This window comes from Miniopterus natalensis, chromosome 5, assembly GCF_054644295.1.
Source record: "Miniopterus natalensis isolate mMinNat1 chromosome 5, mMinNat1.hap1, whole genome shotgun sequence".
In the NCBI taxonomy this organism is placed as follows: Eukaryota; Metazoa; Chordata; class Mammalia; order Chiroptera; family Miniopteridae; genus Miniopterus; species Miniopterus natalensis.
Window position 1 is genome coordinate 84,133,414 of NC_142085.1, and position 72,089 is coordinate 84,205,502.

Here is a 72,089-nt window from a genome sequence, read left to right on the forward strand (position 1 = left end):
ACGGTGCTAGGCGTGGGCAGTAGGTGGAGGGGACAGTACAGCGGGAGGGGGCCTCTCGTCTCGTGTGCTTCCACTCCCTTCTGTGGCACAACTGCACAAGTCTCTTGGACATTGACCGTTAATGGTTATTTTATGACAATTTGCCATAGAGTGCATAGATAGTATTACCCAGGGTGTTTCTAGATGAGATTAACACTTAAATCAGTGAACGCTGAGTAAAGCAGAGTGTCCTCCATAATGTTGGGCCTCATCCAGTCGGTGGAGCAAAAAGCCTGGCGTTCCCTGAGCAAGAGAGAATTTGCCAGCCAGCTGCCTTGGGGTAAGAACCACAGGGTCAGCTCTCCTGGCCCGTCAGCCTGCTGGCCCGAGCTGCAGATTGTGGACTTGCTAACCTCCATAATCATGTGACCCGGTTCCTCACAGTAAAATATATACACACATCCTACTGGTCCTGTTTGTCTGGAGGACCCTGATTAACGCAGACACCTACTGATGCTTACCAGCAAATTCTGCTGAAACGCTTGGCGGGAGGCTACCAGTCTCTGAGGGTTTGAGGGTTCTCTCCAAGGCCAGATCCGCTGCCTACAGACCAGCTCTGGCCCTGGGCAGTCCAGGGAACTTTTCAGTTATCAAGTGAGCTGCAGCCACACCCTCTCCAGTAGGCCTGACTCTCTACTTTGGGAGAAGGGAAGCCTCTATCAAGGCTGTTCTTTCCTTGGATACTCTCAGTCCTGGTGTATCAAGAGTTCTTCCCAATAGCTAATTCCATTACTAGTTAAAAAAACTCTATCAAAATTATCCCCATTAAAATTAATGGTATGGTTTCTGTCTCCTGACTAGACCTTAATACAGTATTTATTGTCACATTTCTACTATATTATGGTTTGAAGTGTTTCATAATAAACCAATTTTTGATCATTAAATATTTTACATAAAATGAAGTGCTTTCCTTTGTCTACTTCTTTTAAGGAGTCCAAAATATACAACCAGACCCATGATTATATTGTATGTATATTTTTTACTAATACATTGAAATTTACATAAACTGTCTTAAAAATATGCATATTGCTTCCAACCATATTAACTCATGTTTTTCAAGACAATACTGGTCATTATTTACACACAACATGATTTACTGTAGAAGTTTCAGAAGTTATTAAAAGCCTTTAATAACAAATCAATTTAAAGTTTTTTGGAAATAATTTCTACTAAAGATTCATAATCAGCATAGTCTTTCAATGAGTGAACAAGTTCATCCAGTAGATACTCTCCTTGCATGAAAGTTTCAAGATCATGAAGCGACCTGTTTATTCTGTGATCTGTGACACGGTTCTGTGGAAAATTATATGTTCTTATTTTCTCTGACCTTCCTTTACTTCCAATCTATATATATTAAAAAAAGATATGAGATACAGTTAGATTCAGGGCAACTAAATCTACAAATTTCATGTGACTGGAGATTAAGCTCTTGCTTTATAATTTGAAACAATGTAAGAACCAAGTTTTAACATGACTCCTCAAATAACATGAGAACATGATAGAGAAAAAAAGAACAGGGGCTTTAAAAGCAGATTAGTATCTGAATCCTCTGCCATTTCAATGCCCTGTGACTTCAGGCAGTTTATTTCAACTCTAATCATTAGTTTCTCCATCTGTAAAGTACAAAGAATACCTACTGCATGGTGCTGATGTACACACAGTGTGGCAGTGATATTCAATGGTAACTAATAATCTCTGAATTGAGTCATCTTCAGTGATGACAAAGTGATGAATTTCCCATTAATATAGTACTGCTAAAAGGTTTGTAGTTATAAAATTAACAGGAAGAAAGTTCAGTTTGCTTTCCATCCTTCCATAATTTTCAGAATGGAGACTCCATGTATGTTTTTAAATAACTGATTAAAAGTCTGAGAAAAACACCCTTGAATATAGAAAACAGAGCACAGGTTTAAGATTATTACAAAACAAGCATAGCCCTTGGTTGAGCTACTTAAATTATTTTTTCTTATTTTGACAAATACATTGGAACCAATTGTAACATACATAAAAACACTTATTTAAAAATGTCCTTTTGAAGTATTTTTTCATTTCAGTTTTACCTGAATCTTTCTAGCATTGTATCTTTTACTTGTTTCCTCTTCTAGATACATGCTGTATAGTTTTGCACGTAACTTCTTCATGGCAATCTCTTTATTTTTCAATTGAGATCTCTCTTGTTGGCATTCGGAAACAACACCTGAATAGTGTTATGAGAATTAAAGAGTTTTAATTTAAAAATCCTCATTTATTATCAAGGAATAATCCTTCTCTCCCTTCTCCTTTCTTTATGAGGACACACACAGGATTCTAATATGAAAGGAAGACTTAAATAATTTTTATAGGTATCAGCATGCTCAAAATTTAAGTTTGAACTACAGTGCAAAGTATTTCCATATTGAAGGCATACATACAAGACAATAAATAGTAATCATTTAATATGGATTGCTTTTCCATACCCTCAACCAGCCACCACAATTTTAAAAATAACTCATCATCATAGAAATGAAAATATAAAAATTAACCCTATTAATAGGGATCATCACTATTAATGTTTTTGAAGATTTCCATCATTTTCTATTCTAGTTTACATACTATGTATTACATAAGACATCATTTTAAAGTTTAACATGAGAATTTCTTCATATTTAAGAAAACAAAACCATCAATCCATTACTCCCATCAACCACTACAGGTAAATGGGAATTACGCCTGTTTAAGATAGGTCATTGTGAGAGTCCTGTATTCTCTTTCTAGATACCTCAGGTTTGCTATCCATCTGCTCTTTGTCACATGTGAATCACTGCAGTTCTACCTAACAGTATACTGAAGGTTCAGGAAATATTTCTACAACTCCATTGCCTACCTACCTACCTACAATCAGAACCTCTGGAGGTCTACGGATGGACTTAATGGAAAGAAGCCCCTGAAATTATATGTAAAACTTTGCGTATGAGCATGTTTTAGTTCCTCAAAAGAACCCATGTCCTTCTCCCTTCAAAAAAAGCTAAGAACTAGTGACTTAGAGCATTTTCTGAGAAAGAAGAGCCCATGACAATGAATTTACTGTGAGGATTTTTTTAAATAGTGATATGTACTAAGTATAAATCTGAGAAGCACTATCCACACCTCTTCAAAGTCACGAATATAGAAATTCCTGGGTTTAGATCCCTTCATCTTCCTGGCTTTGCAACTAACTACCCTGCAGAGTTTCAGCTAAGGAGTCTACATAAATCAAGCATTTAAAAAAATCCTTGGTATATATATTCCTCTGGTAATCGAGGATCTATTTCAGTGGAAAAGTAATCAAGTCATTCAGAATTTGATTTCTTTCTTCAATGTTTTGTGTTGAATAAGTCCATACCTGTTGGAAGATGAACTATCCGGACAGCACTGTCTGTGGTATTTACATGCTGCCCGCCAGCTCCACTGGCTCGCTTGGTATCAATTCTCAATTCTTTAGGATTAATCACTAGATTAATCTATACAGGAGAGGAAAAGTTGGGATTTAAAAATGTTACATGTATGAACTGTTCAAAGGCACAAACTATCCATTTATAAATATAAATACATGCTACGTATAAAATTTATGAGATTTATAGGTTTAATTTTAAGAATACAGAGTAGTTAGAAAGATACCATTATTTTAAACTTTTTTTCTTTTTTGGAAGAGTAGCAGATCAAAATATACTATAAAAACAAACCCTGCTAGGATCCCACAGAGAGGGGCCTGGGATGCCTTACCTCAGTAGGCTGTGGTAATATTGCTACAGTCATTGTGCTAGTATGGATGCGGCCTTGTTTCTCTGTCTTTGGCACCCTTTGTACTCTGTGCACACCTCCTTCAAATTTCATGTGCTTATAGGCTTCTGAACCCCCAATGCTGGCAGATGCATGTCTAAGCCCACCTTCAACATATTGGGGAAAAGAATTCTTTTTTTATTCTTACCATTTATAAACATTTGACCATCACTTCTACCATCTTGAGACTTATTTTTAAAAGCTACAAGACAATCTATAGATGGTAAAATATACTGAAAAACTTTAACAAATCTACAATATTCCATGTTTTAATACTTAATATATTCATTGCTTGTAATAATTAAACATAAAACATTTATGGTGTTAAATGACTCAATAACATGTCTAAAAGACCACTTTTAAAAGACAGTAGTGAGTACTGAATGCCTAACATTTTATAGGCCCTTTCAAAATTGATAATATTTAGTAAATGATGCACATGAAACTACTTAAGCATTCTTACAAATAAATTCCAAAGCCCAGTCTTTCCAGCCCTTTTCCTAGGACATATGTAGATAAATCTATACTTTTCCCAAAACAAATTAAATAGTTCACTGACCTATTTCACTTGGAAAATATTCCAGGGTTTCAAAATGCCATCTTTTAAAAGCAGCATATTGCTGATACATATCAAACATCTCTGAAGTAAACAACATTGCCTCCTGACCCCCAACTCCTGCAGTTACCTCCAGGATCAAATCATTTTCATCTGTTTCTTCTGAGGGAACCAAAAGTAAGAGAATCTGTAAATAAAAAATATCACCCCTTCTATAATTAAGAATTACTTAAAATTTTAAAAAAGAGGCAAATGATTAGATGCAGGATTTTAAATATTTAATTTACGTAAAGTTTCTCTAAGCAAATTTAATATTGCTGATTACTGCCCAACCATCTTGCCAATTAGAACCACATAAGCATAATTTCTAGAATATATTAATGTTACATTTAAGTTATGTTACAAGGTTCAGCTGAAAGAGGTTTTTTTTGGTATTCATGAATACTTTCCATCACTTCTCTACTCCATTAATTAAGAGCTTGCTGTGAGTAGGACACTACTGTGTATAGAATGAAAAAGATTCTAACTGTCCTTTTGTAATTTACAGCCTAGTATGGCAGAAAACAAAAATAAATTGCATTCATTTGGTTTTTTTAAGCTTCTTTAATGTGGAAAAGAAACTTGCAGTTTTGGAACTGAAAAAGCCCTTGGAGATGACCTGGTCCAATCCCCTCATTTTACATGGAAAATGAAGTTAACAGAGATTAAATGACTTGTTAAAGGGCAAAGTGTGACTGACAGACCAGGTAATAGAATGCAAATCCTGTGCCTACATCAATCTTCCTTCCATTATAATGTTTCACATTTCAGTATGTACTAATTAAGGGGATATAGAATAAAAGTCCTTAGATTAGGTGAGTTCAGTAAATAGAGCTACCCACACTTACTGGTTCTTTAATATACAACAGGCATTCTCCTAAGCACTTCACATACTTTTCTTTTTTTATTTTATTTTGAGAGTAAAGCTGGGGACAGTGAAACAAAGAGCTTAAGATAGAAGCAACAGGAAAGAACCTAGGCAGTGCTGCTCTGACCCTCTAGGAACAACGTTATAGGAAGAACCACGCGGGGCTGCATTGACTCACTGAGCAGCAAGTCACAGTAACAGAGTGGGCCAAGGTGGGGCTGCTTTTAGCTCACTAAAAAGTCAGAGGAAAGGGGGTGTGGGAGACAGGTTCAGGGGGGTTAGCCTGAGACAAGGTGCCACTGCCTGCTGTTCCCCTGGTTCCAAGTCTCGTGGGGACCCTTAGGGTTTAGGAGAGAGCAAAATACACAACCGAGAAAAGGAGGGGCTCAAGCATGCTCCAGGGAGTGCGCCCATACTTTGAATTCTTAAAACAATCTTGGGTCAGTATGATTAACAGCTCCACCTTAAGGTGTGAAAACTAAGTTTAACTAGGTTTAGCTTAGTTGAATAATGTCGTTGCCTAATATCACACAGCTATAACCTAGAAGAGCTAGGATCTGAACCTAAGTCTACCTGAATTCTGAAACATCACACCTGATGTTGGTTGGGAGCTATAGTTGTTACTACCTTCCCATCTCTCTAGCCTATGCCAATACAACAGGATCACTGGAATCTTGAACTAACAAATGATACAATTTACATGTTTGTTAATTACTAGCCAATGTGCAGAAACTTTTAATACACATGACCTATTTCATACACATAAAAAAAATAGAAAATGGGTAGAAGCCAAGTTATATGAGATTCTCACTGTATAGTGGAACTTTCCTTGCAGAGTAGGTAGTGAGTTCCACTTTTTTGATGAGTTCCACATTTGGCTAGAGAAGAGAACCTCTAAATTAAGCACCCACTTTCTGAGCTCCTTCCTCACCCTACCATGCTCTTTTACTTGTATCACCAGCGATAACTCTTGTAAACCTTTAAGTTCTGCCTTACAGAATTAAAAAAGGGTGGTTCTAATTTAATATGACTACTCTTCATTTAACTCCTATATGTTCTCCTGCAATTCAGTTCTAAAAATCCTGAGGGCCTACTCTAGGTCTGGCATTCTAAGAGCGCCAAAGACACAAAGATAAAGAAGCGTTCCTGTTCCCAAGGGGCTCACAATCTACCGTCACCACTTAACTTCTCCTACTTATTGTCTACCCCGCCTTCATCTCTCTTACAAAAACAAAAGAGGGGATACAGAATGCCAATATTTCATTGCCTTTCCAGCAAATCCTATTAATGTGACATTCATCCTGTGCCAGAGCTCTACAATCCTTTTAGTGATAAAAAAAGGACCACAGGGAATATGCTTTTTCCTGCTTTAAAAAACTGTTTATAATTCTAAGTACTAACAAGCTAATTAAGTCCTGAATTGTTTTTATTAACCTCTAATAAAATTCTTTAGAAATAATAGCAGTAATGCTTTCTTCTTTGTACAAATACTATACCTGATGCTTCAAATGAGCTATTTCTTTTTGACACGAAGTAATTTCATTCTCTGCAAGTTTCCTTAAGTCTTCATTTTCATCTAAGAGATAAAGGCAGTAGGTTAACTTTCCCTTAATTGGTATTAAATTGCCAACAGAATTCAAGGAAATAATTTTATTGTTATTGTAGCTGAAGGGAAAAATGTCTTTCTTGTCCTTTTAATAACTGCCATTCATTTTATTTATTTATTTAAAATATATCTTTATGGATTTCAGAGAGAGGAAAGGCGAGGGAGAGAGATAGATAGAAACATCAATGATGAGGGACTCATTGATCAAGCCCGCAACCCGGGCATGTGCCCTGACCAGGAATCGAACCCTGATCGCCTGGATCCTAGGTCGATGCCCAACCGCTGAGCCATGTCTGGCCAGGCAACTGCCATTAATTTAAAATAGCATTTTATGCATTAGTTTTCATAAGCATGTAGCATAAAAACTTTTTTCCCTGACAAAGAAAGCATAAATAAAATAAAAACGAAATCTCTACATAACAATATAAAGAAGCTGTTAAACTTTTCTATAATTCTACCGCCATCAGATATTAATGTTAACAAATATTCTTTTAGTTTTCCAACTTCTCAACTGTATAACAAATAAATGCAATGAGCTAGTCAGACCAGAAGAGTAGCAGAAGGTTCCATCGGTTAAACCAAAACTGACCTAAGAAGTAGAAAGTTACTTCCTATCTTATTAGTAAACGTCTCATTAATATAAAGTATCCACCCACATACTTAGACCCTACCCAATGTTTACAGGGTGTTTACATGAAGTACTCCTCTTTCTCTGGCTTTACTCTAATTCTGATTTCATTTTTACCTTTCAAAGTATATTTTCTTATTCCTCTACCTTATGGGCCACATGCAACCTATAGGAAGAAGGGGATATTTGATTTTTTAGCTATTATAAACTGCTCTCACTGTTGAGAGATCAAATTCTTACAAGTATCAGTTTGTATGTTTGGTCAATGGTTAAGAACCAGCTATGCTGGGAACTGGGGATGACACACACAAGGCAAGATTTGAGATAACTTTAATTTCTTTATACTTTTCTAGGGGAGAAAAAGTCACAAAGAATAACAGCCTAAAACACGACGTGATTAAATTTTAAAACAGTAGCACACTGAAGGACTTTTTTTTTTTAGTTTGTTTTTGGGATGGGCAGAAAAAAAAAGTGATTAATTCAAGGAGAGAGAATGACAACAGCAAAATTCAGATCAGCAAGTTCAGAAAGTTGTTGGTTGAAAGGCAGGAAATTATTTTGGCAAGAATTTGGTACAAAAGAAATCTGGGGAGATGGAAAATATGTTGACTCCGAAAAAGGAAAAATGAATTCTAGTCCTACTTCAACCGCTCGGTTCTCTTCGGGGAAAACACCCAACTTCGCTGAGTCCCAGAGTAAAATGAAAGACCTGAGCTGGACGATCTCAGGGTACCTTTCAGTTCTGAAAGGCGGTGTTCTGTAAGGCCAGAGATGGAACTCAAATCTAGAAGTAATTTAAATAAACATACAATTAAATATCAGCCACCAAAGTCTCTGAAGAATACTCCATTTCATCCTCAACACTGATGCCAGCATTACTCTTTCTTTTAAAAGGTGTCATATTTCTGCTTAAAAACATGCTAATTTCCCATGGTCTATACTACAAATTCAGGTGGTCATGCAAGGTTCTTAATTGTTGGGGTTTCAAGTTTTTATTACATTATTAACTGCCATATCTACTCTATGCTCCTGCCATGTTTTATCTCCCAATTTGGTCCTTTATCCTACTGGTCACCTGTGCCTTCAAATCTCTTCTCTTACACTAGCTGGCAACTTCCTTCCTACCCTTCAAGATCCTTTTAAATGCCAAGTCTTTACTTTTTTATAACACTCTGCTCGTTACTGCACAAATTAAAACAAAACAAATGCTCATTCACTTTTATTTTTATTTAACTCCTTAAACTTCTCTTTCTTCACTAGGCTGTAAGCACCTAAAAAGTAGTTTTCATAATTTTTTTGATAGTGGTATCTGACATGCAAAAAGAACTCAGGAGTTGCTGAGAGATATTTTCTGCTGTTTTTAAGCTGAGTAGCATTCTGCCAGCAACAATTTTCTAACATTCTGTCAAATTCTTTACAGTTTGATTTTTAAAATACTTAATCCTCCTTACATCTACTTGGATTTCAAGCCACTTGACTTTTAAGCTTGACTTAAGCTATAAAAACAATTTAATTTTTCTCCAAAAGACATTTTCCAAAATATCCTTAATTCTTTTCTTATACTCCAGGCATTTGCCTTTTCTCTTAAATCACTTAATTTGGACTCTGCTTAACTCTGACCTGACTGCTGCACTAGCCTTCTAAATGTTTTCCATGTCATCTTCATTCTCATTCCAGGCTGACTTCTAAACCACCACAAACCCAGCTTCCTAAGCAACAAAGCTATTTCGAACATTCACTCACCAGTCTAAATGCTTCTGCTGGCTCCCTTCTGCCAACAGGATAAAATCAACCTTTCTTTTTTTTAATGTCTTTATTGATTTAAGAGAGGAAGGAGGGGGGAGAAAAAAAGAGAGAGAGAGAGAGAAACATCACTGAGTCACTGATCTGCTGCCTCCTGCACAGCCCCTACTGGGGATCGATCCCACAACCCGGGAATATGCCCTCACCAGGAATTGAACCGTGACCTCCTGAATCATAGGTCAATGCACAACCTCTGAGACACGCAGGTCGGGCAAAATCAGCACCATCCACCCCTTAGAAAATGTTCCAATCTGCCACTTTTCATAATCTCACCTCTGCCTTGGTTAACAGAGAATACAGTGCTTAAAAACATGAGATCTGGAGTCACTCCAATCCAAACTCCATTCCTTAAAAGCTGTGTAACCTGAGCCTTTATTTTACCTCTATGCTTCAGGTTCCTCTTCTGTCACAGAAGGCTAATAGTACCTACTTAATAGTTTGTTATATGAAATGGATGAATTCATGCCTACAGAAAGGTAAGCAAAGCCTGGAGGATCAATAAAGGCTAAGCTATTATATGCTCTAAGGGTAGGCCTTTATTCTTGCAGGGGGCCTTCCCAACAAGTTCTTCTTGCTCTCCTGGGTCTATTCAAATACCTGTTCTCACTTTTTAGTTGTAGTATAATTAATTCTCTTTCCCCAAATAGACTGTGACCCCCCCCTAGAGTCTGCTACCCCAACGCATGGCCCATGGACCAGTAGCTCGGCGTCCCTGGGAGCTTACAGAAATGCAGAAGCGTGGGCCCCATCCAGACCTGAATGCACACAAATCACGCGGGAAACTGATAAAAACACACGTCTAGGTCTCAGATTCTGAGTCACGTGTCTGCTCGTAGCACGCGCCTCTCCTGACACCCCACCTGGAGAAACTGCGCTGGAGCCCCTGACGGGGACAGGGCCGGCGCACCCAACCAACAGGCGTCAGGTGAGTGCGTACCGGGCGGGGCACTGTGCCCGGGGACGACAAAGGAGGACACGGGGGGCGGGCTCGGTGCGCACCGATGAGCACGTGACCTCGGGCCAAACCAAGGCGGACCGCAGCTCGGGAACAGTGCGCACACCTCACCAGCAGCCCGGTGCGCAGGGTGAAGGAGGAGCCAGGAATATGCTCTGAATCCCGACTCCCTGGACCCCTTACCGCGCAGCAAGGGCTCGGTCTCCCGCAGCTCCTGCTCCTTGGCGCTCAGCAGCTTGGCTGCGGCCACCAGCTGAGGCCCCCCGCCCTGCAGCTGGCAGGCAGACCCCGCCTGGCGCTCCAGGAAGGTGCGCAAGGGCCCGCCGCGGGCGAACAGCTCCTCCAGCAGCGGGCTCCCGCCGCTCAGGTGCCGGCCGCCCGGGGCCGCCGCGGGGCGCGCCCAGAGACACCGAGCGACGTTCCACGCGAGACGGGACCGCATCGCGCCGCCGCCACTGCTCCGGCGGACCAACGCCGGAAGTTCCGTGCGGAGCGAGTCTCGCGACACCGCGCGGAGTTTGGCAAGAGGAGCGAGAGCTGACCGAGCCCCGCCCGGCACGCGCGCGGGATTTAAAGGGCCGCCCGGAAGCTTCTGCGGGAACTTCCGCCGAACATTTAAAGGCCGCAGACCTGGCAGAGGCCGGAAGTTGAGGGGGCAGAGCGGAAGTTGGTAGGGGCGGGGGCGGGAGGCCTTGGGCTCCTCCTCTACTGGCTGGGTCGTGGAGTCTCCTCCTGCGCGATAGGCTGGCGTCCGCGCAGAAAGGGAAAGCCGCCGGCGGCCGCGCCTTTCCCTGAGGGCCAGGGTTTTCCGGAGCGTCCCGCGAGGGTTTCCGGGAACCGCCGTCAGCGGTCGCCCCCGGCGGGGCCCCGCGGAGGAAGTGCCGGTGCCCGCCCGGCCTCTCGTTTCCTAGCGCGAAAGGTTTGGAAACAGGGCGGGCGCCGCGCTTTCCCGGCTCCGTCGGTGGCCGAGGCTCGCGCCGTCAGGGTGTGGCCCGAGTGCTGCAGGCAGCCGAGCAGCGGCCGCGCGACCCCGCTCCTGTCCCTTGGCCCCGTCCCTTGGCCCCGTCCCTGACTCGCTCGCCAGCGGCTTCCTCACCTCGCCCCCGCCGGGCCCGTCGCGCTCGCGGCTCCTCCCGGCTGCAGCCTCGGCCCCGCAGAGCCGCGGCCCCGGGAGCCCGGCCCCGCCCCGCCCCGCGGGACTCGCCGGCGGCGCTGGAGACCTCGCTTTCCACACCCAGAGGCCGGGTCCGAGGGGATGACCCCGGGAGCCCGGCCCCCCCCGCGGGTCTCGCCGGCGGTGCTGGAGACCTCGCTTTCCACACCCAGAGGCCGGGTCCGAGGGGATGACCCCGGGTGCCCGGCCCCCCCCGCGGGTCTCGCCGGCGGTGCTGGAGACCTCGCTTTCCACACCCAGAGGCCGGGTCCGAGGGGATGACCCGGGTGCCCGCGCTCCGAGTGCTTTCACTGCTCGGGGCGCTGAAACGCCGGGAAAGCTGGGAATTTATTCTTTAAAAAAAAAAAAAAGTAAAATATGCCCTTGACAAGGTCAAGTCATCCTTAAGCCCTCTAATCAAAACTGTTGAGGACAGTATAAAACCTTAGGAAATGGGCCGGCCTTCGCCTCGCGCCCCAGCTCCAGGGGCGAGCGCGGGGCGGGCGCGGCGGCGGCCGGGCCGCTTCACCACCTTGGTGCTTAGTCTCCGCCGGTGTGTTCAAGCCGCGCCGCTTTATAAGATTGTTTCCCGGTCAGGCGGCGGCTAAGACCCGTTTTAATTCTGATCTGATAACAGGCCGGTCAGGCTGTTTCTCGGAAACAGCTCTTTCCCCCGGCAACACGTGGAGGGTGTTTCTTAAGCCGTGGAAATGGCAGGAGTCATTTGAACTCAACAGGATAAACCTCCCAGCTAAATTCTCAAATCAAGTCCTTTCAGGAATTGACTTTTATTTATAAAAGGTGCGAACATGTAATAAACAATCACCTTATAGAATGTAAAGAATCTGGTCAGGAATTATTTTCCCTCAGATGCCCCAGCAACTTAAATAATACAAGTAAGTGTACCTTTGACTCCTATAATGTTACACCAATGAGAAAACAATAACTTAAGGATATACGGGTGGATTCTTTATTAATTCAAAACATTTTTAAAAAGTCAGTGTAATGCGTGTGCATTTTACAATAATATCCATAGGTTTACACAAGATAGTCAAATGAAAACAGCTGTAATTTGATTTACTTTGAAAACTCAAAGAAATATACATAGTTTGAGACTTCTAAGTTTTCTCACATTATTGTCATGCTCAAATTCTATTACATTTGAAAATTCTAGCATTTTCAGTTAGTCTATTGTACAGAGAGAAAACAGACTCCAGAAAGGGGGAACAAAAACCCAAAACAACTCAAACTGGAGGAAAAACAGTCTGGATTCAGTGTATAGGTGCCTAGTTACTCCGGCATTACAGAACCACCAAGCATGGCGCCTCTCAAGCTGTCTCCATGCGCCCACAGTTTCCTTAGGTCCACTGAGACTGGTGGAGTCCAAAATAGAGAGATGATTAAGTACAGTGACCATGGTAGGGAGAAAACGACACACACTCAACATGATAAACTTCACAGAACCAAACACACTGAAATTATTTTTCATATTTAGCAGACTTACTACAATCATATACAAGAAACGGTGTGTTTATGACACACAGGTTAAAGCAAGGGAAAAAAGTCAAGTCTTTTACATTATTTCGATATTCAGCGTTTATTGTTCATTGGAGGGCAGTATGGGAAAACTCAGCGAAATGATGATCAGTTTAAATTACCTGTTACGACAATTAGTAAGACTAAAGTCTTCACGACGAAAGAGGTGTAGAGGATTAAGGTAATTATACTAAAAGGAAAAACTCCACTTTCACCTCCATGAAATAAGTATTCGAGCTAACACTCTTCAGTTCATTGTATTTTCTCCAAAGGATTTGTTAGCGATGATTTCATGGAACCTCCCAGCAACGCTGAGGAATCATTCGCTCATAACTTTTCAGCTCAGCGTAAACGTCCAGTAAATTTACATGCAGTGTAACCTCTCAAAACTCTATTACTTTATGGTCGAGAAACCTAACGAACACGACCTCAGCCCTCTGATTAAAGCCAACATCACCAGAGACAAGTCCTGATGATGGTATGCGTCTCTGATATCATACGATATAGATGGCACTTGACTTCTGGGGTCTTCCTTCCAAAAACCAGGAACACCTGTCTAACCACGGGGACAACATCAGACAAATTCCAATGGAGGGACGTTTTGCAAAATACTAGACCAGTACTCCTCAAATCTGTCCAAGTCATAAAAAGCAAGAAAAGCTGGAGAAACTGTCACAGCTAAGAGAAGACTAAAGACAAACGACTAAATGTAATGTGGCTTCTTGAATGGGATGCTGGAACAGGGAAAGGTAGAAACTAAGGGATCCGAAGGACGTGTAGACTTAATGCACTATTGGTTCGCTATCTCATGGGTGTGCTGTACATGGAGACTCTGTACTACCTGCAATTTTCCTGCAAATCTGAAACGATTCAAAAACAAAAGGTTGATGAAAAATTTTACGAACATACAAATACCTTTTATTTTCATATTTTCATGGTAAAATTTTAAAAATCATACTATTTTAATATTAAAAAGTTCTTTCTAGTCCATGTCAATATCAGTGTTTTCTAATATCCAGTCTGGATAACTTAATTTTAATTCTAGTCCCCGCATATTTATTTGGCAAATTACTTGATATTTGTATTCTTCCTATGCTTGGGAATGTGGCTTTATTTCCAAAGGAAATAAAATTTTCAAGTGATTTCTCTTATTTAAATTTTGACTTAAACCTATAGTATACACACACACATACACACATCTAACTATATTTATATCTCCATGTGTATGTGTGTGATTTTTTTTTTACTTGATTGTAGATTCAGGGTGATGTTGATCAACTAAAAGCAGTGATTTTGAATCACATTATTGAACAAAGCAATAACATCTATTACTCCATCTGAAAATAAGCTTGGTAGTATCCTTTTGGATGAATAACTACATCATATTTTTAAAGTATGGTTTGAAAAAATGTGGGACGAGTGCATTAAAATGGCATTTAATACATTCTTGAAAATGGTCATCATTATTGAGTTGGAGAACTTTGTTAAAATAGTAATATGTGATATTTTATTCTTTCCATGTTTATTTCATTTCTTTCTTATGACTATCCTGTAAATTAAGTATATTCCTCATTTGAAGATGAGGAAACATGCCCAGGATAAATGATTTGCCCATAGTCACAGGAAAGAAATGTAGCTTGAAATCAAATTTATAATTAAAGCCTCATCTTTGGAACTAAAGCTTAACAATCTGTTGTGTGTTGCAAGGATACTATTAAGAGGGTTACAGGGAAGATTTGAAGCAAGTTTTGGTATCAGTTTTATTGATAAATACCCGCAGTTGTAGCAAGTGAGGAAGAGCTAAAATTTTTACAGATTTAATACTATTAGGAGAACTAACATGTTGGTCAGAAATTTATAAAGAACTGAAAAGAACACAAATGCAAGACTCTGTAAAAGTATACTTTGAAAATTAACTGTCACAACTGTCAATATAAATACAGATGCTAGAAATTTTTCTGGAAATATCTTTACCGCCTTTCACAATAATTTGCCAATGTGTGCAGTGCAAAGTTTTCAAAATTCATGTTTTATAGGGTTCTAGCTATAGGAGTTTTAGACCTAAGAAATTTAGGTGGCATTCAAAAGGTTATTTTCTGATTGTATACTTTTTCCTCTATGCATCTGATATATTGTATTTTTTGCAGATGTAATTTGTCACAATTACAGTGACTTATTTTTTCAATATAAGTTAAAGGTGTATAGGAAAAAAAGATAAATTAAAAATTAAGAATCAGGTAGTATTTTAAATCAGCATAATGTGGTGAAAATGTATTTTTGCCCCTAATAAATAAACATAATTTACCTATTTCTACAGTCCTTTTGCAAAACTGAATTATCAGGTAAAATACGATACACACTTCATTCTGTAAGTAAGAACCTAGGCAGCGTTAACGGATACTTACCATTAAACACCTCATGCACCAGGAACAAATATCAGAACTGGTCATCCTATGTACATATTTTAAGATTAAAAAAAAAAAAAAAGACCACATTATGGTCTTGATTTTTGCACTTAATAACATTGCCATCAAAATTGTGTTTTGCTATAGTTGTTCATGTGCCAGTGCATGTACTGTGCTTACAGCTGCCTTGTAACGCTGCTGGGTAAGTGCGTTGCCCTTGGCGGACACACTAACGATTACCCAGAGTGAGGAAGCGTCGTCCGTCCGCTATCAGTGTGATCTCCGTACCATCTCTGAAGAAGCCTGGCTCTCCAGTTTATCTGCACGTAGTTATATATAATCTATACTCTCTACTTCCTTTCCATTCTAGGCACTGGAGAAAAAGCATCAGCCTCTTTCTGTGCGCATTAGGTCCGAACAGTACAAAGCTCTCTTGGCAATCGACAACGCGCGGATGCCTTCTAAAGTGCTAATTCTTCCTCAGCGAGGAATTCACTCACGAGCAAAAACCTAATTCTACCAAACAAATATTGTGCTCTTGGAATGGTAGCATAGACACCATTTGAGGGCATTTTTGTTTGTTTATTATATAGCTCTGTAATGAAAACAGAAGGAATTAATACCATCCTTTAAAACTTTTTAGAGTTGCAAATATACAGACATACTCTTAGAAATGTTAAACGTTTTGAAATTAAATGAGGACCCCCCTCCCCCCCAAATAGGAATTTAGCGCAGAACTGCTGACATAGGATGGTTAGCGACGTCTGCTGGGTAAATCTACTCTAGAATCATTCTCAACACAACTTCCTAATCGGGTTTCAAAAGGATGTACTAACTTCGAAATCTGTGTTCTACAAATGCCCAGGTTAGAGATCGGGGCTCTTTAGAAGGGCCCTTATCTTTTACATTTGGTAAAATACGAAAAGCATTGTCAAACAGACAATTCGTCTAAGAGTCCAAAGTATCTTATAAAGATAATTTATGACTAGCAGGTCACCATCATATATAGTAACAACGAGAATATAAAGTCTACATTTTAAAAGACTGATGCATGCAGTATATCATAGTATGTTACATATTTTCTAGTCATGTGCACCAATTTATTGTGCTTCAAACACGGCAACAAGTATGATTATACAACATATATGTGTATACATCATAGTAGCATAATAAACTCAATCTAACAGAAAAATACTCCAGGAACAATAGAACTTCACAATAGAAGCGATGATTCTTTTAGGTTTTTCTTCACTCTTTAGGGAAAAAATATGACTTTTTGTAAACATCTTCATAGCTATCTTCATATTACTGAAAATTATTATTCAAATATTAAATATCTAATTGACATGGATAACGTATGTCTTAACACTAACACTTTCAGACAAAAACAGGCATTTATTAAAAGAAATTATTATAAATATTTTCTATTTGTATTTTAAGTACATTTTCATAAATAAGGTATTTAAAAGTGCTGAATATGGTAGGATAGTCAGCAACGCCAGTGTAAACAGAACTTTTTTGTTTTCTACTCTGCAAACTTTTTTTAAAATCCCATTCTGTCAAACACTGCAACAGTTAAAATATTTGCATAGGGAATAGATAATAGCCCTTTTAAACATATCTCCTGAATTCTATATAAATTAGAAAATCAAATTCACTTAAAAAAACAATTCTTAAAATGTTTTAAGTTTATGGAAAAAGAAACTTATGATGCCAACCTTTCAAGTAAAATAAAATTTAAGAAGAAAACCCAAACTTGTTTTTTTAAATGTTTAATAAATTAAAAAATGAGAGGTAGTTAAAAATGGCAAAGAAAACCTATAATTTTAATATCATCCTTAATATAAGGCCAGTATTTTCAGTGGATATAAATATTTTTAAAACTTTCATTTTAGGTTACTCAATATTATATTTAATAATTTTAAGATTAAAAAAATAGCTTCCAGGGGATATTAATATTCAAATGTAACGCCTTAATATAAATATGACAATGACTTTTTTGTGTCGGTGCACAATAGGATACTGTTTTCTTGAATCTCAAAAGTACATGCCAATGTCAAGCAGGTATTTTGTTTTAAAGATTTAGTGATACTTTAAAAAATAATATGGCAGCTAGGAGATTTGAGCACTGCACTGCCTTTGAATTATGGATGAGAATTGATAGTTTGGTTTCAACATTTTTAAAATAACTAATTCTTAAGATGCTATGTGAAAACAGTTAAGGTCTGAAATAGAGAATTATGTTCTTCATAACCCTTATAAAACTTTTATTGGTTAAAAACTTAGCTTTTCACTGGATTTTACTTTCAAGGAAAATATGCCACAGGGACAGCTGCTTTTCATCAACATTTTTTTATGATGCTACATGTAGGCGTTCCTTTATTAAATCCTTTCTTTATATTCCAAAACTAAGTTATCAAGCTCATTGGTTTTTTTTCTTGCTAAAGTACATACATTACACAACTGTTTTAGAACTGGAGAGCCAGTCTTTAATAAATTAATTACAGTATCGGACATGGGATATATACATAGACTCATTTTCTTCTGTTACAATTAAAAAGAATATCACTCTGATTTGTCATTGAGATAGAATATCTTCAAATTAGTTTGTGCTTTTTTTCTCTTTTCATCTTATTTTTTTACACAACAAACTCTTCTGCAATAAAAATGCCAGTTTTGGCAGTGGACAACCAGAGGAATCCCCCACTGGGATTTTCCACCAAACAGAGATAAATAGCTCTTTTTTCATGTACAGATATATTGGCTTAGAAATGAGTGTACTGAACACAGTATATAGTGTGTTGAATACAGTGTTACAATTTAAAAATTGGCTTTTTCTGTCTTAGGTTATATTTAAAAATGCAAACCACAGCCAACTTTTTGGCAATTATTTCTGTAAGACCATATTGCACGGAAGTCCTTAAATACAGATATAAGTTACGCCATTGGATTAAATATTACAACAACTACATGGCAAATGAAGCAGTTTTACTTTGCACATGCAGTCTCTGGAGATACACTAGGAGACTGTCCATAGGACTACAAGTACAGTTTGCTTGCAAGTAGAATGAGTGTTGACTAAAACAAACTTAATTTGGCAATTCACTGTTTTGTGTGGTATTTTCTCCAAAGTTAACCACGGCTAACCTCGATAAAAATGGAGACAAAGACCATATGGTTTTATTTTCACAGTAGCCTGAGGAATGCTAAACTGTAGTTGTCCAGGAACTCTGCTTCTGGTGTTACTTGACTACTTTTATCTCCCATCCCAGCCCTCCAAAAGGATTCTGTTTTTAAATGAAAATTAAGATTCAGAAGTAGAGCTGGCAGTACTTTCAACAAATGACTTATAAATTTGAGAGTTCAAAAACCTTGGAAAAGAATCTCTGTGCATTAAGGTGTATATCTGAAGTTGGGCATCTTCATACATGTGAGGGTTGGGATCCAACAGATTTCTGTTGATCACCTCTCTAACTCGAGAATCGAGACTGACCTAAAAAGAAATAAGAGCAACACATTAAATACTATTTTTTCAAAAGGTCTCACTTAAAGAACGATAGGTTCATTACATTTCAGAGAAATTCCAAAGAGTACGTCCAACTACCTAAATCTCGACGGTATCTGTCTAAAAGATACCCTCCTTCAAAAGTTGAATTAAACAAACAAAAAACTGTTTTTGACAATTTCTACCTATTGCTGACGTAGCAGAGAATCCCCTCCTATTATGTAACAGCCAGGGTGACCCTCTTTACGGGGCAAGTAAAAATCTTGCAGAGTAGTTCTCTGGAAAAAAATTAACATGTGTCTCAAATGCTGATAGTTTCATATCCCACCAAGTCCTACTTTGTCAGAAGGAGGAAACCGGGGCTGTGGAAGTTCCTCCTAGAGCAGGACCCAGCACACTCTTTGTCTTGGGTCTACCTGGCAAGACACAGGAAGCTGCGTAGTCCTCACATCTGAACACATCCGAAGATCTTGATACTCAAGATTAAGTAGAGGCAGCCTCTGATTTCACAGCCACGTGCAGTCTCCTTGACAAATGGGAGACTGAAGTAACCTCAGGGGTTTTAGAAGTTCAACCATAAAAATGGGCAGAGTTTTTCTTGATGATATCGGTAGTGCAATCTGCCTTCTTGCGCAAACTGTGGTACGATTCCGACCAACCGCTCAGAGCCCATCTCCACTCAATTCGCGGGCCCTGCACACAGAGCATTTCTTTTCAACAAGTTTCTCAGGTAGCTCCCCTGCAGCACGGTCAAGGTCACGCTCACCGGCGGCTGCATGGTTCGAGGTGTGAGCTGTAAACACCGCAACAGCGGCAAACTGGGATGGATCTAGGCGCTTGCCCTGGAGACAGCCAGCGTTACAAGGCAGGCCGTGCGATCCGCAACGTGCTCTGGTTTGAGAGGGCGAGGGCTCTGAGGGGCACGCACCATCTGATCACCCTTGAAGGAAGGGCGAGAACTTCCTCTTGCCCAGGTCTCCTTCACTGAAAACAAAAGTCTACTTACATACACTGTCACCCGAGCAGCAGCGTCGGGTTCGTGAACTGCGGAACAAGAGGCTATGAGAATCTAAGACGGAACCTTTCTTCCTTTTTAAAATTTCCTATTTTCCATCCAACGACAGTGTGTAGAGAGACTATTGTGCAGCTGCTGTTACCCCCCCCCCTTCTTTTACATCTCAAGGCAGAACAGTCCATCTGCAGCTACACGGTGGGTTATCTGAGGGAAAAAAATCTGCACTGTTAGAGTGGAAAGGTATGTTTTATGTAAATTTTGAAAGGTCAATGTGTCAAGAGGATGGTTTTTAATTATTTGGGGTTCACTTTAAAGCTTTTTTTTAACCCACTTATTTCACCTGATTTGCTAGCTTCAGGGAAGAGATCCGGATTTGTGAGCAGCACTGGAGGTTCAGTGTTTGTATGGCTGGTGCTGGCCACTGTGTCATATTCTTGCTGGAGGCGAACCCAGCACCAGAGCCCCTTCTTTCTCGCCAGTCTTTACCCACAGATGTCACCATCCCTGGTTATTTGTCACCACGTAATTGGGGCTGCCTGGAAAACTTTTCCTGAAATGGGGCAGAGCTGCTTGGTTGTCTTTTCCATGTAACTTAAGCATAATACTATAAAGTAATAGTTGAATGTTTAAAAAAAGATTCAGCAGAATAATGGCTTGAAGTAGAATCTCTGAGAGGAGAAATGCAAGTGGGAATTCAGAACACTCATTAATCAATATAATGTTACTTGAAAAGTATGCAGAAATTCTGCGAAGAGATTCAGTTCTCTTTTTTCCTCACTAAATGCTGATCCTGTTGGGACTGGTAGGGCATGCTGTTAAGGGAAGTGAAAAAAATAAATGGCAGTTAGGACACGTTTGGGGAACGGAACTAAGCTCTGCCCTGAAATGGCATGTTAGCAAAACCCTGCAAGAGGCGAACCATCACCGAGTCCCGACTGGCGGCCTCAGTCCTCACTGTTGTACGAGTCTAGGGCACCCTGATCCATACTTACGTCTCACGCTGTACTCAAGCCTGTGCAAACCTCTCGTATTTATACCTACATATTTCATCATAATTATTCGGCAGAAGCTTTTTTGGCTCTGGCTTCTTGTCCCACCCATTGTTTCAATTAAGTCCTGGGTCTGAAACAGTCCCAACGATGGACCACTCATCTTCCATCTGTGGTCCCCAGATTCCTAAGCTCTGTGGTCCATGTGGAACTGGGTCGATTGATACACCCTGGCGATGGCTGCTGTGGGAGGATTTGTTAGGAAACGGTGATGCAGACCAAATTTCTGTGGTCTAGCTAGACCAACTTACATACAGAAAAAAATTAAACATCTCTTGGCTGAACTATATAGTCTTTGTCATCTAATTGTAATTAGATTACTTAGGTTTTATTCTCTGTGCTAGTGTCATGGGGTCATCAAGTACAAAGTAATACAAAGTACAGAATTTTATCTCAGCTTTTACTTAAAAATATCATTTGTGCTTCTATTCAGCAGGTAAATGTTGACATGGGAGTTCTGACTAGTTGATCTTACTCTGTAATGTGGTGTTATAATAAGGTGAAGTCTCACCAAATGCACTCCACTATTTTTATAAATGGTACTTTTACTTTCAAACTTGAGAACTTTTTGTTTCAATGGAGAAAGAAATGTTGGGTTAGTGATAAAGAAAGAAGGTAATTTATTTCTGAAATAATAACACAGTTGAATATGACATAATCGTTTTTCAGTCGCTGGAATCATATTAGTTATCTTAAGATAGAGAAACAAAATAACTTGATTTGCTAAGTATCTTGAGTCCTCATTGTAAAATTGTTTCATTTGTTTTTTCAAATTAAAAACAGTAGTGAAATATCATAAAGCAGTACCATTCAATGTTTAGTTAACACATTTGCTATTTCCATTTAAAAAAATAAAATACTTAGGAAGATTCAAGATATTGGCAGAGTAGGGGAAGCTACACTCACCTCCTCCCAGCCAAACTAGAATTGGGGCTAAAATGTAGCGTAATCAACCTAAATAACCAACTGAAGACTAGCTGAAGAGACATCTTATAAACAAGGTTTACAGAGCAGAAATAAAGAAAATAGTCTAAAAAAAATACAAAAGATCAATGAAATGAAGAGCCAGTTCTTTGAAAAGATAAACAAGATGGACAAACCTTTAACCACACTCATCAAGAAAAAAGAAAGGATCCAAATAAATAAAATTGGGAAGGAAAGAGGAAAAGTAACAACTGACACCAAAGAAATACAAAGAAAATATTATGAACAGCTATATGCCAACAAATTGGACAATTTGGAAGAAATGGATACATTCCTAAAAACATGCAATCTTCCAAAACTGGATCAGGAAGAATCAGAAAATCTGAGACCACAGATTACAACTGGTGAAATTGAAGCAGTAATAAAATAAAAAAATACTCTGAATAAACAAGGTCCTGGAGCAGATGGCTTCACAGGCAAATTTTACCAAACATTCAACGAAGAACTAACACTTATCCTTCTCAAACTATTCCACAGAATTCAAGAGAAAGGAAGACTCCCAAGCTCATTTTATGAGGGCAGCATTATCCTAATTCCAAAACCAGATAAAGACACTACATATAAAGAAAATTATAGGTCAATATCCCTGATGAACATTGATGCAAAAATCCTCAACAAAATACTAGCAAACCGGATCCAGCAACACATTAAAAAGGTCAGGCACCATCACCAAATGGGATTTATTCTGGGGATGTAAGGCGGCTGCGATATTCGCAGATGAATAAACGTGATACATCACATAAACAAAATCAAGGATAAAAATTACTTGATCATATCAGTAGATGTAGAGAAAGCACTTGACAAGATCCAGCACCAATTTATGATAAAAACTCTCAACAAAGTGGCAACAGAGGGAATATACCTCAACATAATAAAGGCCATATACGACAAACCTAAAGTCAGCATCATACTCCATGGGCAAAAACTAAAAGGGTTTTCCTTAAGACTGGGAGGGAGCAAGACAGGGATGTCTGCTTTCCACGCTTTTATTCAACATAGTCCTGGAAGTCCTAGCCACAGAAATCAGAGACAAGAAGAAGAACTAAAAGGCATCCAACCTGGAAAGGAGGAAGTAAAACTGTCATCACTTGCAGATGACATGAGACTGTATATAGAAAACCCTAAAGACTCGACCCATAAACTACTAGAACTTATGAATTCAGTAAAGTAGGATACAAACCATCCAGAAATCAGCTGCACTTTTATACATCAATAATGAACTATCAGAAAGGGAAACTAAAAAACCAATCCTATTTACAGTTGCTTCAAAAAGAACGAAATACCTAGAAATAAATTTAGCACAAGGATGTAAAAGAACCGTGCTCAGAAAATTACAAGACACTGGAGAAAGAAACGGAAGAAAACACAGAAAAGTGGCAGCACATACCATGTTCACAAATAGGAATAATTAATATAATTAAAATGTCCATTCTACCCAATGCAGTCTACAGATTCAATACAATTCCTATCAAGAACCAATGGAGTATTTCACAGACCTAGAGCAAATGTTTCAAAAATTTGTATAGAACCACGAAAGAGCCCAAATAGCCACAGCCATCTTAAGGAAGAAGAACGAGGCTGGAGGAATCACACTACCTGATCCAGCCTATATTACAAGGCCACGGTCATCAAAACAGCATGATATTGGCAAAAAGAGACATATAATATAGATCAATGGAACAGAATAGAGAGCTTAGAAATAAACCCATGCCTTTATGGTCAATTAATATTTGACAAAGGAGGCAAGAACATACTATGAGGTAAAGATGGTTTAGTCAATAAGTAGTGTTGGGAAAATTGGAGAGATGCATGCAAAAAAAAAAAAAAAAGAGGAAACTAGACCAACCTCTTACACCACACACAAACTAAATTAAGACTCAATAACAATCCTAGAAGAAAACATAGGTAGTAAACTCTCAGACATTTCTCATAGTAATATTTTTTCTGATATATGTCCTTGGGCAAGGGAAACAAAAGAAACATAAACAAATGGGTCTACATCAAACTAAAGTGTTTTTGCAAAGCAAAGGAAACCATCAACAAAATGAAAAGACAACCTACTAATTGGGAGAACACAGTCTCCAATTATACACCTGATAAAGGGTTTATATCCAAAATTTATAAGAACTTGTACAGCTCAACACCAAAAAAAAACCCCACCAAACAACCCAATTAAAAAGTGGGCAAAGGACCTGAACAGAACTTCTCTAAAGTGGACTTACAGGTGGCCAATAGACATGTGAAAACATGCTCTATGTCATTTATCATCAGATCAATGCAAATGAAAACCTCAGAGTGTTATCACCTCACAGCTGTCAGATCGGATATCATCGGTACATCAACCAACGACACATGCTGGCGAGGGTGTGGAGAAGGGGGACCCTGGTGCCCTGCTGGTGGGAATGCAGACTGGGGCAGCCACTAGGGAAAACAGTATGGGGGTTCCTCAAAAAATTAACAATGGGGCTGCCTTATGACCCAGCAATTCCAATTCTGGGAAGTTCTCCAAAGAAACCTGACACACTAATTTGGAAGAGTATATGCTCCCCTGTGTTCACCGCAGCATTATTCCAACAGCCAAGATTCGGAAGCAGCCCAAGTGCCATCCATCGGTAAGTGGGTGGAAAAGCTGTGGAGCACTTACACACGGAATATTACTCGGCCATAAAAAGGAGACCTTACCTCTTATGACAGCATCTATGAAGCTGGACAGCATAATACTAAGTGAAGTCAGTCAGTCAGAGAGACGAGCACCATGTGATTTCACTTACATGTGGAATCTGACGTACGAAATGGACTAACAAACAAAATAGTCACAGATAGAGAAGACTGACAGGTGTCAGAGGGGGGGAGGATTGTGAGTTAGGTGAAAAAAAAAGTGAGGGATTTAGCAAAACCCCCCCAAAACCCCTCATTTACCCTCACTGACACAGACAACAGGATGGTGATTACCGGGGGGAAAGGGGGTGGGGGACGTAGAAGAGGGCACGGGGGATAAGTGGCGATGGAAGGAGACCTGACTTGGGGTGGTGAGCACACAAGGCAATATACAGATGATGTGTTGTGGAATTGCACACCTGAAACCTATATGATATTATTAACCAACGTCACCCCAATACATTCAATTTTTAAAGAGCTAAGAGTACAAACTCGCCGAGATTGGCACGAAGTCTTACACTAAATCTGCGTGCCCCCTTGCCCCCAACCGAAGTATGTGTAAAAGGTGTTCAATAAATACATACAGGATGGTGAATAAAAGAAAATAAAACCAATATTTACCTTAAAATCTGGTTGTTTGTTTGAAAAGGTTGTCGGTCAGTCAAAAGAAGTGCAGAGAGGTCAAATAACAAGGATAAACCCCATGGGTCTAACAATCTATAGTTTCACCTGTGGCATCTCTGTGCTTCTATAACACAGGTTAGTGGGGGTGCTCCCACGGTCGCCCTGGGGGTCAGGCGCGCCTGGATGGCTTCGGAGGCCACCCTGTGTGGGGTCCAGTGCAGGGGGGACTGGGGGGGTCCTGTAAAGAACTCGCCCCAAGGCAACAGAAAGTTGAGCAGCACCGACAAGAGCTGTCCTGGGGCAATGGGAAGTCTTTTCTCAGTTTCACATCCAAGCGGCAGGAAGGAGGGGGACAGTGCAGCAGTAACAGGGTTTAAAGGCAAGGCCGTGGGACGGCCCGAGGGAGCCCCGGCAGGTCTGGCAGCGTTTAACCCGCAGGTTTATCGGCGGTGCCGGGGCGGCCCGCGGGGTTTTGAAAAGGCCGGGGTCGGGGTGACTCGGTGACAGGCCTCGGCGACCTTGGAAGCTTCCACCCCCACCGGGAGTAGGAGAGAGGCAGGGAGAAGAGCAAGCGGCTTGCACACGTGCAGACATCCACGGGCAGCTCTACAAACCAGTTGGAAGGACAATGTAATGAGCGCCGCAGGCGGGGAGACGGGGCAACCCTGGGCAGCGGGCGGGAGGGCCGGGCGAGCTGAGGACGAGGGACACAGGGACACGCCTGCTCTCGGTCCCAGGCTCCCCCCCCCCGAGGGGCACGCCACGACGATGACTGCTGCACACCAAGTTTCGGGGCTGCCTTTCTGTTCCATCAGGAAGCAATGGCAATTTCGACAGATTCTGTCGCAGAATTATACTAAAATGATGAATTTTCACTGAAAGACTTTTATCCTCAGAGAAACCCTCCTTTAAGTAAATTAGGTTAATTCCTTGGATAATTTTTTGCATAAGGTGATTAAGATTCCCCTCCCCCTCAATGTTTTGGCATTTCATTTTGAATTGTACTGAAGTTGTTTTATTTAGAATTGTTTTATAAGTAAAATAATGATAGATTTTTTTTCTTTTTTTCTTTGTAAGTCTATATGAAATTTTACCGATTATAGCTTCTGTCCCTGGAGGTGTTCTTTCTAATTTTAACTAAATTTGGTTCACTCATGTTTAATTTTATAGATCTAAAAATAAAGAATATCTGGTATTCCCATCAGTTTTAAGAAATCTTCATCATGTGCACTTTTAGTCGTATTTTGTGTTGACTATTTCTACTGAAAACAATAATAAATTGCAAACAATTTGCTGGGCTTTAGTTCTTGGAGCACAGATCATTGGTAGGATACAAGCACAGTAACCGTATTCTTGGGGGTCTCAATGATGGGGCCGTTTATCTTGCTTGTTGTCCCAGTTCAGGGATGCAGCTAAGGTCGCTGTTTCTCCTTTTGCCTCGAGTTCTGAGGTGGGTTCACAGAAATACACAGTAGTGTCATGAAGAAAGCACTAGGCAGTGGAATAACCGATCAGCAGGTTGGAGACTGAAGAGCACACGTTTGGAATCAGGAGACCTTGGGCTATGTTCTCTCTCTACAAGAATATAATTCTAATGTCCTTGGACAGCCCATTTAACTTTCTTGGGAATAAGTTTCCTTTGCTGTCAAATGGTGCCATCTGTCCTAGTGGCTAAAGGATTATTTTGAGACTCATATCGTCATAATACAGTAAGACCACTTCACCTACAAAGTTTAAGCCCAGTGTAAGGTAATAGTGACTGATCATAAGTATGATGACACCTTTTTGATCAAACCCAAGTCTTTAGATTTTGTTATCAACTTGAATTTCATCTAATCAGATGGACCTTACCTGACTACCCCTTTCCAAACTACACCCCTTCACCTTTACCTCCATCATAATGTTTATTACAATTTTTAGCACTTATTTTGGGCATCATTTGTCTGTCTTCCCAAAATGTAAGCTCCGTAAGGGAGAGACCAATGATTTTTTCCACCATCCTATTCCAAACATCCGGCCTACCACCTGGCTCATAGGAAATACTCAGTAAGTATGTTTTGAATAATACACATGCACAAAGAAATGAATCTAAGAAAATACAGTCAAATGAATCCTGTTTATAAAAACTGACTTAAATGATTGAAAGTGCTGAATTCACATAGTTGTTCTTGAAAAGAATATATATGTACACACAGAATCCACACACCTATCAGATAGGCATTCTTTTTAGATAATTCTGGCGTTTCAATAGGTTTATTGCTCCTCCCTCTCCCAGAGAGCAACTGGAAATTTAGGGTGAACTCAAAGTAAGCAAATAATTCCTATTCCTATGAAAATCACCACGAGGCAGAGCCTGAAAGTCATAGATTTAGTGGGTTTTAGAACTTTTTCCATACCATCACTCCATGAAACACGGAAGCTGAGGCCCCAGGGCACTGAAGTGAGTTGCTTAGTGTCATTGGGTGGTAAGTGGCGGGGCCAGGTGACAGCCCTGGTTAAAGACAACGCCATCACTAAGGGAATTTGTAAACAGCTGCACACACACACAGTGTCTATCAATTCAGATAAAAAGTCTTACATTTGTTGCAGGATTTATAATTGTTCCCCTGTTCAATAACTCAGTGCTGTTTATGGTTGGTAATACCTTTCAAATAGACTTTTAATTAAAATTCTGTATTTTGTTGGTTTTGTCTTTTCAATACTTAACAAGTATAAACTGCCAAAGCATCTGCTTTGTGCAGATGTCTTAAATTCCTCTCTATTACCTCCATTTGTTTTTACTTTGAGGGCACTGCATGAAAAAGAAAATTTATTTTAGAAAGACAAGACGTGTTATTTTTTGGTTTTAGATTTTTTTTTAAATTTAAAATTTGGCCCTTTCCCTCTTTAAATGTATGCTATTCCAAGACATGGAAGTTATATGGCACCCTGATTGCAAACATCTATTTTATAACATGATGCTCCCATTATTAAAAATACATAAAACGTGCTATTAAAACAAATAATGAAATGCAATTTTCAGGATACTGGCTTCATGTAGAGTAAATAAATTATATACATATAAATAATTTAAGAATGTAGACTTTCTCTACATTTAACAAAGAGAAACATGATAACTCAACCCAATTAAGATAAAATGAAAATCTAGTGATAAGTTAATAACACAAGAATAAATTATGTTTCCTATACTCACAATTGTAAACCCACTCTTGACCACTCTGTGTAATTGCTGTGTTAGGAAAGCAATCAGCTGGCTGAACAAAGGCAATTCATCAAGCACTCCAAAACTTAGATTTTTATGTCATGTTATTGACAAGTCAGTATATTTACAAATACAACAATAAAAATGTGAATTTCACTTCTCTCTGTCTCTGTCTCTGTCTCTCTCTTTGCAGTATTCAGGGTATTAGAGTGCGTAATGGCCTAATTGTAGATGTTTAAAAAAATAAAGAAGATAAATATGGCTATTACATTAAATATTCATCTATTTGATTTAGCAAAGATTGTGTTCATGTTCAAAGTCAAGAAATTAGGCTAAAACAAAGCTCCATTACTTTTGCAAAGAGAACAAAAGTCCCATAGTTAATCTTTCAGTAATTAATAACTATGATAGCTCTAAACTATGGCTCAAAGAAGTAGTTTTGTGAAAATTAAGTGCTTTGCAAAGCTCCATCAATCTGTGACATATGGAAACCAGAAGCTGTGAGGACAATGGGAAAGGGTTTCCCATAAAAAGCTACAAATCAGAAAATGTTGACTAAACTAAAGGAACTATATGTACGTACTATGGAAAATACTTTTTTTTTCTAACATTATTTTAAAATGTAATAGTCATTATTTTAAGATGATACCTAGATAGTACAAAGGAATGAACTAGATAAGCTTCCTAAAGACTCTGTAATTATGTGAAAATATGGCAAGAGCAGCATGCCTTTGGGCACCTTTGAATTATTTGATAGATTTGCCATATAACACAATATTAAAATAAAAATGAGAAACAAATGTGCTAATAAAATAGTATTGGTTAAATGCTAAGGTTCTAGGTAGACCAGAAGCCTGAAGAATGTATTTTTAGGATGCATAATTATGACGTTAGAAACACAAAGGCATGAGTAATAAATGCACCGAGGCTACAGAAAAATTCTCCCCACCGTGTTGCTATGAATACCTTTCTAATGTCAATACAGGAAATGAAAATAAAATGATCTTTTTGTACCCAATTCAAGGTTTCTCACTGTTGAGAGACAACAGGATTGGAGTACTCTGGAATACCAAGGGCACTTTTAATCTAATAAAAAATTTAATTACTTAGGTCTACCTCATTGAGGTGAAATGGTTTATATAGACTTTCAAACACAGAGATGGCTAAAGTGGACACTAACCCATGTTCTAGATTTCAAGGCGAGAGTGTAAGGCAGCTGGGGCCCCATCAAGTGTTGGAAGAGGCACTGAGGACCACAGCCTGTTTCTAGGGGACCTTATAAAGGTCTGTGCCTGCCAGGGGTGTGGAGGGTAACCTCTGCGAGCAGAAGAGTACCAGGTCAGGATATTCAAATGCACAGGTAAAAATCACAGTGCTTAGGAGAGACAGAAAAGACAAAAGAGGGTGGTGTGGAGAAGGCAAGGATTCGAGGAGCCTCTGAGTTCAAACGCCTGAAGCACCTCTGGAACTCAGCCCTCCAGAGGCGTGCGCAGACCATTACCTCCTCCCTTGCCAACAACTTTTAAGTCTAACAGCAGGAACATTTCTCAGGCGCAAATTAATTTTTTAAAGGTTAATGGAAAAGTGTTAATTTGGTTGCGTGAAATGTTCCTCATTTATTAGGTACGTTCTGGCAATGGAAGAAGCAGCTTGCACTTTCAGTAACAGCAAAGCTAGAATAAGTGTAATCACCACCGTACCCATCCCTCCTCAAGAATATTAACGGATCATAAAGGCTCATCCTTCACTTCTGCAAAGATCGTATCATAAACATCAACAAAAATGGTGCGTGTGTTTTTGTTTTTGTTGAGCCCCTGTATCAGAGGTTTCCAAACTCGTATGGATGTGGAAAGCTTGTTAAAAGTGCAGATTCCTGGGCTCTATTTCAAAAACCATCAGATTCAGAAGTCCCGGGTAGACCTCGAGAATTTGCTTTTCAGACAAACGCTCCTGGTGAGTGTCGTACAGGTGACCCGGGGGTCACACGTGGAGAAACCCCGCCCCACAGTAAGCTCTTTTCCACTCTGGTTCAAGTCAGAGGGAACTGTATTTTTAACAGGCTTCCTCGTGTTAGTTCGGAGAAGCAAGGAGACTGTCACAGAGTCAGCCAGGGACAAACGCTCAAAGCAGGTGGAGAACCCTGGCCTCCGGGCGCAGCCGGCTGGGTCCTGGCGAGGGGCCCTCAGGTCGCCGAGACCCTCCCAGGCTGCGCCACCCCATGCACCACCCAGCCCGGCCGGGCCGCGGGCTCCTCGGGGCCCGGGAAGCCCACGCCAACGCTTCCCGGGCTTTACCTCTTTGGGCGACAGTATGGAGATGTAGTCGTCGTATATCATCCTGGCCTTCTCTTCAATGACCCTCTTGTTCTGCTCCTTCTTGAGGTCCTCGCAGGCCAGCCAGAAGAGCAGGTTCTCCTCGCTGTACTCCGTGCGCAGGAACTCTCGGAACAGGTTTCGGCCCGCCGGGGCCCTCATCATCTTGTCAAAGTTCTGAGACCAGGACAGGACCTCGTCCGCCGTGGGGTTTTGGCTGCAGAGAAAGGAATGGGCCGTCACCCAGGCGCCCTGACCCGCGCGGGAGCCCAGGCCGGGCGCAGGGGTGCAGGCGCTGTCCCTTGCTGCCATCTAGTGGTCCTGGCCGCGAGCCCCGCCGGTCCGGGAACAATCGCCCGGACTGGGGCAGTCATTTCTGGGTCTTGCCAAAAACGAGCCTTAGGCACACGCTGCGGGTGAGGGAGCCTGGTGTTCAAACGGCAAGGGGTTATATGCGCTATGCATGTGGTCGTCATAAATTCCTAATGAAGATGGAGATGCGCAAACCTTAACACACTGTTCGAAGGGCAAGCTGAATTTGTTTGCATCTGATGTAGATTTTCATTTTCAAGCCGTAAGCTACAGTTTCTCTTTTCATCTCTGGTAGCTAATTTTTTCATTTATCACCGGATCTAAAATACGGGAAGGCGGGGGTGGGTGGGGAGAGAGTAACCTAAGAACTTATGTGCATTTATGCATAACCCAGGGACACAGGAAACAGTGTGGTGAAGGCCTGGGGGTGGGGGTGGGGGTGCAGGGTGGAGGCTATAAATGGAAGGAGGGAAGGGACATCTGTAATACTTTCAACAATAAATTAAAACATAAAAGTATACATTGTGTGCACTTGTCACAAAACTTCCTAAACTTTTATTATAAATGAATCGTTACCCATGAATGGAGTTCTCACAGTTACAAAGCACAGGGCCCTTACAATACGAGGACTTTTTAGTATCTATATTCAGGTCTTCAGTGACTGCTTTCCTGCAGAAACCACCTGTTATTACTCCCTTTGCTTATACATCAAAGAAATGGAAAAAATACATTGGAGATTCTTATGGTTAAATTGATCTTGTTTTCCCATTCATCAGTCTATTAAATAAATTTCCAACCTAACATACACTTGGTCAAAGAAGACATCTATCTATCTATCTATCTATCTATCTATCTATCTATCTATCTATCTATCTATCTATCATCTATCTATCTATCAATCATCTATCTATCATCTACATCTATATCTATAGATAGGTAGATATAAAGATATATATAGATAAACATATATATCTATATATACACCTTTTGAGCAAGAATTTTAAACAGATGTTTACTATTCAAAAATATCAGAACTTTCACATTCATTTAAAAAATTTCAAAATAAAAAGTGACTATGAAGCATCAACATTAAAACCTTCTCATAAGTTGGAAAAGTACCTGTAATTACACAAATAATCTACTTTTATTTTGATTTTATTTATAGATCCAGTTCTGCATTTCAACTTCTCGTTTTTGGAGAAAATACTCCAAATGGGGCCAGACACCAGCTGGCTGAAGGTCATCCCACATCTTTTTCGTGTGTGTTTTAGATTCTTCCCACCTAAAGAGAACAACTTAAAGAAATATTCTCAGGAAAGGGAAGGAAAGAGTTAGGGCGAACTGGGGCATTAAATCATGCAACAATCACGATTTTTGAAAGATAAAAATAAAGCCAGGCGACACTGTAGCTGGTAGCTCGACACAGCTAATAGAAGGACTGATGAAAGCCCCGGCGATCACAGAGTAAGATCCTGCAGCTTGTGCATTCATTTCACAAAACCATTTGGAGGAGCAACGGCCGCAGGAGCTGACACGAAGCCCCGAGGGGACGCGAACGGCACATGGGGACAGGACGCGGTTACCACGCGAATCACTCACCCCTCCTCTAGGACCTGGATGCTCTCCATTTTCGTGGTGTGTGGGGGTCTTTCTGCAGTTTCCGCTCTTTCTTCGTTCCTAACAGTGAGGCTGCAATGTAGCATAACACTTTATTTCGTCTAGGGAAAACCAATGATCGAAAAGAAAAAAAAATGCAGGAAAATATTTCACAGGATAATTTTATTTTCAACTATGTGAGAACATTTCGTGTGCAAAAAGGGCAATGCCATTTTTAAAAGACAGGTAAGCCCGCGTCAACTGAAGGAAAGAGAATCATTACTTAATGCAATTATAAAGTAAATCAGAACTCAATGGATCTGTTACACATCCTCACATAATTTAAACTACTTAGAATCCCTGAGCTACCTAGATGATGCTATGCTTTAATAGTATTTGCTATACATTATGATGCTACTCTTTGGAACAACTCCATTCTGACTCTTTCCATTTACTTTCCCCCACTGGGAGCTAAAAAGGTACCATGTGTCAGAACCTAAATCAGCATTTGCAAAATTCACACCCCCTTTCTCTGCAGACCGGGTTTTCGGTCACCAACACCATCATCCCTCCATCTACCAAGTCTGTACCCCTGGACTTATATTTGCTGTCCCTGCCCTTTCCTCCCATTTGGTCGACCTCCAAGGTCCCGAGACGCTCTGGATGGGAGAGCACCGGGCGGCGAGAGGAGCCTCCGTGTCTCTGGGACATAAATTCGGGAATTCTACAGGAATCCATGGGCTCCCTAACACTGAACGAGAACCGTCCAACCCGGCACCTGCAGCTGAGCGGCGCCCCGGGGTGGGCCCCCAGGTCCTAGGCTTAGGCCGGGCCTCAGGAGGAGGTTAGGGCAGGGACTAGGCACACGGGGAGGGTGGCCTGGAACAGCCAAGCTAGGGAATCAGCAAACCCAGGCCTCTGGGTGGAAGCTGAGGGGCGAGGGAGCCTGTCAGGGCGCAGAGGAAGTTCACGCACAGTTTTCACTTGAGCATTCGCTTTCTCCACGGGGAAAGCGGGTGCTATTATTTCCTAGGGTCTATTATGAGCCAGGCTGTCTTTTTAGCTTTAAATTTATTACCCCATTTTATAGACGAGCCGTGAATCAAGAGCTGTGTGTTATGTCGGCCCAAAGCCGGACACTAAACACGCGGTCGTATGCTTGGAATCGGGACCCAGTTCTGGCAAATGACCCCGTTGTTTTTACTGAGCAACTATTAGGAGCCATGCGCCCCGACGGGCACCCACGCACTACACTGCTCCCCACGGGCTAAGGGGCGGCCCAGGAATCAGGGTGGCCACAGAAGGGGACACTTCAGCCCGAGAAAGCTTCCAACAAGCGGTTAACCTGGGAAGTCTGGCGAGGGAGGCGGGAAGGCTCCTTAACTCATTCTCAGGCCGAGGGTGGGGGTGACAGGATGGAGCAAAGGGGGGAGTCTCGGGGGGGGGGGAGGCCAATCGACCCCCGGAAGGGAGACGAGCCAGGGGCAGTGAGTGAGGAAGTGTGACCGCCTGGAGGAGAGGGGCCGGGGGGACTGGAGAGGACCTTTCGTCAGAAAAAGGCACTTCAATGAAAGAAAATTGACGGTGAAGTGAACCAAGTTGTCCTCTAACGGTTTCTAGGGAGAGTGGCGGAGTTAGTGGCGCAGAACCGTGGAGGGAAAGAGGAAACCGGCACCAAAGTGGCGTGGCCCGCAGGCTTCGGGGAGGCGGGACCCTGGCTCGCTGCTGGTGCTCTGCAGGGAGGCCTTCCAGGGCCTTCGGGCAGGGCAGCCACGGCCGCAGCCAGCGGGTTCAGCCACAGCAGCGCAGTGTCTACGTCCCGCGTGTGGGGACTGTGAACGTGTCTGCAGATTAAGGTCGCCTAGGAAACCTCAGGCCTCCGTGCTGTTACACACTTAGGTCGGGGACGTGCTCAGAAGAGTCACCAACTTCTCAGTGTCTTTGACCAGAGTGCTTCTCTGGCACGTGATGGATTTCCAAAAACTATGAAAAAGTGGGTGGGAGGAGGCTGACATCATTCTCTGAAATTTCCTGGGAGAAATCAAGGATGCCAAACGTATAAAATACGCCAATTTTTTATAAATTCTAGAAAGATCATATTTAAATAGCAGATGAATACTCCTTCTGCCAAGGTTTACGGAGCTTATATCTGTGTGTACACACATAGTAAGGTACTAGAAAAAGACTAGAAAAAGAGCTTGCCTTTGCTGATGAAGTAATAAATTTGAAAATTTGTTTCTGTTACGCTTCCACACAAATGCGGTGTGACACACAGATGCAAGAGTTCTCCATTTTAGGCAACGTCTTTGAAAAAAATTTTTCTCCATTGTGACTTTGCTGTGGAGCAACAAATCTGGAGCCCGCACGCATGACTGACAAGTTTCTGAACATGAATTCTGGCTCTTCTATCTGCGTCTGTGATATTTACAAACATCCCAAATGCCACCATATTAGAGTGATCATCATGAAATATTGGGTTGTGTTTATATATTTCATTTCTACAGATGGTAAAATATGGACACACATATGTACTAAAATGACTTAAAATAGATGTTTAATAAGTGCTTAACTGTTCACTGTTTGCTCCATTTCGTGATTGAATATCGCGCACAAAATTGTCCTGTAGAAAGAAACTACAAGTGTCCTGTTAATCAACTGTCCTTTAGTATCATCCTTAAAAAATTGGCTTCAAAGTTTTAATGATCAAGAACCACTGCTAATGCCATTTTAAGATGAAAAAAAAATGGAGAAAATAATAGTGGAGGTGGTAATAGACTGTCATTTATGTCTTAGGAATGACAGATGTCTGTCCCCAATTTCACTGGGTCCTTCCCTAAGTAATACACTGGGTTTTGTTAAGGTAAGAAATTGCAGGAAACGTTTGCTTTAGATTAACATATGTGTACTGCCCGTGATTTTTCTGGGAAAAGCTTGGAAAGGAAAACATCATGTTTAACAACAGTGAGGGGTCATGTGGTGGAGGCATCATCTATTTTTTACTTTCACAGTGTTTCTGCTTTTTAAACAACTAAAACCATAAATAGAACCGAATGCATATACAATACTCACTGGGGGAGTCTTGATCAAAGCTTAAATATTTATGGAAGAAAATGCCAATAACTGAGGCTAAAGATGTGAAAATAAGCATTTAAACTCCCATTAGACATTTTTGAGGATGGTGACTTTGAGAAGGGAGAAATACATTTGGCATATTTCAGAAAATAAGGCCTTCTTTCTGTGCAGATTTGCACACATTTGGGCAGTGGGGTGAGAGAAACACCACTGGCTGCCCATTATAGCGTTTACCTACTGATTTTTCATCATGGATGTGTGCGGGGCCTATTTTGGAAGACGGTCCACTTTTGTAAGAAAAGCGATTGGTTCCTAGGGAGAACCCTTGAAATGGTTGCATTTAGGATGAAAACTCTGCAGTAGCCACAGTAACACTGGGGTAGGGGCTGAGCACAAAACTACGTATTTATACAAAAACTCAACTGAGGAATCAATGAGATGCTTAAATGTATTCCAGGAAGGCCTCAAGGTTCAGGAAAGAACCTCTGTCACTGGAAAGGCGGCCACCACTCAATATTTCAGTATGCTCACACTGTGGTCTCAGTTCTTCCTTGCTGTGGAACAGCTTCTACCTTAAATTTCCCAGAGCAAAAATGGAATCAACATCCTTCAGGTTCTGAAAAAGAACTGGGAGGTTATTCTTTAAGTGTTGCATTTACCTCAGTCAAAATATCACGGTAAAATAATACAGCAGCTTCATTTAGTAGTCAGCAACAACCTATAAGTATGTCCCAGACCCCTGGCTTATGCAACAGCGCCTGGGTTGGAAATCCAGGATCCACAAAGCCCTGGCTGGGTAGCTCAGTTGGTTAGACCATCGTCTCCATAGGCCAGGGTTGCGGGCTCGATCTCCACTCAGGGCACATACAAGGAGCAGCCAATGATGCAGAAATAAGTGGAACAACGTCTCCCCCCCACCTTTTCTCTCTCTCTCAAATCAGCGTTAAAGAGATCAGCAGGACAGAGGCTCTGAGGCCGAGGAGCCCGGCGGGTGAGCGGCAGCGCAGGGCACTGCAGGGAGAGCCCAGATCGGGCGTGGCGCGGTGCCTGTGGGCGCGGCCGGCACCACAGCTCCGCCTGAGGCCGCTGAGAAAGGCTCACGGGGGGCAAGGGCTGAACTGGACCGAACCGCGCGCGGGGCGCAGGCGGAGGCCGGCAAAGGGAGCTGCCAGCGGGGGCCGGGCGCGGAGGCCGGGAGCGGACAAGGGCGCGAGGTCAGCACAGGGCGAGAGCTCGGCGCCTCGGGCGGGAGTGTGGTCCCGGTGGGCCAGGGGCACACGGAGGGGGCGCCAGGTCCAGGCAGGCCCCTCAAGATGAGGTGCCCTCCCGGGCTGTGCTGTCCTCACCGGCAACGGGGTGACCTCCTACCCGGGCGATACAGCAGAGACAAGGCTGGCACCCGAAGGCAGATTATTACTCACGCTTAGCTCAGCGGGAAGGCCGATGGGTTGTACGTTAGAATGACAACCCCGGCCGGGCCGGCGGGGCCCAGCGGCTGAGCTCGACCTGGGATCCAGGCGATCGGGGCTCGAGTCCCGGCCGGCGCACAGGCCCGGGGTGTGCGCTGGATCCCCAGTCGGGGGCGGTGACTCTCTCCTCACTGATGTTTCTCTCTCTCCCTCTCCCTTCCTCTCTCTGAAATCAATAGATATATTTTTTTAAAAAAAAGACAATTCCACTGTTACCGAAGCGCTTCCTACGTCCACCTGAGGAAATAAAGGCGTCCTCCTCGCCACTGTTATAAAACACGTCCTCACACGTCACCCTACTGCTCCTCTCTCCCAGCGTCCAGCTGCCCGGGGCTGAAGACGCAGCAGGTGCGGGAGGGGAGCCGCGTCTCCTTCCCCGAGCTGAGGAGAGGACGGGGGCCACTCACTCAGGAACACAGGACGGGTGTCACTCACTCAGGAACACAGGACGGGGGCCACTCAGAAAGACAGGATGAGTGCCACTCACTCAGGAACACAGGAAGAGTGTCTCTCACTCAGGAACACAGGACAGGTGTCATTCACTCAGGAACACAGGACGAGTGCCACTCAGAAAGACAGGATGAGTGCCACTCACTCAGGAACACAGGACGGGTGTCACTCACTCAGGAAGACAGGACGAGTGCCACTCACTCAGGAACACAGGACGGGTGTCACTCACTCAGGAACACAGGACGAGTGCCACTCACTCAGGAACACAGGACGGGTGTCACTCACTCAGGAACACAGGACGAGTGTCACTCACTCAGGAAGACAGGACGGGTGTCACTCACTCAGGAACACAGGACGGGTGTCACTCACTCAGGAACACAGGACGGGTGTCACTCACTCAGGAACACAGGACGGGTGCCACTCACTCAGGAACACAGGACGGGTGTCACTCACTCAGGAAGACAGGACGAGTGCCACTCACTCAGGAAGACAGGACGAGTGTCACTCACTCAGGAAGACAAGACGAGTGTCACTCAGGAACACAGGACGAGTGCCACTCACTCAGGAACACAGGACGAGTGTCACTCACTCAGGAACACAGGACGAGTGTCACTCACTCAGGAAGACAGGACGGGTGCCACTCACTCAGGAAGACAGGACGAGTGTCACTCACTCAGGAAGACAGGACGAGTGTCACTCACTCAGGAACACAGGACGGGTGTCACTCACTCAGGAACACAGGACGGGTGCCACTCACTCAGGAAGACAGGACAAGTGTCATTCAGGAAGACAGGACGAGTGTCACTCACTCAGGAACACAGGACGAGTGTCATTCAGGAAGACAGGACGAGTGTCACTCACTCAGGAACACAGGACGAGTGTCACTCACTCAGGAACACAGGACGAGTGTCACTCACTCAGGAACACAGGACGGGTGCCACTCACTCAGGAACACAGGACGAGTGTCACTCACTCAGGAACACAGGACGAGTGTCACTCACTCAGGAAGACAGGACGAGTGTCACTCACTCAGGAACACAGGAAGAGTGTCTCTCACTCAGGAACACAGGACAGGTGTCATTCACTCAGGAACACAGGACGAGTGCCACTCAGAAAGACAGGATGAGTGCCACTCACTCAGGAACACAGGACGGGTGTCACTCACTCAGGAAGACAGGACGAGTGCCACTCACTCAGGAACACAGGACGGGTGTCACTCACTCAGGAACACAGGACGAGTGCCACTCACTCAGGAACACAGGACGGGTGTCACTCACTCAGGAACACAGGACGAGTGTCACTCACTCAGGAAGACAGGACGGGTGTCACTCACTCAGGAACACAGGACGGGTGTCACTCACTCAGGAACACAGGACGGGTGTCACTCACTCAGGAACACAGGACGGGTGTCACTCACTCAGGAACACAGGACGGGTGCCACTCACTCAGGAACACAGGACGGGTGTCACTCACTCAGGAAGACAGGACGAGTGCCACTCACTCAGGAAGACAGGACGAGTGTCACTCACTCAGGAAGACAAGACGAGTGTCACTCAGGAACACAGGACGAGTGCCACTCACTCAGGAACACAGGACGAGTGTCACTCACTCAGGAACACAGGACGAGTGTCACTCACTCAGGAAGACAGGACGGGTGCCACTCACTCAGGAAGACAGGACGAGTGTCACTCACTCAGGAAGACAGGACGAGTGTCACTCACTCAGGAACACAGGACGGGTGTCACTCACTCAGGAACACAGGACGGGTGCCACTCACTCAGGAAGACAGGACGAGTGTCATTCAGGAAGACAGGACGAGTGTCACTCACTCAGGAACACAGGACGAGTGTCATTCAGGAAGACAGGACGAGTGTCACTCACTCAGGAACACAGGACGAGTGTCACTCACTCAGGAACACAGGACGAGTGTCACTCACTCAGGAACACAGGACGGGTGCCACTCACTCAGGAACACAGGACGAGTGTCACTCACTCAGGAACACAGGACGGGTGCCACTCACTCAGGAAGACAGGACGAGTGTCACTCAGGAAGACAGGACGAGTGTCACTCACTCAGGAACACAGGATGAGTGTCATTCAGGAACACAGGGCGGGTGTCACTCACTCAGGAAGACAGGACGAGTGCCACTCACTCAGGAACACAGGACGGGTGTCACTCACTCAGGAAGACAGGACGAGTGCCACTCACTCAGGAACACAGGACGAGTGTCACTCACTCAGGAACACAGGACGGGTGCCACTCACTCAGGAACACAGGACGAGTGTCACTCACTCAGGAACACAGGGCGGGTGTCACTCACTCAGGAACACAGGACGAGTGTCTCTCACTCAGGAACACAGGACGGGTGTCACTCAGGAAGACAGGACGAGTGTCACTCAAGAAGACAGGCCTGGCCGTATAAATACTCCACCTACTTTCCAGAATATGTATCATATGTCATAAAATGAGTAATTCATTTGGTTTAAGCTTTTATCTCATAAGCTTGAACTACCCTCAAAATTAAATAACCCACTATTAAAAAATCTGTCCACTAGATGGCTGTGTTGTCTTTATAAATATGATGTTTTACCTAAATCGGAGTAAAACTGAAAAAAAAACTCTGGAAGTAATTACTCTTATTTGGAAAAAGAAAATCTATTCTTATGAGCGCAGAGTTTTGATAATTATATGTTTTTAAGATATTTGAAAAAAGTCAATTATTCTGAGCGTGAAATAATCAAACTCGGAGATAAATTTAATCTTGACAGGTGTGCATAATTGCACCCATTTCCCCTTTTGGTATTTTAGGAAGTGTTCTGGATACTCCCCAGCCCAAATCATTTGATTTAGAAATAATGCTTCAGGTTTTAAAAAGGCAGCATAATCCTGTTAACACTGTGGCTATTCTTTCCCATAATAACTGGTTTTGAATTCTAATGTCACTCGCTGGGTAATATGGAACTTAGGCCATACATTCTTAGAGCAAATTAATTTGAAAACTTTTTAACTCCAACAAGCAGAAAATATTTGCTGTTTTTAAAAAGCCATTTCAATTCCATTTGGGTTGTATATATAAATGTTTTGGGGTTTTTTTGGTTTTACTTTTTATTGAATGTATTAGGGTGACATTGGTAGATAAAATTATATAGGTTTTAGGTGTACAATTCTATAACACATCACCTGTATATTGCATTGCGTGTTCACAAGTCAAGTCTCCTCCCTCCACCCTCCTCTACCTCCCACACCCCCATTCCCTCTGGTAGCCACCAGACTGTGGGCTGTGTTTTTGTTTTTTCCCCTTAATCCCTTCGTCTTTCTCACCCCGCTCCCTCCTCCCTCCCCTCTGACAGCTGTCAGTCTGTTCCCTGTATCTATGAGTCTATTTCTGTTTTGTTTGTTAGTTTATTTTGTTCATTAGATTCCACATATGAGTGAAATTATATGGTACTTGTCCTTTCTGACCGGCTTATTTCACTTAGCATAATGCTGTCCGGGTTGTATGTAAATGTTAATTTCTTTTTTGATCATAGAAACTGAAATCACTTCATGCTCTCATACTCTCTCTTTGTTACCAATCTCCTTTTACACATGCTTCTGTTTGAGAAGATGGGTTTCAAAAATTCCCACTTTCTATTGATATTAAATTTTTACTTTAAACTGCAAGCCGTGTAGTTTAGGTTCATCAACACCTTAATTTGATTTAGAATGCCAACTGCATTTAAGTTATCACATGATTAAAATCTGGATCCACCACGTCTAGTTAAATAACCAAAGCTTCTTAAAATAAACAGGGCTTGTTTCCTCTCCCCTTAAAATTAAGAGAATTACAGGACTGAATATTTAGATGCACTTACATATAACACACACCAATCATTAGAATCTTCTACTTCAGTTCCCAGGTTGATTGAGATCCTATTTTAAGCTCTTCCTTCCACCCACTGTAATTTTCCCTGTAAGTCATAATTAAGTTAGAGGATGCTTTTGTGGGAAAGCAAATATCGTGGATATGAAAAGGCCAAATGGACTTCTATGTAGTTAGTAGACACTGTTATTAAAATGGCACATGATCACCCAAGTCTTTAAATGCATCAGTGAAGTTGGAGCTCAGGCTCCTGGTTTTTAGTGAACGTGTGTCCCTATCATAAGAACCAGAATGAAACAGTTAGAACTGTAGCAGTCGATACTCAGAGACTCATCTGGCAGAAGCTAGGGTCCCTCATCCACCCAGAAATTCACTCCTCCCCTGGTGTTTTCCAGTTACTGTGCGTGTGTCATTACACGTGGTCTTGACCCTGGGAAACGACCCCAGTAGCTAATGAACTGATGACACTCTGGGGGTGCTGGGGCCCTGTGGTGCCGGCTCTGGGAAGGCTGGGTGATCCCTGTGTTCGTTAATGGGAGCGCTGGGGACAAAGGGCCGGGGTAGTGAATGCAGAAACAGGTTCTTCTACCTTCACTGGCAACATGTCAGTGGGACATGCTAAGCATACAGTGGTCAAATCCAAGAAGCATGGTCACTTCCTTTCAGCCCGAGACTTCTGAGGGGGTCAGAAATAATACCTATCAACTGCTATTTCCTGAGGTGTCACTCTAGCTCCCCACTCCACACCGTCACTCTCATCTCCTATATACTGCATACCAATGGCTCCCAGATTGTTGCGTTGAATCTAAATTCAATCAAAATTTCCCCCGTGAGCTTCAAATTCATTTCCACAGCTAACTCTTGGGTATCTCCAACAGAGCAAGCCCAGGGCAGCACCTTACGCTAAACCGCCTCCTGTTCCAGGGTTCTCCCATCTGATGGAATCGCCGTCCACCTGGCCACTCGAGCAAGCGATGCGCAGCAACCCTTCCCTCCTCCTCCTCGTTTATTGCAAATTCTCGACAGTACACCCTAGGTTTTTCCTGAATCATAATCTCTCCACTCCTTTTACTGCCATATAAACATAAATATATATACATGATATTTTCATCTGTTTCGTTTTCTTCACATATATCTCTCTATTGATGATCTAAACACTGCAATGTGACACTCAGAAAAATATGCATTTACAGTAAACACAGTCCAGGGTCCCCGTGGTATGCCTTCAGTGGAAACTGGTCAAGGTGCTCTAATTCTAGCAGTTTTCCAATAGCTAGCATTCTGCGCATATGTCACACAGACTTAGCAGAGGCAGCTTGAATTCTACGATTTTCTAGAGGATGACCTGGGGGATAATACCCAATATTCACATCAACATTCCGTTGCTTATTGAGAATGTTCCCTTTATATTTAGAGGCAGGGAGAATTTGGTGAGAGCTAATGAAATACAACAGAACCAGGCAATAATAAATTGTAATGAGTAAATTAACCAATGCATGGCATACAGAAGGTCCACAGTCCTAATATCCACCTTTTGGTTTTGTGTATATGGCCTGGGAAACCTGGTTCATTTCAGTAGATGTCTTTGATTGTGTGAGTTATAGAAACTATTAAGGAAATGTATCTATGCAAGCGTGACATGGAGTTTCAAAATAACTTTGATTGTGTAAGTTATAGAAGCTATTGAGGGGCCCTGCCTGGGTAGCTAATTGGTTAGAGTGTTGTCCCCACAAGCCAGGGTTACAGATTCGATCCCTGTCAGGGCACATACAAGAATCAACCAATGATATATCAATAAGTGGAACAGCAAATCGATGTCTCTCTCTAAAAATCAATACACAAAAATTTAATAAAGAAGTTATTGCCCAGTCAGTGGGTGAGCGTTGATCTATGAACCAGGAGGACCCGGTTCAATTCCCGGTCAGGGCACAGGTCCGGGTTGGGGCTCGATCCCCATTAGAGGGCGCGCAGGAGGCAGCCGATCAATGACTCTCTCATCATTGATGTTCCTCTCTCTCTCCCCCTCTTTTCCTCTCTCTGAAATCAATAAAAACATTAAAAAAAAATTATTGAGAAAATTTATCTATGCCATGCAAGACAGAATTTCAAAACTGTAGAATTCTCTGTAAACGGTATTTATGACGATCTGCTCGCAACTACTTTGGAAGTCCTGTGGGCTCACTCACGTTCCCACGTGCGACGGACCGGGTCTCTGAGGGCCACAGGTACCGGAGGAGCCTCTTTAGTCACTGGTGCCCCCGATGGAATGACTCATTTGCCTCTGCAAACAGATTTCTTTCCAGAGGGTGGTTTCTTTACCACCGAGCAGACGCAGATTTGTTTTTCCTTTCAAAAAATATCCTTTGGCTTTTAAAGCATGCATCTGCGTGTTTCCATTGGCACAGAGCGGAAATGTGACAGCGTCAGAGGACAAAAAAGGACATTATTTTTGCAGTTTTGAGTTATAGAGGCTGCGGTGATTGTTAAAAATGGAGAGGGGGGCAACCAGAAGCATGTTTATGAAGTATTTAACATGGACTGAGTCAGGTCTACCCACGGTCTGGGAAGTCTGGGAACCAGTGTGTTCCAAAGGGGGACGATTTTAGCTTTCACGGGGATAATTTACTAAATTCAGTCCCTGGCCATTTCCTCTGAGAAGAATGGAGGAGATCTGATTTGGGCCGAATATTGCAGGCAAGAGGCACTAGTGCGTGAGATTGTGATTCGATTTGCAAAGTTGTATTTGATGTAATTCTTGAAGAGTCTGCAAGGTAAGAGGCTCTGGGAATGGCCCATATCGAATCTGGAGATGAAAAGCTTGGGAGTGTCATCTGACAGCGGACAAAACAGAGGACTGGATGTTAAGGGAGCTGCAGTGTAGTCCCACTTCTGTCACCACGGCCGTGGGGACAGGAGGCAGCCCTTCCGTTTCCTCTGTGAAATCATTTCCCAAGTCATTTTTCAGTGAGGGGATTTTTTTCCTCCCAAACAAAAGCTTCAAGCTGTCTAATGTGTAAAATAGCTACAGACAGAACAATTCCCTTGGAAACTGCAAAGAGGAAGACTGGGGCCGTGGTCAGCAAAACTTGGGGGCCCCGCTCCCCCAGAACCTTCCCTCCCCACCAGGAAGCAGTGCGAGGCCGGCGGGAAGGCTGTGGGGAGTTGACAGCTGAAGTCTCAGGTCTAATTTTTTATGACTAAACACAGAAACCTGTCTTGCTTGAGAGGACATCACCAAGAGGAATGAGGAATTAAAACAGGGATGGAATAGCACCTAAAGGCTTTATAGAAAGAAAAAAAATAGTCTGGGTTATTTTAATATAACCTCTGATGATCAGAGAGGGTCCGGGGGCAATCTGGAAGTTAGCTTTAAGCTCAAAATGAATTTTGAAAGCTCTACCTTTCATCTCTTTTCTGAGGCATCTTTTTTTTTTTTTTTTTTGGATTTTTTTTCATTGATTTTTAGAGAGAGTGGAAGGGAGAAGGGGGTGGGAGGAGAAAGAGAGAGAGAAACGTTTGCAAATGCTGAGTCTTCATTTTAGGGCCAACACTCAGGCTCCCATGACTCGGGTACGTAACAGGTGAAACAGTCTCAACCTCACTCCCTTGTCTCCTCCTGAAACGGGGGTTGTGAGAAGAAAAGGGAGCTAATGGTCCCTTGACAGGGGCAGAGAGCAGATCAGCTGAATTAGTCATTGTGAAAAAAATCCAAACTTTTACAAAGGCGGGGCTAAATTTAAAAATAGGAGAGGACTTGACAATGAAATATGAATGAGAAATGCAAATTTGAGGGAAACGCTGTCTTGTTTAAAGAACCCATAACATGTGAGGCCAGGTTGAGGTATTTATATTTATTACTAGATATAGAAATTTATTTTCCTAGCTCTCTGTTTCCTTAAAAGGAGGTAAAATCAGCTACATGACAACTGCTTCTATTTACAAATGACAGTTACTCACATTTTGATTTCTAACTTTTTCTTGGTTCCTAAATTACATTTTTTTAGTGTTTCTTTTTGTTCTGCTCCTTTGACCTAGCCTGGAAAATCTGAAGAGCATTTCTTTCTCTCTTTCTTTTTCCCCAACTCTAACAGGCCTTTACAAGTTTTTCCCCTAAACTCAAAGTATAAAAATAATGGGATTTGTAAAATGCATGCGTAACGGACATTTTCCTTTGCAATGAGATAGCATCTATAGCTTAAGACAGTTTAACTTCCCTTCTCTTCATCAAGCTGTTTATAGTAGAAATGACCCGTTTATCACATACAGAAGACTTGTGAGTGTATAGATTGTGCATCTGAGAGCCCAGGCTCAGGCATCCACGGCTCATCGCTGACAAGCCCAGTTCTCAACAACGATGCTCTAGAACTGACAGGACTCATCCAACGCACCACGTGTCTGGGGGCCAGACACGCGTCACCCGAGAGATATGCAGAGTCAATGCAGGTTCCCAAAGCTGTTCTAGATTCACAGTCTGTGTCTGTGGCAATCTGGTGCTTACAAGCTCATGCTGAGTATTTTAATGTGCATGTTATGAATTAATAAAAGCCAGTCTTGCTAAATACCTGCTTGACAGCAAACGAATCTTTAGGACTCCATGTCTGTTTTGGTGATTTAATCCTGAAGCAATTCAGAGTTAAACTGGGCAGGTGAGTAAGATCATATACTGATTACCGGAACATGGCACAGTGCAAATGAGAAACAGGAGCAGTATAATTCTCAGCCCCGTGCAGCAATGTATTTGAGCTGTTTTATATAGAACTTAAATAGAACAGCTTTCCTTTCCAATACAATTTTTGTGTTATAACCATAAGCTGATTTTTTTAACATACATTTCAAACCAGCTCCACTTTAAAGAGATTTTATTTTTCCAATACAGAGTGTTCAATAGCCCAATGAGCTCTTACTAAATGCATGCTTGTATGTGTTTTATTTCATTTAACATTTACAGAAACCTTATGAGACTGGGATTCTTTTAACTGTCATTGATAGATGAGGAATCTGAAGACATTAAGTATCTTGCTGAAGGTCAAGCAGATAGTGATTAATAAGGATGAGTTCTGAACCCAGGCAGTTCAGCTTCAGAGCCACCATATAATGTCTCATTTGCACCATGCAACATCCACTGTGTCTCAGGGGTTAAGACCAGCGCTTAATGGTCTCTCCAGGAGTGATACAGAAAAAAAATTACATGATTTTATTGAAATATTTTCCTCTTCTAGAACTCTATTTCCTCTATCTGAAATAGTTAAGGCTTAAGAAGGCAAAAAAACCAGACAATAGTGTGAGGAAAGCCTAGGGGTGGGGCGGGTAGGGTTGGAGGGGATCAATGGCGGGGGGGGGGGCACATCTGTAATACTTTCAACAATAAAGATACATTTTTTAAAAAGGGGAGGAAATGGGAAATATCTGTAATAATGTCAACAATAAAATTAAATTTAAAAAAAGCAAAACAAGAAAAGAAAAAGAATCATAAAGGACTCTCCCTAACGAAGCACCGTCATCTGGAAAGCAATTGTGATATTTATAAAAACTACTTAAACCTTCCAAGTTGCTACACTATCTGATGGTTTTCTGGACGTGAAGTTCTCTAGAGGGTCGGAGCCTGTTCAACACCCAGTTTACTGCTGCACAGGGACACGTCTCATCTTCTGTTTTGGCCACAATGACAGAACATTATGCCACCATATGGTAACAACCACCTTAACGGATGCTGGGAAACAGTGGAGATCATACAAGCGTTGGGGCCTTTCTCTAGGGTTTTGAAACAGGCCGGGGAGATCCAGGAAACCACTGCTAACCTAGGAGGCCCACTGGCGAGTTGGATCTTAGAGGAGCCCAAAATGCACGGTCCTACAGAAAGTTCCGTCAGCATAACATCCCCCTGAGAAATCACAACTGCTATACCTTGGGACTCTGGGTCTTACTGCTTTTCCCATCTGAAGGCACTTTGGGAATGTGGAACTGGAGCAGGTTTTCTGAGGGCCTGAATCATGGGCACTTAGCGCTAGACGGGACCCTGGGAATCAGCTTGTACAACTCTTCATCACTGTGCCAACGAGGCGGCCAAGAAACAGAGATTACAACTTGAAGGTCACGGAGCCAGTCAGTGATAAAAACCGCAAAGGAAAGCAGATTCCCTGGCTCTGAGTTCACAGTTTTTCATTAAGGGACTTGGCCTTCATTCCCATCACGGCCTCTGGCCCTCAGATCTGTCAGCGTGAGTCTGTGGCACTTCTTTTCTCTGCCTTTGCCAGGACTCCAAGGCTGAGGCTGCCACCCTGACTCACAGTTTTCTGACTCTGCGACTCTATGAAATAGTGTGTAGCTAAAACACAATGCTGACTACTACACACAGTACTACTAGATATTACCTTCATGTTCCTGCACCTTCTGTCACATTGGAGAATATTGTTCGTTGTTAAATAAACATATAACCATACCCCTATTTTTACCCATATCTTTAGGAAGCATGGATGAAGCAAAGCATGATATAAAATAATTTTTCATTGTTTACTATCAATTTAAATATACATTCTGAGGAAGTATATTTATGTCTGGATATGTTTGCACTAAGTCAATGATGTTCTCCAATAATTCCTACTTTTAAAGGAAGAAACAGACAGGCTGAGAAGTTTGCATGACCCTACAGATTGAGAACTTTGCATGACCCTACAGATTGAGAAGTTCTCATGGCCTATAGGCTGAGAAGTTCCCATGACCCTACAGACTGAGAAGTTCTCATGGCCCTATAGACTGAGAAGTTCGCATGGCCCTATAGACTGAGAAGTTCTCATGGCCCTATAGACTGAGACGTTCTCATGGCCCTATAGACTGAGACGTTCTCATGGCCCTATAGACTGAGAAGTTCTCATGGCCTATAGACTGAGAAGTTCGCATGGCCCTATAGACTGAGAAGTTCGCATGACCCTACAGATTGAGAAGTTCCCATGACCCTACAGATTGAGAAGTTCTCATGGCCCTATAGACTGAGAAGTTCGCATGGCCCTATAGACTGAGAAGTTCTCACGGCCTATAGACTGAGAAGTTCGCATGGCCCTATAGACTGAGAAGTTCGCATGACCCTACAGATTGAGAAGTTCCCATGACCCTACAGATTGAGAAGTTCTCATGGCCCTATAGACTGAGAAGTTCGCATGGCCCTATAGACTGAGAAGTTCTCACGGCCTATAGACTGAGAAGTTCGCATGGCCCTATAGACTGAGAAGTTCGCATGGCCCTATAGACTGAGAAGTTCGCATGGCCCTACAGACTGAGAAGTTCACATGGCCCTACAGACTGAGAAGTTCGCATGGCCCTACAGACTGAGAAGTTCGCATGGCCCTACAGACTGAGAAGTTCTCATGGCCCTACAGATTGAGAAGTTCTCATGGCCCTATAGACTGAGAAGTTCTCATGGCCCTATAGACTGAGAAGTTCTCACAGCCTATAGACTGAGAAGTTCTCACGGCCTATAGACTGAGAAGTTCTCACGGCCTATAGACTGAGAAGTTCTCACGGCCTAGAGACTGAGAAGTTCTCACGGCCTAGAGACTGAGAAGTTCTCACGGCCTAGAGACTGAGAAGTTCGCATGGCCCTAGGAGCTGACATCATGTTTGCTCTCGTTATTACCCAGCTCAGGTGTGGTATCTTACAGGTAACAGGACATACCAGGAGCAGCTGCAACAACAGCACCAACAAAAGCAACATGTGTTGTTGGGCCTCTGGTTCCCAGGTGCTTGGGACACGGCAGGTGTTCCTTCATTCTGTGACTGCTGCCTTTTTCGCATTTCAGCTATCGCAGTGCCGGACTGGCTGGAAGGAGAGAGGAAACATAAAGTATAAAAAACATCGCAGTAAAGATAAGTTGCTGTGCTGAAGGGGGCATGATTTCATTAAAGGGTGGGGGCGGGAAGACCATTTAGGAAAGGTGCAAACAAACAGGCCTTGGCCATCAAATTAAAAATTCTCCTAACAGCTTTGGGGACAGACTTCTATCATTATCTGCTGCACAAAATTATAGTAACAATATCGCCACACAATCAGATCAGTTGGTAAGGTAAATACAAGTCTGAAAATGTATTTTTAACTTCCTTCTTTACTCAGCGATTCCATCTGTTTTCCTTTGTGAACACCTTTCAATGATTATAGGGGGCGTGCAGTTCTCGTTTCCCCACTGATGTTTACAGTAAGGTTCACTGAGCTCCATAAATCATCGCTGCAAGGTTTTTAATTACGTAACAGTGTGAGGAAGAGCAAGTTTGTTTTTGGTGCTCCTCTCTTACCTTTTTTAAATCACCCGACCTCCTTTTGGGCACTCCCGGTGCTCCCTCCATGGGCTAATCTCAATACTATTGGCAACATGCCTCATGCTCAGTTATGTAACCTTGTAGCAAAGGCACCCACTCCTTTCCCTCCAGCACCCAGATTTATGTTCATTTAGTAGAGAATTGTGAAAAGATAAAAAGCATCCAATCAAGGAGAATTACTTTGGTAGAATTTATGTTATATATCATGGCAGATAAGAAAACTATTGGGGAACAAGATTCTCTACCTGTGACCTCACAAATCAGACCAAAGGAACTGTTTTCTATTTATACGCCCAACCCTGATCTACGGCTTTGTTGAAGATAAAAAATAAAGTTTTGTTTTAGTAGAATAATATCAAATTTATCATGACCTCTTTGAAAAAGGAATGAATTCTACTGAATGATGTTTTTCAAAAATACAAGATGTATGTAAATCACATACATATGTGGTCATATGTATAACTGAGAGCAATACCTATTAAACACACAAAGTACTTCAGATTATTCTGGTATTGTGAGCTCATGCTTTAAAAATTATATTTTTAGTTCTAAGTACAATGATAGATGATAAATACTTTTAAAAAAATACTATATTTGTGAAAACAAGAGCATCTCTTTAGACCAGAAAGAGACCGGAAAATCGCTACATGGGGGCTAAAGCCACAGTCACTTTGCAACTCGAGTGTGGGAACAGAAGTTGCAAAGGTCACATAGGCCAGTGGGGTATGAAATGCTCCACCGTGAGCAGTGGGAGAACGGACGCCAGGGCACCCGCATAAAGGCAGGGCGGTGGTCCCGCTACTCATAAAAGGATGCTGAGAACACCCTCCGTACCATTCAAGGAAGGAGAGGGTGCAGCCAAAGCCATCCAAGACCGCCCTAGGCCGTGCACCCCAAGGCTCAGCGACATGGTCAGAGACGAGCCCAGAGCCATGGCTGGATGGGAGGGACTCCTGAGAAGCTGATGAAAGAGCTACTGTGGGGCTGAGGGTAACGAGGGACTAGTGGAGACAAGAGAAAAGCATTACATTATGAAGGGTGAGTGAGTGTGAGGAACAGGCCTCTCCCTCGATGTGTTGCCTGAAAGCAGAAAATCCAAATAACACTGAAAAATAGAGAGCCGACTCAACAACCAGGAGATGAACACGCTCCTGATCAAATACGAGAAACAGAACCTTCCACAATTAGTTTAACAAGCATATGTTTAAGGTAAACAATGTGATAAAGGAAAGACTATGAGAACATTTGGCGCATTCATGTAAGAGAACAGTCGATTATAAAAACAAATACAGGCAAGCAGGAGACATGGAGAGACAGAACGAACAACAGAAACGTAAAAACAAAAACACACAGCCATTAAAAGACTCAGATGGAATAATATCTTCCCAGAGAGGATAAGTGCTGTTGCCAAAGGACTGTGCCCAGAATTCAGCAAAAACATACAAAGATGAAACATCAAGGGGATGTGTACAGCAGTAGCATCGAAAGTCTCCAATATATGTCCAATAAGATTTTTATCATAAGGAGAAAATTAACGGATTATCAGAGAAGTCTTATTTTCCGGGAAGTTGGCTGAGAACTTTCCAGAATTGGAAGAAAACAAAATGGAACAAAGCCTCGCGTTGGAAAAGCACAGGATGTGCTGCACAGAATTAATAAAATAAAAAATACAAGTCGATCCACCCTTACATGCATTGTAATAGAAGCACAGAACTCTGAGATAAAGAAATAGGCTGACGTATTACCCACAGAGGAGTAGTGTGTACTCACAGCAGCCTTCATGAGCAATGTTAGATGCCAGAAGACAAAGGGCAAGGGGGTAATGTTTTCCATGTGCCAAGGGGGAAAAGCCATCACCTACAATTTTATATTTAGCTAAACACAAATTCAAGAGTGAAGATGATTTATGACATATAAACTGAGTTTATTACTCAAATCCTTGCTGGAACTTACTTCGGTCATAAGAAAACAAAATCAGGGGGAAGGGGTGGGATATAGCAACTGTGCTGAAATTGATAAATTATGATGCTGGACTTAATGACTAGCTGAAGTAAAATCAGCTAGTCATTAATTAAGAAACAGTCTAGAAATAAAGTTGACTTCATAAATTTGGGAAATAGGACAGGTGCCCCATCCCTCCACTGACATTTTTTTTGTATACATCACAATGTCCCCATGTTGTTCCATCTGAGTCATTTAATCATAATTCTCTGGGCCTATCAGCAGTGGACACCGTGATCATTCCAACGTCTGAAACATTTCCTTCTCTGGCCTTCCTGGGTACCACAGTCATGTTTGCTTTCAATCTCACTAGTCACTTCCTAGTCTATTTTGTTATTTCTTTTTTATCTCCCTCACTTCCAAATTTTGGATGGCCACAGTACCCCGTCCTGAGAATTCTATTCTCTATCATTTATTTATTTAACTTGTTGGAATTTTTACTGGACCTACCAGTTTTCTGTTCAAAATTCTCAAACTTAGAATCCAATAAAGGGGATATTTTTCTGAATTCAGGACTCATATATATAGGGTGTCCCCCCAAAATGTGATTACACTGTAGTTTATCTAACACCACAAATACCATATCACATATTTATGATTTCTTTTTTGTGATGAGACTATTTCAGATCTCGTCTCTTAGCAACTTTGAAGTATATAATACAGTCTTAACTATAGTCACAATGCTGTGCAATACATCTCCAGAACTTATTCAGCTTCTAACTGCAAATTTGTACCCTTTGACCAGTTTCAGACCTTTTTCCTCACCCCCATCCCCTGGTAACCACCACTCTACATTTCTATTAGTTCACCTTTTTTAGATTCCACATATAAGTGAGATCACACAGTATTTGTCTTTCTCTGTCCGCTTTATCTCACTCAGCATGATGCCCTCAAGGTGCCTCCATGTTGCCATAAATGACAGGATTTCCTTTTTTTTATCATGGCTGAATAATATTCCACCATACTGTAATGCATAAATATAAGAGTAATTGTTTTATATTTCCTAACTTTGGAAGAAAAAGAATGTTCCTACATCTTTCTTTTTTTTAATTTATCAATTACAGTTGACATCCAATATTATTTTATATTAATTTCATGTGTACAACGTAGTGGTTAGACATTTATATAATTTCTGAAGTGACCCAGGGAACAAACTGATGGTTGCCAGATGGGAGGGTTGGGGAAGGTAGGTGAAAAAGGTGAAGGGATTAAGAGGTACAAATCGGTACCTACATCTTTTGTAATGGTCAAGCTGGCGTAGTGAGAATATCAATTTTGGAAAATCAGCTGAATTGGAAAATAACTGATTTTGCACATCAAAATTAGTGATTTCTCATTTTACTCTTGGTATATTTTTAGAACTCAAACTTACAAATATACAAATGGCAGTTCCCCCAAGTTGCACTATGGGATGGTGAGTAACCGAACTCCGGAGTCAGGCTGCCTGTGTCTGTATCTTGCCTCTGCCATCTGCTGGATGACCTCTGGCTAGTCCTTAATCTCTCTGAGTCCCAGTTTCCTCTGCAATAATTATCTGCAGATAAGTATTGATAATAATAGAACCCATCAGTACATCACTGCTACCGTAAAGGTTAAGTGGATGGAACATGTAAAAATACTCAGAACAAGTCTTTGGAGATATGTATACAGTAAGCACTCAATACGTGACGGCTCTCCCAAGGCAACTGGAGAGAGTCATTCATGCTGTTGCCTAAAAGTTGGTGTGGTACAATGTGGTCAGGCTAAGATGCTGGAGATTTCCATCACTGTCTTTTTGCTGAGACATCATTTCACTTTTATTGGGCAGGTTTTGATTTCCACTGGGTGGACTCTTTCCATCGCAGGGCTCTACACAAAGGCTTTCCCAGTGAACAGAGAAGACTAATGGTTTGGTTTTTCATTTCACCAAGAACATCACAGTTTTTATCACATGTAAATGAACTGAGTCTCAAGTGATTCATAATACCCACAGCCGACTACTTATCCAGAAAACTTCACTATAGCTGCAGCCAGCTTGTCATGTTTTGTGAAAGGATTTAGTTTTGACATATAGTTGGTGATTCACTGTTTAGTCCCAAAAAGGTGTTTGCTGAATAAGCCAAGGCTGTGAGGCCCTTTTGAGCAGTGGGGTGGACAGGGAAGTAATTCCCGTGTACAGGTACTTACGTCTAGGTGTGATGTATTTTCCCTGGGAAGGAAAACAACTCACTCCCCAGTTTTAAATGTCTGATAACTACCCTGCTTCAGCTAAGCCAGCATGTATCTATGTAACGGAGCAAGCTTGCAATGTCACATCTTGTCTCGTGACATGTTTATCTAAAAAGAACTGTATCCAAACCAGTTTTTGCCCTTTTTTTAGTGTGCTATTTTCAAAATTGTGATACGGTAGTCCCCCCTTACCTAGAGTTTCGCTTCCCACAGCTTCAGCTACCTGTGATCAACTGGTTTGAAAATATTAAATGGCAAATTCCAGAAACATACAATTCATTAATTTTTAAATTGTGGACCATTCTGAGTATCTCACTTCATCTCATCCCATAGGCATCTCCCATCATCACAAGAAGATTGTCTGTGAGAGAGACCACATTCACATCAATTTTATTTCAGTATATTATTGTAATTGTTCTATTTTATTACTAGTTATTGTTAATCTCTTACCATGCCTCGCTTATAAATTAAACTTTACCATAGGCACACATGGGAAAAAACAGCCTACGTAGGGTTTGGTCCTACCTGCAGTTTCAGGCGTCTCCTGGGAATTCTGGACCGTATTCCCCGTGGATAAGGGGGAACCACCCTACTCCCCTGCCAATGCTCAGGGGGGATCTTATCACCCCCTTCCTGTCTCCTTTCTTCCCATTTGGGCAGAGACGGTACAGAGCTGTGCACCTCCAACTCTAACGGGCATACAAGCCTGCTTAACTTACCAGACTGACACCCTCGAGTCTCCCCCCTTTCGGAATCCCTGTCCCCGGTGGGGGCGCTCCCTGCAGGCAATCCTGGGGGCCCCCAGGCGCCTGGCAGGGCCCCGCCCGCTTGGACCTGAGATTCCCTGCAGCTCTGTAGCTCTACCGTGTGTTCTTCCTACAAGACCACGAGCTCTCTGAGTGCGGGGCCTGAGCCATTCACCTTCGGACTCTTGGGACAGGTTGTGTGTTTCAATTAAGCCCCACCAAGAAGTGGTATTTTGTGAGGCGGAATAAGTTTCCCACTCCACAGAGAACCGTTCCTCCAGCGAGAAGAAATCTCTCTCATAAAGTTTGTCCCTTTTTGTCTTCTGAAAATGTTGGTATCTACTGATGTTTCTGCATTTTGGAATCTCATCTAAACCACGATTTGTTCAATTGTACACATACAGTCAAGACGAGCCATTTCAATGCGAATGTCATCGAGACAATAGGTGGCAAAGAGCATCGGGCTTCCAGGAACCTCACCGCGGGTGAGCGTGAGAAGCGGCGAGCTCAGCTGGCACGCGTGAGACGGAGAAACGCAGGCTGCCTCCCAGCACAGGTTTCTAAGGGGCCCCCGGTCGCACGGAGGGGAAGGGGCAGTCGTTCAGTTACTTAGCAATTTTGGAAAGTCAAGAAGACTAATGCAGATCAAGTAGAGCGTTTAAAAATCCAATTTCTACCTGGCTCATTCAGGCTTTGCTTGAGTTGAGGAAGGCAGCCTCAGCTTAGGGTAAGCGTTTTAGAAATTGGACCAAAAATACATTATAGTAAGAGCACCCCTTGTCGTAAACGCTGTCCGGTGACAGCAGGAATCCTCAGCGTGGCCCTATTCCTCTCGTCGCGCCATTCCAGAAAATGCCACTGAGTGACAGAGTCACGCGTGTTTGCGCAGGAAAGTACTGGCTGCACTTTCCTCTCTGTGACATCCCCATTTTCAGATTCATCAAACTGCTTTTCAGGGAGCAGAGATGCTCATTATTTCAATTCACATAAAGCGAGTTAATATCAGGAAAGGAAAAAAAAAGACTTAAAATGGGGAGAGAAAAAGAAATGAGAAAACAAAACCACACTGTTTGAAAAGGGTGTGCCAGGGACCGTTTCTCCTAATAGTAATTACGCATCCACGGATTTAAAACAGCTACAGAAACGGGGATAATTGCTGCGGAAATTTAATACAGAAAAATGTTTACATAAACACTTTAAATGGGAATGAAGAGATTAATACTATGTGGAAGCAGCCCCAGAAGGAGCTAAAACACAAACTACGTGGCATTTAGGTTTGTTTATTGTAATATCCCGCCCGCCGCTCCAATCTCCTGCTAGGCTGAGGCCCTGCAGGCCGCGGCTCCCGGCCCCGCCGTCGGGGGCCTTCCGCACAGAACAGCTTCCTGGGCACATGGGCATCTGAAGTTCAGTCCTAGTGCTTCCCAAGCTACAGTCTGTCTATTTTGTCTCCCACGAATAGGCATCTAAAAAAGAACATTTAAAGATACAATCGAGGAACCAGAAAGCTTTTTCAAGAGCCTATGTTCTGCTCGAGCTAAAAACCTGCCCAAGAGGGTGGATGGTGTTGCCGCCGCGGGCACACGATTGTGGCTGTCCCACCGCAGGCTTACCTCCCTCCCACCCGGGCACACGATGGGGCCGTCCCACCGCACGCTTACCTCCCTCCCGCCCGGGCACACGATGGGGCCGTCCCACCGCACGCTTACCTCCCTCCCGCCCTCCCTGCGCGAGGTGCTCGCAGCAACCTGGCCCCACGTCGCACAGTGAAGGGCAGCTCGGCCTTTCCCCTCTTCTCCTGAACACACCGAACTGCAGTGCCAGCGGCCTGGGCCATGCCGGGGGTGCTCCTCGCTGGCCCAGCGACACAGGCGCCCTCCCGGGAAGGGCTGGCGGCAGTGGCCAGAAGGGCTGCGAGGTGAGGAAGGACGAGGGCTCGGCCGAGTCCCTGCGGCCACTCCCGCCCCACTGAGCCCGTCTGAAAGGCAGGACAGAGCCACGAAGCAGAACGGCAGGCGAGTGGCGGGCAAGCAGCAGGACCGCACACGCTTAGGTACGCAAGGAAGAGCATCGGTGACGCAAGGAACCCTGTTGGTTTGCTTCTTTGCAAAGAGTAACTCTTGGGGGAGACGTGGGTGTTGGCACTAACATCCAGAACTTAATCAAGTAAAACGGGCACGATAAATGTCCACTCAGAGTTCTAGAGTTGCTGCGAGGTATTAAAATACTCCATAAACAGATGTATTAATACGCATCTGTGTATATTTATGGCACTGTACTATGGTACATGCCATATACATGACGAGAGAGAGGGAGAAACTAAGCACAATATGAGCACATAGCAAGTATTCAGTTCTCATTAGCTACTCACATTATCATCATAATTCCAACTTCATCTACAACACTTTCCCACCTCACTACTCCTCTGGATTCACCATTCTGCTGGTGGTGAAGGGCCAGGGTTTGTTTTGTCTTGTTTTTCATCTGTTTGTTTGTTTTTAAATTTCCAATCAGCCATGGAGCAATACTTCGGTTAAACACAATAAAAAGGAATAATAAAACGAAAAGAGCCCATGGAATATAGAAGACCCAATTAGTTTTTACTATTAAATTTAATAGACATAAAATTACCATCAAATTGCTGTAAACATTTCTAACTGCTTACTCGCAGTGTCATTACTGACTTTGTCATGGACCAATAACAAATGTTCTGCCCATCAGCACATGGACCACATGTGACCACACACTGAGCAGAAATGTTCTGATGTTTGCTGCTGGCACCAGACGTCAGGACTAGCGTTGTCAGGGAGAACAGGCTCTAATATGGTAGTTGAGAATTCAAAATATAGCTCTACCTCTTTCTCTTCTGGCAAATTCCCTAACCATCTTGAGCCCTAGGTCACGCAAGTATAAAATGCAGACAACAGGAATGTATGAATATGAAAGGAAAAGATTCTTGTACTAAGCATAGTGCTGGGCACATGGCAAGCTCTCCACTCATGTTAATTATGCGTCTTTTCATGCTTTGTCCTTTCTGTACAAGTGTTCGGAAGATAAGGCAGCTACGGAATTACCTGTATCCTCAGCAGCTAAAGGAGAGGCCTACTGTCACTAGCTGCCCAGTTAATGCTGGTGACACTGATATGACACGTAGAGACTGAAGTATTAGTATACGCGGGAGTGTGGAAAAGTGTAAGCAATTCACACACCATTGGAGGAATGCCTTGCATTGCTCTACTCCATGTAATTCGTAAGTCATGAAAATATTTTTTAACAATACCAACTGCAGTTATCATAGATCTCAGCAGAAGTCGGCCTCAAGATAAAGGCTTCTGACTCTGTGTTGCTGGGTTAGGGAGAAATAGGTCATATAACTAAACAGAAGTGGGAATCAGATAATTTAAAAATAATTTTTTTGTAAAAGAGTACTTTTTTTAGAGCGGTTTTGGTTAACGACAGAATTGAGAGCAAGGTACAGGGATCTCCCTTATAACCCCTGCTGCACACACATAACCTCCCGAGAATCAATGTCATTCACCACAGGGGTTCGTTTTACTAAGGATGAAGCTGCACTGACACATCATAAATACCCAAAGTCCACAGCTGCCCTTAGGGTCCACTCTTGGGGTTGCACGTTCTGTGGGTTTGGACAAACGTGTAATGACATACCCATCATTGTAACACCATTAGAGTACGTCCACCACCCTCAAAACCCTGTGCGCGGCCTCTTCTCCTCCGCCTACCCTCCACCACCGGCAGCCACTCACCGGTTGTCTCCAGTCTGCCTTTTCCTTTTCATAGCGTCATACAGTTGGAATCATATAGTATGTAGCCTTTTCAGGCTGGCTTCTTTCACTTGGTGACATGCATTTAAAGGTTTCTCCATGTCTTTTCATGGCTTGGTAGCTCTTTTTTTTTCCCGAGCTGAATAATTTCACTGTCTGGATGTACCATAGTTTATTTACCTATTTACCTAATGAAGGACATCTTGGTTGCTTCCAAGTTCTTGCAGTTATAAGTAAAGCTGCTAGAAACATCACGTGCAGGTTTCTGTGGGTAAATACTAACGGGCGAGGCTGCTGGACTATACGGTAAGAGTACTTTTAGATTTGTTAGAAGCTGCCAAATTCTCCTCCAAAGTGGCTGTGCCATTTTACATTCCACCAGATAATTTTTTTGTGGTTGTAGAGCAGTTTTTACATACCTTCTCACGCATGTAAACCTCTGCGGTAGACAATGCCATTTTATATACTACAAGGAACCTGAAGCTGGGGAGATTAACCACTGGATATCTAGCGAATGCCTAGTTCAGATTTAGACCTAAGACTGCCTGTGTCCAGTCTGTGGTCACTCTTTCTCTGTGAATAGGTCCTAGGCAACACGGTCCAGCATAGATTTCTAGGGCAAAGACCTGATACGACCCAAGCAGTGATGATAACCTGTGTAGAAACCCACATGAAGACCTCCATGCGAGGCAATGGGCACGTCCCAGAGGCTCCGGAAAAGCTGGACGACTGAGAACATTCACAATGTAGGACTTTCTCAATCTCTTCTGACGGTACAGGCCGCTATACCTTTCCAAAGTAACTTGGAATCATTACAGTTAAATTGCTCTCTCAGTAGGGACATGGTAAAAGAGTCAATATTTATTTAAATACCTGTTGGTGGTTCATTATAGCAGTGAATTTACAGTACTTTGTTTCCATTTCATATGAGCTATGAAAGATTTGATCCAAAGTTAAAAATATACAGATTGTGACGTGCAACTGAAGGTTTACAAATACAGAAGACCAATGAACATACATATATTAAGTTCTTACTATGGTCAACTCATAACAGGTGAAAGGTAGTAAACTAGGCCTAAAATAAGACGGAAATGAAACTCAAGAGGCGTGTTAGAATTCAGATGTATTTTAGGAATATTAAGATGTGTTTCACGTCGCTCTTGAACTATAATGAGTCTTTTTCCAGCATATGAAAAATTCTTGTGGAGAAAATGAGCCCGACTATCCCCAAGAAAAGGGCTGCCCCCACTCGTGACATAAGTCTACAGTTTCTTACATTTCCAAAACTGATAGTGTTTTCGGTGGCTTGTTGTACAACAATTGATTTTCTCCTGGCTGCTCACTCACACATCATCAGCACAGCCAAACGTGAACAGCGTGTCCTGCTGGTCCCAAGTCAGTGTTTCTGAGTTTTAACAGGCAGACAAAATCGATTCAACACGAGTAGTATTCCTCCTAATAATACACCCCCTTCATTTTGTTTGGCTCTGCATCCCTCGTTTAAACTTGTCATACAAAATATGTTATTAAGAACACTATTCATTTTCAACAGCTTCCTCCCAACAAACCTCCCTGTTAAGAGCAGACTGGATGTCAGGAAGACCTGAAACCCCAGTTACCATATTGAAACGACTATGGGGGAGAGTACAAGGAGGTTTCCTTAATTCTGTCATTGGCCAGAAAAGGCTGCCTCTCCGTTTCCCAGGCGTAGAGCTGCGGAAACAGGATACAGCTTATTAAAAACTCCTCCTTGGCCTTGGTGAATCCAACGCTGTGGCAATCTTTAATCTCATCATTAACTGGGTCGGTAAGATTTTAGAAAGGGGTTTTTGCACGTCCAGCACTCCATGGACAGTATCAGAGACAGTGTTGACTGATGGATGGATGGCTTGCCCTTGACATAGCCACCTCAGGTTGGGGAAAGAGCTCAACTCCATTCCCTGAGCTTTCCTTCTGAAACATGCTGCTAAGACAGAAGACGCCAGGTGAGGCAGGGACCGCCACCAGGCCCTGAAGGCAATTCGGCAGGAAGCCCAAGCTGCCCCGCCTGCTGGGGTCAGAGCAGGGAGCAGGCCTGGGCTGAGTCTTTCAACTGGATGAACTCAGAAAACGGTGAGTAAGTAAATACAAATAGATGAGTTCGTGCATTTTATTCGGTGCTGTATTTAAAGATTATTTACATAGATCAAATTAAGGAGCCTACTTTAAATAAACTGAAAATAATTTGATTTCTTTTGTAAAATTTCATTCTTATTTGTCTTTCATAGGTAAACCTAGTTTAATATTGATGCCGTTTACAGAGAAAACACATGGGAATGTACCACAGAATAAAAGTGAAAGTTTTTTTTAAGTAGTGTTAGAAGAAATAATAGCTATTTGGAAAGACATTAAAATTAATTGAATCCTCCAAATATACACCAGAATATAGTCTAACTATATTTCAGACATAGATGCAAAAATTGAAAATATACAAGTATTATAAGAAAACATGTGTGAAGTCTTATAAAAGTCTTGCAAACCATGATCAGCTTCTAGGAAGAAAAAAAAAAAGACTTTTGGCATGGCAAAAACCACACACACACACACACACACACACACACAAAACCACCGTGAGCATAATCAGTAGATAGATGACAAAGTGGAAGAAATTGTTTTTAATTTATAGCTTAAAGGGTCAATTCCCACATAAAGAGCTCTTTTAAAAAGAAGGAAAAAAATCCAAAAACTTAATAAAAATGGACAAAAGATTTAGATAAATGGTTCACTAAAATGCAATACATAATTGCACTTTAATGTAAGAAAGTAAAGTTTAGCCTTAGGCTTAACAAATGAAGTACAAAATTCTATTCTATTGCTAGGCTACTTTTCAAATGTCAGATTTATGAATCAAAGGCTAGGCAACGTCTGTGAGAAGAGCTATGGAGCAAGAGCTACTTTCGACCGACTGTTAGAGGGAGAGCGAAGTTGCTCAGCCCTCCTGGAGGGTGCTTTGGTGGTATCCAACACAAGGGCACACACGTTTATACTTTGATAGAAGCAGTCCCCCCTCCAAGAATCCACCGTGGAGACTCATCTCTATCAATATGAAACGTCATGTGCACGTTATATGTTATAACACAATTTAGAGTCAAAAAAGATTGGAAACAACCCGAATGAAGATGGGGGTGGCTGGACAAGCGATGGCACATCCTGTGGATAGTGCCGGTCAAACCCTTTCCCTTCTGCATGAGGACTCAACTCGGCGGCCTGTCCGACCACCGTGCTCCCAGCAACCTGATGAAACAGGATTTCTGCTGTATCCCAGCAGTGCCGCCTCGGATGAAACGACCGGGACTGGCGACTGGTAAACTGCACTGGACTGGGGGGAAGTTGGAAGTAAATTATAAATACCTTCCCTTAGGAGGGTGACTTGCCCTGTAACGTAGGCCTTGCAGGGATCCCGAAAACTATGCCTATGGAATTGGGACAGGGGATCCTGGCTCCTGTGAGTCACAGCGCCCCCCATTTCCACTCTGCCTGCGTGGATGTCACCTCCTCACCCTGCGGTGTGCCACACGGCGAGAGGAGCCGCGGGAAAGCTGCGGGACTGCCCTGAGCCTGAGCAGGGCCTGCTGCGCGGACGCCTGCCGAGGGGGACCCTGCTGCTCCCCTGGGTTCCTGAGCTTTATCGTTCTAAGTAAACTGCTCGTCTCCCGGTCGGAACGGTTAGGGGACCCTGAGAAAACTCCCTGAGGGCACACTGATAAAACGGAGAACCGTGCGCCTGAAAAAAACCAAAAAACTATTTTTGTGACTGACAGAAAATAATTTCCAGCACATCTGTGTTAAATGAGGAAATAAATGGACAGAATAATGTTTGTGTGTGTGCAAAAAAGGAAACAGAATATGTGTGAGGGTAGATACCCACACATACATACCTATGCACATATTTATATATTTCTACCAAAAAAGTGACGAGAGAGAGGAGGTGTGGCAATGGTTCCGTCAGTGGGGGGGTAGGAAGAGAGCAGAGGGAACCGGGACAGTGAGAAGTCAGATTTCTCAGAGTGTAACTTTTTACACAGTTTTGACTTTTGAACCATGTTTTTCACGTTCCAAAAATAAAATTTTTAAAAATTCTAAAATTGAACATAAACATATAAACCTAATAGCATATAAATTAATCCTATACCCATACACTCCAAATACATGAAAGTCTGAAGTACAACTTTCCTGGGGCTTCGAGCAAAATCCTTACTGTGGGGGAAATGTAGGCGGGTTGTTTTACATTAGCAAGGATTACAAGAACAGCACCAAACACGACGCACAGGTTTGGATTAGAGCGTGTTTGGAAAGAAGTGGCTGTGAAAAATTTGGGGGACAGCTGAGGAAACTTCAGTAAGCTCTGGATATTAGATGATATTCTAGAAGCATCGTTAATTTGGCTGGGTGTGATAATGGCGCTGGGATTAATTAGGTAGGACACTGAGCTTATTCTCTGGTCATATATGTTGTCGTATCTTCAAGGTGAAGCTTCATGGCATCTGTAACCTTTCGAATGGTGCATCTTTCTTCATTCCTGACATTGATAATTTCTGATCCCTCTCTTCCCCCCTTGACTGGACTCCCCAGAGGTTTATCAGTTTTATTGTTACTGTAATTATCCAGCTTTTGGTTCCATCAGTTCTCTATTATTTTCCTGTTTTCTAATGTCATTATTTCTGATCATATTTTCATCCTTCTGGAATTTTGGATGAAAACTCATTTTTTTAGATTATTTTTCATTTAGTTCAAAAGATTTTCTTTTTTCTTGCGGTTTTTTCTTTGACCCATGGTTTATTTAGAAGTATGTTGTTGAATTACTATTTGTGGATTTTTTTAGCTATCTTTCTTTTGTTAATTTCTCATTTCGGACTGAGAACATATTGCGTCTATTTCTAAATTTAACTTTAATTTTTTTATTTAATAAAAATTGATTTATAGCTCGGCAAGTGGTCTATCTTGGTAAATATTTCATGTGTACTTGAAAAGAATGTGCATTGTGCCGTCCTTGGATACAGCGTTCATAAATTTAATTCGCTGACTATGTTACTCAAGTCAGCTATGTCCTTTCCAACTTTCTATTTGTTCCACCACTTTCTCACCACGGAACGTTCAAATCTCTAATGATTACTGACAGTTTTTTTTGTTTCTCCTGTCACTTCCATTAGTTCCTGTCTGGGGTATTCTGAAGCCCTCTTAGGATGTGCGCACACACTGGTCAGTGTTATTTTTTCTTCACGAAATGTACCTTTTCATTCCTGCTCCCAAATAAGTCTAGGTCTTTGATATGAATATAGCTCCCCCAGATTTCTTAAAATTCCTGAGTTGGCAATATATCTTTGTTTGTCCTTCGACTCTCTATGGGTAGTACCTTTTATTTAAAGTGAGGGGATTTTATTGGCAACATACAGAGTTGGGTCTTGCTATTTTGTGCCATCTAATGATAGTCTTCAAGGTGGAATGTTTTTGGACCATTTCTTGTGAGTGACTGTTGGCAGGTGCATTTGGAGTCTACCATATCTCTTTCTGTCTCCTCTTTGTCTCGTCTCGTTTCTTTCCCCTTTCTTCCATTTCACATGCCTCTGCCTCTGGTTCTTTGTGCTTTTATTGCTACACATTTCATTTTTGCATATGTTATAAACCCATGCACATTATTACTATTTTTGCTTTTACCAATTGATAAATATTTAAAGAAAAGGAAAAGCAAGAAAAAGAAAAACCAGTACTTCCTACCTCCCCACCTATTTGCATGCTTGGCAAACTTCACTCCTTTGTGCAGATCCTGGTCCACGTGGCATCACTTTCCTTCTGGCTGAGTAACTCCCTTTAATATTTCACGTAGTGTGGTTCTCTTTGGCACATTTTCTCAGTTATTGATGATCGGATACAATTTTGACTTAGATATCTACCTTGAAAGATGGATGGAGGGGGCAACAATTCTAGGTTGCCTGTTATCTTTGCTTCTCTGTATATAAAGTCTGTGTGTGTATTTGTGTGTGTGTGTGCGTGTGTGTGCGCTCCCTGGCTGTTGTTAAGATTTCTCTTTGTTCCTGGTTTTTATTTTATTATAATGTTAATCGGTGTTATTATGCTTGAGGTTCACTGAGCTTCTGGGGGTTTTAAGTTTACAGAATTCATCAAATCTGGAAACAGTTAGCCACTATTTTTTCAAATTTTTTGTGTGCACAGCCCCTTTCAAACTCTGGAACTCCAATGCTGTGTTATTACACGGCTCGGGGCTGAGGCTCTCTTCATTTTCATTGCAGTGTTTTTCTCTGTGTGTTTCGATCTAGAGAGACTGTACGACTATATCAGCATCACTGATTTCCTTTTGCACTAGCTATCTGTTAAACCCATCCGGTGATTCTATTGTATTGCAGGCATCGTATTTTCATCCCTAAGAGTTTCATTTTATGATTTTTGAAAATACCTTCCGTTTCTCTTTTAATTATGTTCATGTTTTCCTCTCAGTCCTGAGCATTGTTACAATGGCCGGATTAACATTCTGTCTCCTAGCTCCATCACCTACGTACGACCTTTAAAAGTCCTATTGGCTGTACTTCTCCTGGTTATGAGTCATGTTTTGTTGGGTCTTTGTGGGCCTAGTCATCTTTACTGGATACTGGACGTGGTGATTTTACGCTGCTGGGTGCCTGCATTTTGTTTTCCCCTTTAATGGAAGTTGAACTTTGTTCTGGAGGCTATTAAGCTATTTGCAGATCAGCATGATCCATTCGAGACCCCTTTTAACCTCAGCTGGTGTGAGTCCAGAGTCGCCAGCACCCCAGGGGCAGTTCAGCACTATTGAGACCTGACCTTACTGGGCTTCCACTAAATGCCCCCAAGTGACTGCCGTGGACTACCCATGGAGTCCAGGGCTCCCTTCCTAGTTGGAAGCCCCGCGACTGCTGAGCTTACAATTCTTGCCTCCTTTGCTTGACTTTGTGGGATTTCACTTTATGCATCACGGCTGGCCTAGTACCCAGCAAAGGCTCAAGAAGATTCTAAACAGATTCTGCAGTTCTTCATCTGAAAAGTCATCTCCTCTCTAGAAGTCTCCCCCACAAACTCCAGTCTTCCTCTCCCCAAGATAAGACTGTAGCACTAATTAAATGTTTATCTGGATTTTGACGGTGAGAAACATTTGTGTCTCGTGTACAATGAATATCTCATGAAACTAAGGAAGTTAGTTTTCTCCGTCAGTTTTTAGGGGATCGATTATTAAAGCTCCCATCACAGAGTTTACATAAGTTCTCTTTTGGTAAGACACAAACAGCGTAAGGCCTATGCCATAGTCAGATTTATGGGAGATAAACACTGTCTTGTTTCTTTTAAAATTTTAACTAATGGACTATTTTCTATAGGCAAGCTTGCAGAAAGAAAAGCTGGCAGGATGGTGAGTCTGTTTTGATGGAAATAAGGTCATTAGTACTAATCTCTAATGAACACAATTCATTAATTCTTGGACAATATCGGTGGGGAAGGACAGAAGGAGAAACAAACAAGACACAACCAGTAAATATTATTCCATCATTAGATCTCGGGGAAAAGCATAAAAACTGCTACAACGTGAACTAAATTTAAACTCAAAGAACCATATTTTAACAAAGGAAACCTGAGATTGTAGCCTAAAATTACTTAAAAATGTTGATGCTTCAAACCATAAAATGGCATGCTTATCTTAAGGAGAAAGTGTTAGTTTTACCATGTTAGAATCTGCAGTATAGTTTTCCAGATTAAGGGTTTCTTTTTGAAGACACACACACACGCACAAACACACACACAGAATATCACTGTAAACCTCATCATGAAATAGAGACATTGACAGTATTGACGCATAACATTCCGGTGTGGTGTGTGATCCTGGGCTGTGAGACCGTAGTGATGAATAACTTGTTGGAATCTGGATGGATGCCATTTAGCTTATTTGGCAGAGGGAAGAGACGGCCACGTCGGAGAGCACTGGTCTCCCAGCGTGCCAAGTGCTAGGAGGGTTTGGCTATTCGAGGATGGGAGTAGCAAAGCTTCTCTCATCCGGCCTGGACCTTGACCCATGCCGAACAGAAGCAGCAGGGTGCTTCCCTACAGCTGCTCGTTGGGCCTTGCTCCTGGATCCTTAGCTACAGATACTGTGTCCCTGGCTCTCAGAAATCTGTGAGCTACCTACAGGCCCTTAACAAATTTGTTTTCTGTTTTATACTAGAGTGGATTCTACATCTGACTGATACAGAAATCAAGAAAACTGCATGGGGGTCAGTGAATAGCAGAGGATGGGCTATATTAACATAGTCACAGGATACCGGACTGACTGGAGTTGGGTGAGGTACAAAAGATACAGGAAGGGAGCCAGCGAGCTCAAAGAACTCTCAGAAAGCTTGGTTGTGAAGGGGGAGGATGATGGAGAAGAGCTGGAAAAGGGTGCGGAGGCAAGAAGGGAGTTTTTATTTTTAAAGACGAAAGTGACGTGAGGCTCCTGAGAAGGCTGGGGTGAAATGGGGAGGACAGGGGCAGATCGCCTTAGCTGGGAGAAGCTGTCCTCCTAATGCAAGAGAGGGCTACGTAGGTGCCGTCCACTGAACAGTTGCTGGAACTCCGGGGGGCTGGGAACATTTGCTCTGGAAGAGCTTTCACGGTGCAAGAAGAAGGAGCTGAAAAATGCCACAGGGAATTCCATGCAAATGGTGAATATACAGAACAGGGACATTCTCTAAGCGCTACAGAAAAAGACTCAGAATCACAGGTGTATTATTTAACTGAATGAGCTTATATGCTATTTTTCATTTATATTTGCGAACAGTATAACCATGTTGTGAACATTTGGATAAGATAGAAAGAAAAAGGTGAGTGCACCAGGACTGGTAATTTCACAATGCTTTTTAAATTTTGGTTTTAAAAAAATGTTACGCTCAGTCATTTCTGTGCATGAATTTTTCATGGTTGCGAGAGGGCATACAGGCAAATAGTATAGGACCTGCTGTTTGTTTCACTGCGATGACCATGCTTCGGCCTCCCACAGTATCCACAGTCCTCGCTTCCACAGCATAACACTTCATTGCCATAACTGACTTAGGCTCTTCTCTCTTGCCAGCCAGGCCTACGCCTGCCCTCAGTCATTGCACACGTTTGAATCACAGCTCTGGAAAGGACCCCGGGGGTTACCAGGTATCGCACTCTATTCAAACAGAGAAGAGGCCATGATACGAAAAGAGACCAAGAATTCCATGAGGATCATGCCGCAAATGAGCAGCAGGGGAAAGGCCGGAGCCCTGCGCCGCCGGGGCCAAAGGGCGGGTTAGGGAACGGACCGAGCCCGCAGGATTCCAGCCCCGCGCTTCTCAGAGCTCTGGCCCGGCCAGTGCTTTTAACTGGTCCACACTGGGATGAGGGGAAGCAGCGCTGACATGCTCTGTGACCGACCAGTCGCTGTCAGCCCCAACACCAGCCTCAGTCCACGGGTTATCCTCTGATACAGGGAAGATCGCTCCCCTATCGCTGCCTCTCTGTACCTGTGAGTGGCACAGTCAAGATGATGTGGGAGTTTCACAGCCACATTTATTTCATTACTCTTACATTTTTTTCATTAACAAAATAAATGCCCAAGAGGACCGACCTTCCAAATACAAAGCGAACACGCCGGTCTGCAAGCACAGCGCGCTGTGACTACTGTGCAGGTTTACACGACCCCAGGTGGAGGGAGGCGCATAGGACAGCGGAGTGGGGAGGAGGCGGCTGGCCTTTCAAGCCCGTCAGTCTTTTTGCTTCATAATTCAGCAGAGTTCTTAGGATCCAGGTTCTTCTGTGTTTGTCCGAAACAAACCTTTGAAGGATAATTACATCTCTACTAGTTCACGGGCTTCAGTCACTCCTAAGAAATACTAAAATAGTTGGTCCTAGAATTCTTTCATGGATTCAATCACCAAGTAACTGTATCCTGTTTTCATTTTTCGTTTTCCCCAAACTGGAGAAAATGACAATACTGACAAAACAAACAAAGATGACATGACACCATGATTCACCATCCTCAATGTGAACTGATTTTTAGAACGAACGACACGCTTGGATATGGTGCTTCAGAATATATATTCCATCATTCGGAGGCTATCTGAAATTTAATTCTAAGCATGAGAAAAATGACCATGGACTCACTAGGGTAAAACAGAACACCAGTGGTCACTGACCTCATTTCTCACTTTACAAATCAGCCTGCACATCAATTATGCTGAAAAGAAATGATAAATCCTGTTCTAAAGATCTCCAGAGGAAGAAGTGGTGCCACGATCACTGTATTGGGTACATTCACAGCTGCTCTGAAGGAAACCCTGACTCCTCTGTGTCCCTTCCTGACCGGTTATATTCTTTCAGGTCAGGATGCTTAGGCATGACTGGCAGCAGGCAATATTCTGGACACATGGAATATAGTACTCAATGGTTTAATTGTCACAAACACACTAACAAGCAGGTACTAGTAGTTAACGCCATCGTATAAAGGACTGGAAACTAAATTACAGAGAGGTTAATGGTAAGACTTGCTCTAGACTAAACATATAGATGCCAGATGTGAACCCAGATGTTAAGATGTGCTCTTAACCACTAACGGACATCTCACTGCCTTTAGGATGAGTTTATTTGTGACATCACTAGGAAGTATGGCTTGACAAAGCGACTTACTACAACCCGTTGTTCCACAGTGGAAACATTTATCCAACAATAATGTGAGGACACTAGTCACTTACCTTGCCTCTTGCTCTGACTCAATGTTTGCCTACCAACCTTCTCAGTTTCACTGAGTTGTCACATAATTATTACCATAGGCAGATAATTTTAGCAGTAACATTTCTGAATATGAATTAACACAGTGGCGATGTGATTTATAGATGTTCTGTCTAATCTAATCAGTCCATTAGATTACCTTCAGGTACTTGGATTAAGTGTACTTCCCCCTATTCTTAAAAAATGTTACTTTTGTGTGTGTGTGTGTGTGTGTGTGTGTGTTAAAAAAGCTGAAAATGTTTACTGCAGAATACTCAGGAAACAGATATGTCCAATGATAATGAACTAGATCATATAATGGGGGAATTTAAAAAAGGAATATCAATTTTCAGTAAGTATGTGACCAGACACCTTTTTGGATCAAGCCATGAGCTTTTTAGATGAAAAATAATGCATTAGGGAAAATGGTGGAAATATTATGTCCAGATCCAGCTGGAAATATCCTCAGACTGATATGTACTACTACATGGAAATCTTAATTTAAACCAATTATTAAAATGAATTTTCAAAAGATTACTAGATTTATTTTTGCATGCTTTCGTTTAAAAATTTTTCTACACATTACTCACATTTTAGCCCACCTAGGTAAGTGCTATGTCAGAATTTTACATGATACGTGACTGTCTATTTTGGATAATTCTTTGCCTGAAGAAAATACTGCCTTGTTGATTTATGTAAATAGTAAGGTGCAATTTTAACTTTATAATTTTAATTGCAGCAGTTGAAGTCACAGGTAACGTTTCCTTAGGACAGTCAACAGCATCCTCGTGTTTGCTTTTTTTGACACTGAGTCTTTTATCAATATATGTTCTAAGATCTCTCCTAGAAACGACAGTATTTTGGGATCAGCATTCTTAAGAAACGCCCCAGCAACTTGGTTGTTTCGTCAGTGCTTCTTGTCTTTCCCAGCCTCCAACCCCATCTTTATTCATTCTGCCTTTTAATAAAAAATGTACAATTATACACGGCTGAGAGCAGAATGGGCTTGGGATAGCACACAATAAAGTGACACAGTCCACTTGAAAAAATACCTCCAAGCTCCAATGTCAAGTGAGACTTGGAAATGCTAGAGGTCAGAACATTGCTCACAAATTATCCAAGGACAATTTAGCTTATGAATTTTTTGGAATTACACAAAAAGCATCTGATGACTCATACAACTTGCACCACCGGCGTGTTTTGCTGTTGTACGATCCTTTTAGTCCAAGCACCCCTGAGGAACAAAGTGTTAGAGAAGCTGTTATGGCTTCAATGTCCCTCTATGACTTGCTTTCATTTGAAAACCAGTAAAAGGAGGGAAAATGGACTGGCCAACTCCTGACATTATCAGAGCTTCGGAATATTAAATCTCCACTCTCTTCGTATCCGGGAGAGGGTGCTACCCTGATCCACAAAAACAACAAAAACGTAATGCAGAGATGACAAACAAACCAGCAAACAGAAACAAATGTGGGCAGTTCAGGGCCCTGGGTCCCTGTGGGGAGGCTGCTCCCACGTCCCACGGGAGCAGGAGCCGCAGCTGCAGAATTCCCAGTTCCCGCAGTTCTTCGGGTGCTTTCAATACAGCGATTAGGTGGGAGGACAGAGGTCTCATGATATTTTTCCAGCCTTTTTCCTTTCTTTCCTTTCCCTGCTCATGGACACAGGGGCTTATAGAGGGGCGGCCAAACGCAGGTTTACCGTTGTGAGTACGCGAAGCACATTTTTTAATTGTAGCAAAATAAACATAAAATTTACTCTCTTAATAAATTTTAAGTGTACAGTTCAGTGGTCTTCAATACATTCATAATATATTACTCTCACCATAATCCTGCTCCAGAACTTTTTTCATCTTGAAAAACTGCACGTCTCTGCCCATTAAGCTCCCCATTCTCTCTCCCCACTGTCCCTGGCAACCACCATTCTACTTTCTGCTTCTACGATTTTGATTACTGGTAATCATTGTATTTTTTAGAAAAATAATTTAAATAACTTGGGAAAAATAGAAATTTAAGTGACATTCTCTGATGGTGGACAATATTAACGGAATTCTATTTTGTTCAATCACTGGCAAATTATGCAGAGACCTTGAGTAGCAGAGAGAGGAAATCATTATGTTTCATAACGGAACATTTGTTGATATGGAAAAGTCTGTTAAAAGGAATGCAAGGGGGTATATCTTGACCACCACGCAATAGGTATTTAAATAAAAAACAGAAGGAGCAAAAAGAATACAGCATGAGTGAGAGGAGGCACATTTCTGAAGTGGTCTTATTATGTTCACAATTTTAAATATTTCTACTTTGTGTTCTGGAAAATGCTGCAATTTAATAAATGATTTTGAAATTGAACGCCAGATGTATTTACTCTAGGAAAATCTGTCCACTTAATAACTGAATCTGTAGTACAGCAGACTTGAATTATATACGCTATTCTACAGAGATAGATACAGAATTGAATTTCTAAAACTACTGCAAATGAGTCTCTGAAATCAGTACTTTCAGAGGAAGAATCTCAAACTGGTTACCAGAATGCCATTTCTCCAACATTATTGACAGATTAGGAAAAAATGGTTTCATTACATATTATTCGTATTTGCTGAGTTGTGACAAGGACACATAACTCTCCACAGAGGAAGGCACTTGATTATTTAGACTCTATAAGAAATATTGATGGCTTGGTCTGCAAATAACTACAAACAATACTCAGGATCCAAACTGTTTTCAAGATCTGAATATCAGCTTCATTTCTCCAAAACATAGTGCTTGTCTTACA

At 42.3% G+C, this 72,089-nt stretch overlaps 2 protein-coding genes, 1 long non-coding RNA gene and 1 pseudogene across 4 annotated transcripts; 2 read left to right on the forward strand and 2 right to left on the reverse strand.

The window, feature by feature from the left end:
• Nucleotides 1-998: 998 nt before the first annotated feature.
• MTRF1L (mitochondrial translation release factor 1 like) lies at nt 999-10,798 on the reverse strand. The gene is made up of 7 exons (XM_016215936.2): nt 10,476-10,798; nt 6,797-6,876; nt 4,397-4,580; nt 3,781-3,944; nt 3,401-3,518; nt 2,100-2,236; nt 999-1,383 (listed from the first exon to the last, which is right to left on the reverse strand). Exons 1-7 carry the CDS (start codon nt 10,732-10,734, stop codon nt 1,183-1,185), a joined length of 1,143 nt encoding a protein of 380 aa, XP_016071422.2. The 5' UTR covers nt 10,735-10,798; the 3' UTR covers nt 999-1,182.
• Nucleotides 10,799-11,951: 1,153 nt separating this feature from the next.
• Nucleotides 11,952-14,439, forward strand: LOC148093150 (uncharacterized). Its single transcript, XR_015714585.1, has 2 exons — nt 11,952-12,341; nt 13,323-14,439. It is a non-coding gene; the product is annotated as an uncharacterized LOC148093150 (long non-coding RNA).
• A 376-nt stretch (nt 14,440-14,815) lies between these two features.
• RGS17 (regulator of G protein signaling 17) lies at nt 14,816-49,307 on the reverse strand. 2 transcript variants are annotated; one of them, XM_016215935.2, is made up of 4 exons: nt 49,167-49,307; nt 32,647-32,736; nt 30,718-30,952; nt 14,816-18,879 (listed from the first exon to the last, which is right to left on the reverse strand). In XM_016215935.2, the coding sequence occupies exons 1-4, from the start codon at nt 49,283-49,285 to the stop codon at nt 18,691-18,693; spliced, it is 633 nt and encodes a 210-aa protein (XP_016071421.2). In that variant the 5' UTR covers nt 49,286-49,307; the 3' UTR covers nt 14,816-18,690. The 2 variants fall into 2 exon arrangements, with proteins under 2 accessions (XP_016071421.2, XP_087673823.1); XM_087817697.1 differs by lacking the exons at nt 32,647-32,736; nt 49,167-49,307 and adding an exon at nt 31,243-31,463.
• LOC148093151 (protein yippee-like 5 pseudogene) lies at nt 19,474-19,836 on the forward strand (annotated as a pseudogene).
• Nucleotides 49,308-72,089: the final 22,782 nt, after the last annotated feature.

Bases quoted from the DNA above. Each gene is read 5' to 3' on its own strand.
- MTRF1L (XM_016215936.2), bottom strand. From the start codon at position 10,734: ATGCGGTCCCGTCTCGCGTGGAACGTCGCTCGGTGTCTCTGGGCGCGC. The intron at 3,945-4,396 runs GTCAGTGAACTA...AATATGTTGAAG, and splicing joins ATATTTTCCAAGTGAAATAG to GTGGGCTTAGACATGCATCT. The intron at 2,237-3,400 runs GTATGGACTTAT...AACACTATTCAG, and splicing joins GATAGTTCATCTTCCAACAG to GTGTTGTTTCCGAATGCCAA.
- RGS17 (XM_016215935.2), bottom strand. From the start codon at position 49,285: ATGCGAAAAAGGCAGCAGTCACAGAATGAAGGAACACCTGCCGTGTCC. The intron at 30,953-32,646 runs GTGAGTGATTCG...CTTTCTCTGCAG, and splicing joins ATCCAGGTCCTAGAGGAGGG to CCAAAACCCCACGGCGGACG. The intron at 18,880-30,717 runs GTAAAGCCCGGG...ATTTCTTTTTAG, and splicing joins CCATACTGTCGCCCAAAGAG to GTCAGTCTCGATTCTCGAGT.